The following is a 72,089-nucleotide window of genomic DNA, read 5'->3' on the forward strand; positions in this document are numbered from 1 at the left end:
TCATGGTGTTTAGGACATCGTTAATGGATTTCACTTGCCCATTAGCTTGGGGGTAGTAGGAGGAAAATTGTTCCTACCTAAAACTGAGCAACAATGTTAAGTTAGACATCATGTGATTTTGAAAGTTAGAACCATGGTCTGTAATGATCAAGCGGGGCACACTGAAACAGCAGAACACCTGATTGAATAGGAATAACGATGTGGTTTCTCCATCGGCATGAAATGTGGGAATTGCTTCAGCCCATTTCGTAAAGTATTCCACAGTGACAATAATGTAGTTGTGTCCATCAAAGGATGTGGGGTTACTTGTAACGAAGTCAATGCCCCATTTGGAAAAGGGGCCGATGGAGATAACCAGGTGTAGGGGGGTCGGTGGTACATGCATTTTCTTTGTATATATGTGACAAGGGTGACATTGTTGGCCTTCCTTGATACAATCTTTAAACGAGGTCAGCTAGTAGTATCCTGTGCGTAGAATTTTTTGGGCAGTATCCATGCCAGAAATATGATCGCCACATGTACCAAAATGGCAGTCATTTTAAATGTGTTTTGCCTCTTCATGAGTGAGGCAACGTTGAAGAACTATATCAATGTCACCATGACATAAAGTATCATTCAACACTAAATAGTGCCAAGCTTGGTGACGAGTGTGACGATGGTCACATAGTGATAGTTCAGGGTAGAATCATTATGCTTGGAGGTAGACAAGAATTTCACCATAATAAGGATCAGTTGAGTCGATCAGATAGATAGATTCATCCAAAAGAGGATCATGGGCTATCTCATTTGGATCGACAAGGGGAAGATTTGACAATAGTTCTGCGAAGACTAAGGATTTTTCGACTTGGCAGTAGCAAAAACCAAATCAAATTGTTAGAGGATAACAATCCATTTGGAATATTTTCTTCTGATGACAAAATGTGTCTCATGGGATTCTCCAAATTGATGGCGGTAGTCTGTCGTAGCAGTATATAGTGTCGGGAGTGATTGACAGCAAAGAAAACGGCCAAGGAGAACTTTTCCACATTCGAATATTGGAGTTCAGGCCCAACCAGGCCTTTCGAGAGATAATAGATCACATGCTCGCTAATATTGTTATCACTGTAAAAGTTTTTAAAATTTTGGACAACCCACATGGTTCCTAAGTCTTTGTGCTAGACATGGTCAAGTAATTGTTTATATTTTAGGAGTTTCAGTTATAGCATTAGAGTCTCATTTCCATCATTAAATAAAATCCATCAGCATTGTCTGGCCCCTTATGGATCCCATATCATGTTCTAAGTTTCATGTGTCCGGTCATTTCAAAAATTTGAACACGCTATGAAACTGTCTAGTCATTTTCGTAGCGCAAAGCCCTGAAATTACACTACATGCGCTACGAAATTGGGGATTCGTAGTTAGTTTTTTTCGTAGCGCAAAACCCCGAATTTACACTATATGCGCTACAATATCAGGGATTCATGATCAATATTATCTAGCTATCAAATCCACCAGAAATAGTTAAATTTTCATCATCAGGTGTCAGTCCACGAACCTTTCCTCTCACATGCAACCATTCATATCCATCATTAGATTCCTTAGGGGTCATTTGTCATTAGTCATTTTAAATTTCAAAAAATGTTAGTTGATCTTGGTCATATTCATGTTGATCTTGGTCATACTCATGCAAAAGACACTTGGTGCTATTCTGAGGCAGATCCTTAGTTAAGCCAGGCAGTTTTCTTCTAGGTTTTCTGTCTACAGGGATTTCAAAGGAAAAATGTCAGAAGAAAGAATAAATCATAGGTCAGGTCGATGTATGAGAATGGAACCTGAAGGCTTAGATGCTCTCACGAAAGATAAATCCATTGAAGAAGCCTTCAAAAAGGTAGGTTGTTGGAGGTTCTGTGAGAAACTACAGGGAGGACATAACCAAGTGACCAAGGAATTTGCTCTAAATTTCACAGGTTCACATACAAAGGTTGGAGTTTTAGATTTGCAAATTTCTCCTGAAATTATATCTTTAGTGACAAAAATTCCTAGAGGTCAAGAAAGGTGGTTTAAGAATTTCAAGTTTGAAATGGCACCTTGCAAGATATTCTTGAAGCCAGAATTTGTAGACACAGATTTAACTAAAGTAGTGCCAAGGGGTTATGTCAAAGATGCATACGCCAACCTACTCTCATGCATACAAAGGTACTTCACCTATGAAGGAAGATACCATAAGGTGTATTATTATCATTTCAAACTCCTATTGCATTTCACTGGGATAATCTCTCTAGATCTACCTTTCTTTCTGTTTCGAAGTTTAGGCAAGATGTCTGATAAAATGCAATTTAAGAAAGAGGCATGTGAAACTTCATTGTTCCATCATGGCTTAGTTAAATTAATCATCTTGCATGAACTTCAGAAGGTAGATAGAGAGTGGTCTGCGTTTCTCTTTATGTCTGGTTTTAGATTTGAAACAAGACTTAACCCTAGGGCTAAGGAAATATCATCACCAGAGACTAGTTACCTTGTAGAAACAAGGTCAAACAGGTTTGTTAAACTGAAGGCCAAAAAGCGATTCAAGGAGCTAGTGACTGAAACACCATTGATTGTTCAAGATACTCCTCAGCATTCACAGAAGAAGAAAGTTCAAATTAAGGAAGCAACACAAGAACAGTCCATTGGTGAAACAGTACAGAGAAGGGTAACTAGAAGTCAAATAGCCAAAGAAAAGGGTAAAACAGTGGTCACTGATGAAACCCCGGTATGAAAGCGTAGTTTGAATGATATTCTTCAGGCTATTGACATTGAAGAGTCCCCTCTGGTCCAAGCTGACTTCATTGAATTGGGTTAGGGTAAGTCAAAAAAGATGAAATCCTCAAAAAAGTTACAGTTTGATGATCAGGTTTCAGAATTCTCCTTCAAGCCTAGAAGGCCTGTGACTAGGCGATCAAAAAGGTTACAAGAGGCAGAGCTAGAGGTAGATGAAATAGGGGAGGTATCAAGTTTTCATGAAGAACCCATAGTTCCACCATCAGCCATGCACAAAGATGACAGAAACAGAGTGGTCAATACTCAAGAAGAAGAAAATGGCTATGAGGAATCTAAGAAGAAATTGAAACTTGCCAATCATGAGATTGCTAAACTTAAGCAAAGGGCAAGGAAACATGCAGCTAAGAAGGCCAATTTCAACATAATGAAGGCTCTGTGGGAAGTTGAAAAAGCTTCAAAACCTGTAGTTAGCAAAAAGGCTCAATACTTTACCTGGAATGTCCATGCAATCAAGGAAGCAAGGTATATAAGATGGATCAATGGCAGATTAAGAACTAATATCATGAGGATGAAAAGACAAATTGAAGACCTTGAAATTCAGCTGAGCAAGTCTGGAGGTCAGCCTCAGCACAAATGAACAGGGCAGTAAGTGATGAAACCCTAATACAATTTTGGTTGAAACAAAGACATTACTTTTTGAAGATGTTTCAAAGATGGGGGATGTTAAGTATATATGGCATATGTACATAGTGGAATAGCTGTAAAGAATCCTTAGAAAGAAAAACTTTGGAAGAAAATTGTGTAAATTGATTCACACAGAAGTTTCGTACCGTGCTACGAAACTTCTGTAGGTGCAGTTTTGATGTTTTGATCAAATTCTCAAAGGAAAGAAGCAGTTATTTTTTGGAGAATGATGCTGTTGGAGAATGTGAGGAGGTCACTTATGAAAGTTTAAAGCTCAAGCAAGGAAAAACTCGAAGGATAAAGGATATGTAAAAGCAAGGTTCTGCGCTACAAAAACAAAAGTTAGTTTCGTAGCACATCCAGATTGACCTTCTTCATGCACCTTCAAGGAGATTAATTTTTGCACAAGTGAAAGAGCAGGGTTCTATGGCTAACTTAACATGTGTTACATGATTAGAGGGGCTAGTTTTTTCATCAGAAGATTCGAGGAACATCATTGAATACCAAGGCTATAGTGCAGGGAACATATTCCTAGTTTCAGGGCAGATAAAGGAAAAGTTATTAAAGGCCAGCAGGAAGGTCATGGACATTACCAAGGTCGAAGTTAAGGAGGAGCAGCTATCAAGCATCGAGTTTAGTTCCTAAATTAGTTTGTTGTTATCATAATAAGGAGTTGTATTCCTAATTGTATTAGGAATCTAAGACATGCAGTTAACTGTTACTTGTAATTAATAGTATGTTTTAGGTATGAATAGGTGTCAAGATAGGAAATTTGAATTCCCCTCAGGATGGATCAGGGAATCCAATATTGCAATGATAAATCTATAAAAGACAAGAGGTGGAATTCCTCAAGGTTGGAAATTTTCAAAAGAAACAAGCACACTGTCTTATTGTATGAGACTATACGTTTTCATGTTAATACAAAGATATTGGCTTCACTACTTAGGATTCTGAGAGGGTTTTTAATGTTTGATTTTTCTCATGGATTTCTTCATTTACTTACTTGCAATGGTATAAACACATGTTACTTAGAACTCATTGATAATTCTCTAACTTCCTTCATGTGTTTGTAAACTGTGTTCCTTGCACTATGTCTCTGTTTTGCTGATATATTAAGACTCTTTATGCCCTAACTTCCATGTTAAGTTGATCTTGTTGTTTTACTGAAACATACTTTGACTCCATATCCCAATAGATGTTTGTTGATTAGTATTTCAACCATTTGTACAGTTTTGTTTGATTTTTCCATAGAGTTATCCATCTAATATTCAAATTAAAATCTTTAACCTAGTGAGAGAGCCCTCTCAAGTTGAGGAAGCTAAGCCTCAACCAAAAGATTGGTTTGAAATAGTTACTCAAAGTCTCCCTGATCAAGCAGCCTATTAGGGTCCTATTTTGTGATAACAAAGATCATCATGGGTTTGAACCAACACCATAGCAATAAACGATGGTGAGGTTGCCATTGATAGGAGAAAGTCGCGCGAATAGTTGGGGTCACTAAGCAGTGGGGCAGATATAAGTGTCTATTTCAACGCATAAAATGATCATTGGGCTTGATCATCCCATAAGTATGGTACTCTATTCTTTAGTAGGTTCGTAAATTCTTTCGTCAGCTCGACATAGTTTACGATGAATCGTCATAAGAAGTTCTCTTTCCCTTGAAAACGTTGGAGTTGTAAAATGGATTGTGGCATGAGAAATTCAGTAATTACCTTTACGTTATCGGGATCAACTCTAATCCTGTGTTTGGAGACAATGAAACCAGGTAGGCATCCAAACTTGACAAAGAAAACACATTTTTGCGGATTCAGATGTATGTTATAGAACTTGCACCTAAGAAAAATTACTTGAAGATGAACTAGGTGTTGGGCTCACTTCTTGGAATGGGCTAGAAGGTCATCCAAGTAAGCTTGAACAATGTGTCTGATATCATGGAATGCATAGTCCATGGCCCATTGAAAGGTTGCTCCAACATTCTTTAGACCAAATGGGAGTTTTCTGTATGAAAATATTCCCTATGGGAAAATGAGTTTTGTGCTAGTTCGTATATTTTATGGCGATCTAGTTATAGTCTGAGAAACCATCCATACATGAGAAGGATTTGAAACCATCACAATCATTGATTATTTGGTTGATGAATGGTGTCAAATAGTTATCTTTCGACACGCAATGTTCAAATACCAATAGTTGACACAGACCCAGATGGTACCCTGTTTTTTATATATATGAACAAGATTGGAAACCCATTCCATCAAAGGAATGAGGTAAATGAATCCAGCACGTAATAATAGGAAAGTTCTGAGGTCATGTAGGTTCAAGCCATTAAAATGAGGTAGAGAAGACGGGATTATATTTTTCATCTTAGTGCCCCCATTAGTTTCTTTGATGGGAAAGGTACCCTCAACTCTCTCTCTATTCCCTCTGTCATTTCTGTTTTCAACCATTAGTTCAGTAGGAATGGGTTCTTCTTCTTCTTCTTCCCTTGTAGGTTCTTCAAATATGTTAGGTTGCTCACCTAAGGGTTCCTCCAGTTCACAGCCACCGAAGAAGAGGGAAGGTTGGTTGTTTGATGCAGTGGGGGTATTTGGAAAAAATTTCCCTAAGTTATCCCTATTCCTATGAGGCATGAAAGGAAATTTTTTTAGGTTGGTTTTGTGTTTTTTTTCAAACTTGGAAAGTACTTTGCAGAATTGAAATTTCTAATTAAATGAAAACCACTTACTGAATGAAAAACTACTTGTTGAATTGAAATATTGCTTAAAAAATGCAAAGGAAAGCAAAAAATGTGGAATGAAAAAGGAAGCAACTAAATTACTTTTGCAGAAATAAACTAATGGCAGAATATTAGAGACAAGAAAATAGAATAAAGAAGCAGTATTCACATATTACTCAGACACCTCCCTAGAAACGACGCCAAAAAGTGATGAGCACTATTATTGTAGCAAGAACGCTGCAACTCTTGGGCTACCAGCTTTACTTTGTCAACCTAGCGTTCATACGAACTTGGAGGTTACAATGCTATATACACAAGTAAAAGAGATGGTTCTACCTTTTGTCACAGTTTATCTGGCGAGATACCACGGGGGTCTTCAAGCCAGACTTCTATGGAGTCAAAAGAAGCTTGGTTTCTTGATCGAAGAAAGGGAAATATGCTCTAAGGGAGAGCTACTCTACTGCAATAATGGAAAAGACCAAAATTCAATGCTAAATGACTCCATTTCCTAATTAACTGCCAAGAAACTATGTTTTGCAATAATGCTAAATTAACATGAACCAAATGCTACTATCTAAGCATGGAAGTAAGAAGCATCAAACATAACTAATGCGCAAGTAAAAGGGACTGAAATAAATCTATTTTTGTCTATTTGTCTTTTCATGCAAAATCAAGTATCATGCAAACTAATTTATTTTGGTGATGTGGCGGGTGAATCAAGGATGTTGGAGGATGGATGGAAGGGTTAGGAGATCGTTGGATGGTGTGGGAGACCCTTGGGAGGATTTTGGTGACTTCCAAGAGGTTTCTCCTCAATTCGGCCTCAAAACAGGCCATTTCAGGAAAACCTACAGGATGTACTAGAAACCTATAGGATTCCTTGTAAACCTACAAGATACAATCGAGAGAAAAATGGGAGGTGCTAGAGGTGATTGAAGGCTTAGGGAAGGTGGTATATGGGTGGAATGAAGTGAGGAAAGGTCTAGGATCACTCAGAATCCAACAACAAAGATAGAGGACGGTTGTATTCACTCAATGTGCTTGGAAGAATTTCTGTGAAAAATGATGAAAACTAGTGAAGGCAATGGTGAAAACAAGGAATGATTATGGTGGATGAAGTGGAAGGTGGTTTCTAGCTATGAAGTCTTTGTCTACTTGTTATAGACATTTTTGGGCACTGCAACCCCAATCCTAAATGTCCATAAACCAAGGGCTCCTAAGTCCCTAAAAGTGTTGTTCCAACCCCTAAAAGAACAAGGTCAGCTGATTACATCATCTCCCAGAAGTTCTCAATGAAAAACTACTTAGAACTAGTCAAAACTGGGCCATCTCTCCTGCTCCATGGACAAAGTGTGCTACATACCACCTAAATACACATAGAGGGTGTGATGCATGTTGAGAAGCCCTTCTATGGGGTGCAATGGGCGAGAATGGACAAATGGCAGAGGCAGTCTGCGAGGTGGAAAATCATGGAATCTTCCAAAAACTTCTCCCGTGACACTTTCCTCCCTGAATTCGCCCAGGGATGAGTAAGAGATCATCATTCTCCTAGTGACATCAAGAACTATCAGAGAGAGGACACTAATCAAGCCCCAGAAGCTGACTCACCATCCTTTCAAACATATATATATGGATCCCTCATCCCAGAGATCCAGAGGTTGGAATTTTGTATCTTGTAAGGAAGTGTTGTTGGTTTCTTAGTGCAACATCATATTGTTGGGTGATCTAAGCTTTTCATGAGGTGAAGAAGGGCTTCTTGCTGAGAGGATGACGCTGGGTCAAAACAATTGGTTGTAATCCTCCCATGTTCTTTTCTTGATATCAATAAAGCTATTCAAGTTTTCCTCCATGTTCTTGCATATTTTTATGATATATGTTTATGTATGGTCAATATACATCTGACCTTATATTGTTTATACTAGTAGATCTCTATTGTCGAATAGTATTGTGCTGCTTTGATTTCACAGGTGCTCTTTGAAGCTGGGCTGGCGAGGAAGCAAGCAGCAAGGATCTATCAGAAGAGAGAAGAATCAAGTGAGGAACCAAGCGCAAGATTGAGGTTAGTTCTTTCATTCTTCTCTTATCTATGAGTCATAAAGGAATACGAAAGTAGCTTTACTCTGTTTGTTTCTAAGGTTGCTACCACCCCTTAGTGGGATTAGCAGTTTTGCATAGACGCTATTCCTGGTAACAAAATGGCGACTCCGCTCGGGAGCGACTAGATTGTTTGTTAGCCTATCTTTGTTTCTTTTATAAAATTATAGACGGAGCCTGAAGCCAAGCCAGCTAGCCTTCGAACTACATTTGTTTTACGACTACAAAGTAGATCAATGTTGCTTCAGTCAATCTCCAGGTTTTGTTTATGAATTAAACAATCGAACTACAAACAAACTAATTACCCTGAGTGGTAGCTCTAGTAACCTCCTTAGATCCACCTCCGTGTTTTGCATATACTGAACATTTCTTTCTTAGCTTAAATCCCCGAACTAAATTGCAAATTGTGAGTAGAAACTTGTTTAAAGTCTCGTTCTAGTACCATCGCACCCTGCCTTAAAGGCAACCTGCTTACAGTGCACTTCCCGAGTGCAGTAGGTGCACTGAAGGCAGAGTTATCTGTGTAACAGGTGTGTTGGTCAGATAAGGTTAAGTTTGCCTTAAGACTTCGGTTTTTCACTCACTGTTTTTAGTCCTATTCTGGAGTTTAGCTGTCTATGGTCAGTATATCTCTATAAAAACCCCCTTCCTTTACATCTTTCCGCCTCAACAGTGCAAAGAACTGTAAGTGTTTTTATGTATTTTGCATCATTTTCGGTTCTCTTTTGAAAAAAATTAGCATAATCGAGCAATCATTCTTTGATCTGAAAGTGTCATAGCTGTTGTTTTCAGCCATAAAAGACAATCCCCTTGCTTGATAGCAGATTATACAAGTTACTATTGCATATGATTTGAATTAGTATTTTTAAAGTGTCGAAAAGAAATTTTTCATTTCGAAATCGCAAAGTGTCTCTCTTACTTTCACTTCATTTTGAAAAGAAATTTGTTGAGTGTTGTCGCTTTGGAAATAATTCAGATTTTCACTTAGCTTTCTTATGACCACATACACTAAGGAAGCTGAAAAACAATACATGCATGTGCATTTTCATTTAGACTGCTTGTCATTTTGATTAGGATAGTGCATATAGTGTGTGCTCTATGCTCTATGCTGAAAGAAAATCATCTCTCTTTCCTAAGTAGCTAGGATTTTCATTGCTGAAAAGAAGATTAAATGACTGTGTATTATCTTAGACTGCATTTTAGGAATTGTATATCTACATCACGTGGTGAACCTGAAAGACAAATTTCATAAGCAAGATCAACTATAAAATAAATTCAATGAATCTAAAAACACTTTGGAACCTAACACACAACATTTAGAAGTCTAGGCTAGAGACGTGTTCCAGCGTCATAAAACGTGGTAACTGTTGCTTTCATTGTTGGTTGGGTGATTCCTCCACTTTGAGACGATAAGTGCCAATACAGAATTTTGCTCCCACGTACCATCGAGTATATATTGGGAGACCACAATAGGCTTTATCCTTTATCCATAGGAAGGCGTGTCTGTCGCCCTATCATTCGCAATGCACTGAACACAACATTCGGGAAGATTGACTGTCGTACCGTAAAAAGTATTCTGCAGTTTTGAGATTGGTTTGGTAATCGCTCTATCTAGACTTCCAGAGCAGTCTCTCTCGTTCCTTTTTAGACTCCTTAAAGGAAAAGGTCCATCTGAGCACTTGTCACTTCGGGCTCATTAAAAATCGAAGGCGACTAGAGTCATCTTTTGTTTTTTCTCGACTCTTAAAAATTGAAAAAACAAGTCGTGTCAAAGTGTCTAAAATTTATTTTAAACGAAATAATTATCACCTTTCCTATGTTGATCTTGAGTTGAGGAAAATGGAATCCACCAACCAAGGGGTTCCTCTTGGAGGAAATCCTAGTCCCTTCTCCTCTTGGGGAGATGTTGGTGCACCCCATATGGCCACATTGTCACTTCCTGGATTGAAGATTGGCTTGCCCGTATGGCTTTTCTCAACTTCTGTCATTTAAAATACCGTAACTCCTGAACAGTCAAGTCAGCAACTAAATGATGCCAGAGTTACCCTCCAACCTTCTACTTCGTCTAATTCTTCCTCTCCTCCTTCCTCTTTGCTTGATGAAGCTGGTAAAGCCAAAAAACAAGTAACTGAGAAGAAAAAGGAGAAGAAGAAGAAAGAAAAAAAGGAGCCAAAGGTGAAAAGGGGCAACCAGACATCATCTAGTGAAAATCCACACACTGCACCGACCAGGCCTAAATCGCCATGCGTCATTTGCAATGGAGACCACTATCATCGAGATTGTCCTTGCATCCCTCGGATCTTAAGGGACTGGTCTCCTCGTTTGCACAACCCGGTGTCATCAACCTTTGATGATCATGTTGAGAATACACCGTCAACTAGTGAAAGTGAAGTCTCTTGACAAAAATGGAACCGCAGATTTCCTTGTAAATTGTGTGAAGGCGATCACGCCATCCACCATTGTCCCTTCCTAGACGACACTAAAAGGGTTTTGGATGACCGTTCGATTTCACTGGTACGGCTTCCGTTGGGATATAAGAAACTCTTGCCAAGTCCATCACCGGTTGAAAATCCGGCTGACACGCCATTTTCGTCGGCCGAAACATCTATCGACGAAGACGAACCCTGTGAATCCATACCAGGTGAAAGTCAAAAGGTCGAGACGGCAGTTGACCTGATATTGCCTTTAGAAGATCCATCTTTAGATGATACAATCACCGAGGAAAATAAGAACGACACCGTTCAAATTCTCTTCATGGACACATAATCCGATGAACATAGGGACAGTCTACCCGTTCCTTTACCGCAGGAAGGAAGTTCATTAGAGTCATACTCGGCCGTCTATTCGGTCCCACCTCCAAGCAACCTAGTTGTTTCCTTCGACTAGAATCTACTAGGCAGACCCTATTTATCAACTAGTGTACCATTTCGAATTATTGTATAAGCATACAAAATGGTCATGTTCTGTACCATCATAGATGAAGGGGCATCTGTGAGTATCCTTTCCTCAATAGCATGGGAAGCGCTTGGCTCGCCACCGCTTCTACCTGAGATGAGAAATCTGACAGGCTTCGACAAGGGAACTAGTCGACCATTAGGGATCCTTCCCAATGTTCCCATAACATTGAGAATGAAAACCGTCCGCATAAATGTAATGGTAGTCCGAGGACCCTTGGATTATAATCTACTCCTTGGACGTGACTATATTTATAGCATGGGAGCCATCGTCTCCTCACTCTTTAGAGTAGTGTGTTTACCGCACGAAGGCAGAGTGGTCAAGCTCGTAGACCAACTGTCGTTTTCCGGCTCACACATAGCTAATAGTCAAATACCATCCTTGAATGGTCTCTTCACACAAGGAATGTCTCATCAAATCCCAGTCCGTCCTCCTGAAGAGTGCAAGTGATTCAGAGGATATGACTGAAACCCAGGGGGCATGCGCCCTGGCCTGTTTCGACAGGAAAACCTTAAGTATAGGGTAGGTTTCCGTGGAGGATATATGACTGGGTGACGCACCCGTCCATTTTGGAAAATGGGATTAGACCGGAATAAGGTACCTCTGTCAAGGTAAGCCTTTCCCGATAGAACAAATGTTTGGTCTGCAAATTGAGGGGTAGCCTGGAAAAGGTAGGCCTTTACCGATAAAGCAAATGTTTTGTCTGACAAATTGAGAGGTAACCTGGAAACTCTACTTCGCTATACCTGGGGGCATGAAAACCTTTTGGCGTGCAAGCGAAGAAAAACCATTTATTTTTTAAATTTATAGGTCCTCTAACCCTTTAAACTCGTAGGATTGGGTGTTTCCTAGCTTGCATAAAGAAAGGATGCAGAGCAAAGCTTCATAAGGTGCAAGCTCCACAAAAATGGCATCTTTGATGAGACATCCGTATTTTACGACTAGATCGAGCAGTTTTAATGCGGAATTCAAACTCGTTAAAAAATAAACATAAGCAATGAGCAAATGTCCCCCCTAGACTTTAAGCTCTTTAAAAAAAAAAATGAACCAACCTCCGGTAAATAACCATCGTGAATGCCTTATCGTCAGCCTTTGAAGCCTTGGTTGTGTTCTCATCATCACCTCCACTCCATATTGGCCAATCATTCACCTCCACTTGATTGTTTACCCTTTTGAGGAACAGCTGCGAAAAGTGATACAGTTAGCCATCCTTGTGACACTGTCGTGATTGGAAAATTCCAAACCTTACCTGGAATCAGTTGCTATCCAAAATTATCACTCATTCCTAAAAAACGAGTCTCCTTTAAGCTCTTTTCATCTGACTCATAAAAAATGAAAATATTGCCGAGAAATTGGCCTCTCTAGCTCGTTAAAGCGATCAGAAGTGTTATCCCTCCTCTAGATTTTAATCTTTTTGGACCTGAGGGATTATTACACAAAAATATCGAGCGCTTGTCTTGTTCGGCTCATTAAAATTACCGAAAATTCATCCCTTTCGTATTGTTTTATACTTTTTCGGACCTAAGGGATTATATGACGAAAAAGGAACTATTGGAGTTTCCTTTATGTCCCTTTCAGACTCTCTAAAATTGAAAAGGACCGAGTTGTCTTTGTCGTTAAACTCGTTAAAAGCTAATAGCGACAAACTTGTCCTCGCAGACAAGACCGAGTTTCACTATCGCTAGGCTCGTTAAAACATAGCGATGGGTTTTCCCAAAGGGCAGATTATAGAACAAGCATATGTTATCCTCCTCAAGCTTGACAAAAATAAAGAGGTACTGGTCAGCAATGACTGGGGAAAAATTGGGAAGAAAACTTGAAAAAACTTTGTTGGTAGCAAGTCGCTCTTGAACATGACACTTTCACTCCGCATCCAACTCGGGTTGGGTTGTTCCATTCACTGGTCACATCACATGGTTCCATCACGCCATCATATTTGGGGTTAATGCCACCAATACATCATGTCAGTGTCGTCGATATGTTCAAGAGAAGTCAATTAGAGAATTAACCTGTGTCTCGCCCACTGCAATACATTCATTCTCCATATTTTCATGACCGCCATCCTGACCCTTGTATCCTCAGATTATTTTCACCTCCATTAAAATCATTTGCTCTGTTTTGTGTCATAGATGTGGGATTCATTAAGGCCCTCCTATGACAGATCGCTTCTTGTCGACATCAGCTCATTATCCAAGAATTCGATCTAGGAACAACCCTCCCAGTACTTTGAAGCTTGCATGCCTCAATGGCAAGTTTCTCACTTTCGGCGACAGGTTTACATCACTGGCCTTCGACCGAAAGATTTTGCATGGTGTTTGACGCCAAGTCCCTCTTTCACACCGTGCGAATTTCACTGCAGTACCTTGAGGGTCATCATCATTATCGGTGATTCCTCTCATGCCTGTTAAAAACTTACATCATTGGCTGGTAATCAGGTAATGTCTTTCCATGTTTGACTCCAGAACATCTCTCACATGGAATGACTTGTACTTTGAGTGAAGATCGAACAAGATTGAAGACCCCGGATCTAGTTTCATCCATCCGGGCTGTGAGATACATTAAGGAAATAAAGACATCCAGTGTACACCATCGCTGCACAGATAATCATCCAACCTAAGGGATGATGGCTCTACCGGAATCATCAGTCTACACTCAGACGATTGTCTGTCCTATGTACATGAAAATGAATTTATAAAGATGAGCATGGGAATGCTCGACTCAGCCAGGAAAAGAAAAATATTATGAAGATAATGTGTTGTATTGTATCTTATTACAGGTCACCTTCCAGCTCGAAAAACTTCAGATCCTCATGATAAAGCATTTCACCCGACATCAAAAAATAATTAACGACCTCATGCTTTAGGGGGCAACCGTTATTGACATTTTTGGGCATTGCAACCCCAATCCTAAATGTCCATAAACCAAGGGCTCCTAAGTCCCTAAAAGTGTTATTCCAACCCCTAAAAGAACAAGGTCAGCTGATTACATCATCTCCCAGAAGTTCTCCATGAAAAACTACTCAAAACTGGTCAAAACTGGGCCATCTCTCCTGCTCCATGGACAAAGTGCGCTGCATCCCACCTAAATACACAGAGAGGGTGCGATGCATGTTGAAAAGCCCTTCTATGGGGTGCGATGGGCGAGAATGGACAAATGGCAGAGGCAGTGTGCGAGGTGGAAAATCATGGAATCTTCCATAAACTTCTCCTGTGACACTTGCCTCCCTGAATTCGCCCAGGGATGAGTAAGAGATCATAATTCTCCAAGTGACATCAAGAAATATCAAAGAGAGGACACTAATCAAACCCCAGAAGCTGACTCACCCTCCTTTCAAACATCTATATATGGATCCCTCATCCCAGAGATCCATAGGCTGGAATTTTGTATCTTGTAAGGAAGTGTTGTTGGTTTCTTAGTGCAACATCATATTGTTGGGTGATCTAAGCTTTTCATGAGGTGAAGAAGGGCTTCTTGTTGAGAGGGTGACGTTGGGTCAGAACAATTGGTTGTAATCCTCCCCTGTTCTTTTCTTGATATCAATAAAGCTATTCAAGTTTTCCTCCATGTTCTTGCATATTTTTATGATATATGTTTGTGTATGGTCAATATACATCTGATCTTATATTGTTTATACTAGTAGATCTCTGTTCTCGGATAGTATTGTGCTGCTTTGATTTCACAGGTGCTCTTTGAAGCTAGGCTAATGAGGAAGCAAGTTGCAAGGATCTATCAAAAGAGAGAAGAATCAAGCGAGGAACCAAGCGCAAGATTCAGGTTGGTTCTTTCATTCTTCTCTTATCTATCCGTCATAAAGGAATATGAAAGTAGCTTTACTCTGTTTGTTTCTAAGGTTGCTACCACCCCTTAGTGGGATTATCAGTTTTGCATAGACACTGTTCCTGGTAACACTACTCTTAAAGCACCTGCTCTACATAAAACATGTATAATTCACAAAAAGATATGTAAACCAAAAGTATTTCATAAGCTAGAAAAGCAGAATTAATGAACTAACTGCCTATATTATGCATGAGGAAAGTTGTTGAAAGGAATGAAAGCATGGATGAGATCTACTACAAGAGTGAAGATACAAGAGATCGAAATGAAATCCTACTTTATAAAATTCATCAAATTCTAACTTAAATTCAGTAAACTCTAAAGCTTATGTAAGAAATAGAAATCTGTGTTTTTGGGGCTGCATAAAGGTCCCTTCCTCAAATCATGATCCTGAAGGGAGGAAATGAGGCCAACATAGCCACTGAAAACCTTGTGGCATTCCTCTTATCCCTGCTAACCTACTACTGAGGTAAGGCACAAATGGAAGCAAACTAATAAACAACCAATCCAATCTACACTACTTGCGATGAAAACACATCTAAAAGAAATTTAACAATGAAGCTATGAGACTCATCTAAACATACAGATACAAGAAAGAGGAGCCTTGGATGCTAGTGTTGGGCCCTAACCCAATAGATTCAGCCCTATAAGTTAACTTAGTGATGGCTCAAAACAAAACTCATTCTTATTACCCAAAATAGAAAATTACATGAGTAAAAATTTCACAAGTCTGGAGCTCGAAAATAGCTTAGAGTTTTACAATAAAAATTAGAATCCTAATGAGGCTCTAGGCCTCTCTACTTATACAATTGAAGTCCCCAACGAATTCCTTAAAATTAGGGAGGCTTTGATCCCAAACTCAAGATAAACTAGCTCTTTGACTCTCACTTGCTCAGCTGCCTTCTAATCCTCATGGCTTGGTTTCTTGCACTCCAAGCTAGTGTGATGGATGGAGGAATATTCGAATGGGGGAGAAGTAAATGAGGAGGATTTACCTCCTACAATCCATCTCCCTTATCCCATTTGAGTTTTAACCTTAGTACTTGCCAAAATTCCTTGATTTTCTCCTTAAATCCTGCATTCAATGCATATTAGTCCACTAGGCATAATATCCAACTCTAACTCATCTCATAAACAAAATATAATAAAAAACATGTAATAAGTTGTGAAAAAAGTTGGTTTGACTAAGCTAGTAGGTGAATTAAGGCCCATATAGTTACCTAATGATGAGGCTCATCAATAGGCTTGTCTCTTTAGATACCAGGGCATCCCGCCCCAGTCAGATTGTGTTTGTCCATAAAAGTATGGCCATTATGGTTACCTCAAATCACAAACACTACTAGGGGGGATATGGTCGCAGACTGTACGCTGTGTGGGCAGGATACCTGAGTCCCCGACTCAGCTGCAATACACTGAAGGGATCCCCGACACATAGAATACCCAAAGGAGATGTAATGGAAGCCAGGATACCTTCTTTCACATTCCAATTTTTTCTTGCATTTAGCTCCAATTTGACTGGTGTGGTCCCGGATAGTATGAGTGTAGTAGGATTTTCCCTCTTTAACGACACTAGTCTCAATTTTTCTATCTTGGGAAGTTAACTCACAACTGCCTAACCCAAGATCCTAGCCTAGACTAATATGTGTGTATACTCAATAAAGAGTTGTTGATTGATTTTATTACAAGATATATTTTTAATGTACTTTGTTAATGTCTTCTGAAGTTGTGTTGAAGTATGGAGTTTGGTGGGACTCTGAGACAAACCATGCAGAAAATGCTTTCAATTTTAGTTCGAAGAATGAGTTATTTATGCAAGCAGAGGATCATTTATACATCAATTAGTTTCCATGCATCCAATGCAGTAAAACACAGGCACAACTTGCAGACATGCAATGCTCTCTAACAACTAAACCAAATAAATGAATAATCTAACCAACTAAATAGAAAAAAAATTAATAATTTTTTCTTTTTTCTTTTCTTTTTTTCTTAAAAACATAAGCAGTGAAGTTATTTTTCTAAAAATAAAAATGTTTAAGAAACAGGCAACCAAACAAAAGTGCACAATTGCAGATCCTTGATCAGACTATAGGCAGCTTCCCAACCCAGGAGTTCACAAAACTGGTTATTGATAAAGATTTCACTGGCCAATATGCTTTAGAAGAGGGCACGGAGAGTTAGTGACTGCACTAACGATATATATGCAAACCAACAGAGCATTATAACTCTTTATTTGCACCGTTGGGGTGCATTAGGGGGGTAGAAGCTCAAAAAGAAGTCTTTTAGGGTCAGAACAAAAGATGAGCATAGCGAGGAGGGTGTTGAATAATCCTGAATGGTCAGAAGGGAACTAAGAAGTACATGAGGGCCTAGAATAAAGAAAGATCCAGGAACTTGGTAGGAGAAAACCAAGAACTATGTGTAGTCCCCAACGAAGTCTTCAATTCTGCTGTAGGGATTAATGGATGGGTGATTGTCACTAGAACACTCTCAAGGATCTTCCTGAGCTCCTTGGAAGATAGATCAGATTAATTGCATATGGAACAAAGAAACATGTACATATCCATATTAATGAAATGATATTCAAAGTAAGCGGGAAGAGATTTCCTCAGGTCTTGATGCAGTTTTTTTGGAGAACCCAATGTAGCAGAGTGGAGGATCTCTCTACTAGCTCCTAGATCAACACCTACATATAGACAAGACAAGAATTAATAATACATCATATAACTATGATAATCAAAATAGGAATACATAATGATATCTACTAACACGCATCTAATCTACTCATAAACTATGGCATTGCATCAATACATAACTGAATCACAACATAAACACCATAGAGTATAAAACACAACTATAAGTCTATATTAATAATAGCAAAGGATGATTACAACCATTAGGTGAATCAATCTTCCCTTACTCCTCCATCTCTTTTGTTGGGAAAAGTATCCATTCAGAATGCCCCTATCCCACTCTAAGGTGTGATAGTGCCTTAGCAACAAACAAGGAAAACTATTTTCATATTCTTCTTTATGAAATGTAAACGAAGAGGAAGGATGTAACTAACCTGTGTCTTTTGCTAGTTTGTTGATCCCCTCGCTCTCCCCTTTGCTCGTTTCCCGCTGCCTGCTCCCTCACTGGTCCAACTTCACCAAGTTCCTGCAAGATCACAGAAGAGGAAAACTACACAAAAGACATAGATTTACATTCATAACTAGCTTAGGATCAGATTTAAGCTAAACATGAAAATATAACAAAGCATCATTGATATACAAACATGTAGGAGAAACTCAAATAGTTTTATTGATATAATAAGAAATTCCAAGAGAAGATACAACCAAGTGAGTCCCGATCCAGCATCTACCTCCCAGCAAAGGAATCCCTTCCTCACCTCCAACAAAGCATAAATCACCCAATGCACTATTCTCAATCTCAAACCAACAACAATTCTCTGCAAAGTACAAAATTCCAGCCTCTGGATCTCTGGGATGAGGGATCCATATATAGATGTAAGCAGAGAGGATGAGTCAGCTTATGTTTTGACTTGTGGCTTCTCTCTGTCAGTTCTTTTTTCCACTTGGAGGCTGAGAGCCTCTTACTCATCACTGGTCGAATTCATTGAGGCAAGTGTCATTGAGGAAGATTCTCGAAGCTTCCAGTGTCTGTACACCTCACGGAATGACACTGCCATTTGGAATTTCTCATTCAGCGCACGCTGGTAGTGCATTTAGGTGTTTTGCAACGCACCTAGCTAGTGTACTGGGGTGCATTGCAACGCAGGCAGCTAGTGGAGCATCTGAATTGATCCTGATTTGACTAGTTCTGAGTAGTTTTTGGTGGAGAATTTCTGGGAGAAGCTGTCATTGGTTGACCTTGTTCCTTTAGGGGGTAGGAACAACTCTTTTAGGGACTTTGGATCCCTTGGATTATGGACATTTCATGCTCAATGTTGTAAGGCACAAAAATGTCTATAACAGTTGCCCCCTAAAGTATGAGGCCATTTATCGGGTGAAATGCTTTATTAGGAGGATCCGAAGTTCTTTCAATGCTGGGAGGAGACCTGTAAAAAGATACAATACAATACATTATTTTTCATACTGTTTTCATGATCTAGCTGAGCCGGGCATTCCCATGCTCAGCTTTATAAATTCATTTTGATGTACATAGGACAAACAATCGTCTGATGGTAGACTGATGATTCTGATGAAATCATCATCCTTTTGGTAGGATGATTATTTGTGCTGCAATGCTGTACATGTCAATGTCTTTATTTTTCTGAATATATATATCGCAGCCCGGATGGATGAAACTAGATCCGGGGTCTTCAATCTCTTCCGATCTTCACTCTAAGTACAAGTTGATCCATGTGAGAAATGTTCTGAAGTCGAACATGGAAAGACATCGCTTGATTACCAATCAATGATGTAAATTGTTAACAAGCGCGAGAGGAATCACCGATAATGATAATGACCCTCAAGGTACTGCAGTACAATTCACATGGTGTGAATAAAGGACTTGGCATCAAACACCACGCAAAATCTTTCGGTTGAAGGTCATTGATGTATACCTGTCGCCGGAAGTGAGAAACTTGCCATTGAGGCATGCAAGCTTCAAAGTACTGAAGGGGGTGTTCCTAGATCAACTTCTTGGATAATGAGCTGATGTCGACAAGAAGCGATCCGTCAAAGGAGGGCCTTGATGTATCCCACATCAATGACACGGAACAGAGCAAATGATTTTGATGGAGGTGAAAACGATCTGATGATATATGGTTCAGGGTGGCGGTCATGAAAGAATGGAGTATAATGTATGGTAGTGGATGGGACACGGGTGACTTCTCTGGATGACTTCTCTTGAACATATCGGCGACACTTGTATGATGGATTGGTAGCATTTACCTGAAAGGTGGATGGTATGGCGAGACCATGGTGATGTGACCGGTGAATGAAACAACCCAACCTGACTCAGGCACGGAGTGGAAGTGTCATGTTCAAGAGCGACTTGCTACCAATAAAAGTTCTTTGAGTTTCTTCCCAATTTTTCCCCAGTCATTGCTGACCAGTACCTCTTTATTTTTGTCAAGCTTGAGGAGGATAACATATTCTTGTTCTATAATTTGCCCTTCGGGCAAACCCATCGCTATGTTTTAACGAGCCTAGTGATAGTGAAACTCGTTCTCGTCTAAAGACAAGTTTGTCGCTATTAATGTTTTTAACGAGTCTAACGACAAAGATAACTCGGTGCTTTTCATTTTTAGAGAGTCTGAAAAGGTACGTAAAGATAACTCCGGAAGTCCTTTTTCGTCATCTAATCCCTTAACTCCGAAAAAGTATAAAGCAATATAGAAGGGATGAATTTTCGATAGTTTTAACGAGCCGAACAAAACAAGCGCCCGATCTTTTTGTGCAATAATCCCTCAGGTCCAAAAAGATTAAAATCTAGAGGAGGGATAGCACTTCCGGTCGCTTTAACGAGCTGGAAGGCCAAAACTCGGCAATCTTTTCATATTTTAGGAGTCAGATGAAAAGAGCTTAAAGGAGACTCGTCTTTTGAGGAACGAGTGATAAAACGGGTAGCAGCTGATTCTAGGTAAGGGTTGGAATTTTCCAATCACAGCAGTGTCACAAGGATGGCTAGTGAAATCACTCTTCGCAGATGTTCCTCAAAATGGGTAAACAATCAAATGGAGATGAATGATCGGCCAATGGAAAAGTGGAGGTGACGGTGCAAACACGACCAAGGCTTTAATGGCTGATAAATTTACATTCACGGTGGTTATTTACCGGAGGATAGTTCATTTTTTAATGAGCTTAAACGCGGGTTGAAACACTTGCTCGATCTTATGTTTATTTTTTAATGAGCATGAACTATGTGCTAAAGCTGCTTGATTTTATGTTTATTTTTTAACGAGCATGAACTATGCGCTAAAACTGGTCGATTTTATGTTTATTTTTTAACGAGCATGAACTATGCCCTAAAAATACTCGATTAATCCAGTCATATGATAAGAATGTCTCATTGAAGATGCCATTTTTTATGGAGCTTGCACCTCACAAAGCTTTGCCCCGGAATCCTTTCTTTATGCAAGTTCGGGAACGACTAATCCTACGAGTTTAAAGGGTTAGAGGTCCTAAAAATTTAAAAAATAAATAGCCGCCCCTTGCCTGCACTCCAAAAGGTTTGCATGCCCCCAGGTATAAAATACGATTTCAAGGTTACCCCTACCTCACTTCAACCAAAACATTTGCTTTACCGAGAGAGGCCTACCTCTTTCAGGTTACCAAAGATTGTCTCATTCGCGCAGCAAACAAAACATTTCTTCGGCAATGTCTACCGAGATAGACAAAGGTGAGTGACAACGAGTGCCAAACACATAACTTTAACAAAAGAACCTTATTCTAGAACAACCCCTCTTCCAATCACGGATGGGGTACGGACTAGTCATATTCTCCCGCGGAAACCTACCCTATACCCAAAGTTTTCTTGCCGAAGCAGACCAGGATGCATGCCCCCTGGGTTCTAGTCATATCCCTCCCAATTACTCGCGCTCATCGGGAGGACGGAATGTGCGTTGAGACATTTCTTGCGTGAAGAGACCATTTAGGGATGGTATATGACTATTTGTGATGCGTGATCCGGGAAATGAAAGATGGTCCACGAGCTTGACCACTCTTCCTTCGTGCGGAAAACACATTACTCCAAAGAGTGAGGAGACGATGGCTCCCATGCAATATATATAGTCTCTTCCAAGAAGTAGGTTATAATCCAAGGGTCCTTGAACGACCATCATGTTCATTTGAACGATCTTCCCTTTCAATCTGATAAGCACATTGGGGAGGATCCCTAAAGGTCGACTGGTTCCTTTATCGAAGCCTGTCATATTTCTCACCTCAGGCAAAAGTGATGGCAATCCAAGCACTTTCCAAGCAATAGAGGAAAGGATACTCACAGATTACCCCTCATCAATGATGGTGCCAACCATGACCATTCTGTATATTTAAACGATAATTCGGAATGGTATGCTTGCTGGAAAACGGGGTCTACCTAGTTGGTTCCAGTCGAAGGATACAACTAGGTTGCTTGGTGGTGGGACCGAGTAGACGGCCGGGTATCGCTCTGATGAACTTCCTTCCTGCGATAAAGGAATGGATGGATTGCCCCCGTGTTCGTCGGAGTCTGTTTTGATGAAGAGAATTTGGATGGTGTCATCTTTATCCTCTTCAGTGACTGTATCATTCGAAGATAAAACCTCTGAAGGCAAGACCGGGTCAACTGCCACCTCGACCTTTTGACTTTCGTCTGGTATGAATTCAGTCGGTTTATCCTCAATGATAGACGCTTCAGCTAACCACTTGAGCGGGCCAGCTGGATTCTCAACTAACGAAGGACTCGGCAAGAGTTTTTTATATCCAAGAGGAAGTCGTAAGAGTGAAACTGGACGATCTTCCAAGACTCTTTTAGCCTCGTCTACGAAGGGACAATGGTAGAAGGCATGGTTGCCTTCGCACAGTCTACAGGGAGGTCTAGCCCTCCCTTTTTGTCCTGGAACTTCACTTTCGCTAGTTGACGGTGTGCTTTCAACATGGCCATCAGAGGTTGATGACACCAGATTGTGCAAACGGGGAGATCAGTCCCTTAGTATCCGAGGGATGCAAGGACAATCTCTGTGAAAGTGGTCTCCCTTGTAGATGACACATGGCGATTTAGGCCTGGTCGGTGCTGTGTTTTGATTTTCATTAGACGACACTTGTTTTCCCTTATTTGCCTTTGGCTCCTTCTTCTTTTTCTCTTTCTTCTTCTTTTCCTTTTTCTCCTTGGGAACTTGGTGTTTAGCTTTACCAGTCCCGTCACGCGAAGAGGAAGGAAGAGAGGAAGAATTAGAGGAAGTAGAAGGTTGGTGGGAAATTCTGGACTCGTCTAACTGCTGATTCAACTGTTCAGGAATAGTGGTGTTCTGAATGACATTGGTTGAGAAGAGCCAGACCGTCAAGCCAATTGTCAGTCCTGGAAGCGACAATGTGGCCATATGGGGCGCACCAACATCTCCCCAAGAGGAGAAGGGACTAGGATTTCCACCAAGGGGAATTCCTTGGTTGGTAGGCTCCATTTTATCAACCTCAAGATCAACGCAGGAAAAAGGGTATGAATATTCCGTTTAAAATAAATTTTAACGACGCTTAGACACAACTTGCTCTTTCAATTTTAAAGAGTCGAGAAAAAGCAAAAGATGACTCTAGTCTCCTTCGATTTTTAATGAGCCTGAAGTGACAAGTGCTCAGATGGACCTTTTCCGTTAAGGAGTCTGAAAAGGAACGAAAGGGACTTCTCTGGAGTTCTAGGTAGACGGTGTGCCAAAACAATCGCAAAACTGCAGAATACTTTTTAGGTTATGGGCGGTCAATCTTCCCGAATGTTGTGTTCAGTGCATTGCGATCAGTAGGGCAGCCGACACGGCTTCCTATGGATAAAGGTTTTATGCCTATAGGGGTCTCCCAATATATACTCGACGGTACGTGGGAGCACAATCCGTACTGGTACTTATTGTCTCTCAGGAGGAATCACCCAACCATCAGTGAGGCAACAGTTACCAGGTTTTACGACGCCGGAACACGTCTCTAGCCTAGACCTCTATGTTGTGCGTTAAGTTACAAAGCGTTGTTAAGTTCATTCAATTTATTTTAGGTTGATCTTTCTTAGAAGTTTGCCTTTTTGGATCACCATGAGATGTAGATACAATTCCTAAATGCAGTCTAAAGATGATAAGCAAGCTTTTATCTCTTTTCAACAATGAAAATCCTAGCTACAAGGGGAAAAGAAAGACACAATCTTTTCTCAAAGAGCATAGAGCACACTGTAAATGCACTTTTCGTAGATCAATCCATACAAACTGTCAAAATGCAAATGCACATATGCATGTATTTGTTTTTACTTTCTTAATATTGATGCCTAAAAAGAAAGTTGTTGTACAAATTTGAATTCGATTTCAAGTGAAAAACACAAACAAGCTTCTTTCGAAATCAAAAAAGACGATTACGACACTTTATGATTTTGAAGTAAACACTTGTTTCAACACTAGAAATGCATAAATTCAAACCAAAAGACAAAAGTAAAAGCGTAATCAACTGTCAACAGCAAACAAACTTACTCCTAAGATCAAAACGACACTTACGACAGGTCTAGATCTAAGGGCGACAGTATGACTAGTTTACTCTTGTAATTGGAAACTACAAATGATGTAACAAATACACAAAAACAAATACAGTTTCTTTTATACAACTGAGGCGGAATTAAGGCAAAGAAAAGGGGTTTTCAGATAGGTACACACACTGATAACAGGCTGCAAAAAATAGAGATAAAACTGAACAAAAAGAAGCAGAGAACCACAGCTGCACAGGGCAAAGGCTGATCAGCGCAGGTGTTGCACAGAGAAACTGAATTGCAGCACAGGTAGCCCTCTCGGGACCTGCGTTGAAATGCAGAACCTCTTCACAGAGCCTGCGCTGAAGCAGAAACGAGAATTGTCTCTGGGTTCTGGGTCACGGTTTGCAGTTTGATCTATGGTTTTTGGTCGGATAAAAGCTATCAATTAGGTACAATTAGAGGGATGATTTAAAGGAGGACTAAGAGCTATCACAAAGGGCTGTTAGAGCATTTTTGGATCAGCTGTTCAGATCATAAACAGGCCCAGTGAATGGACTAGAGCAGCAGATCTCTACTTTGCATTTGTAAATGGCAAATGCAGTTCGATTCGCCACTCCTAAGTTTATGAGAAGAACAAGAATAGAAACACAAATAAACTAACTAGATACGATCCCCAGTGGAGTCTCCAATTTGTTGTTGGGAAAAGTATCCATTCAGAACGCCCCTATCCCACTCTAAGGTGTGATAGTGCCTTAGCAACAAACAAGGAAAACTATTTTTGTATTCTTCTTTATGAAATGTAAACGAAGAGGAAGGATGTAACTAACATGTGTCTTTCGCTAGTTTGTTGATCCCCTCGCTCTCCTCTTTGCTCGTTTCCCGCTGCCTGCTCCCTCACTGGTCCAGCTTCACCAAGTTCCTGCAAGATCACAGAAGAGGAAAACTACACAAAATACATAGATTTACATTCATAACTAGCTTAGGATCAGATTTAAGCTAAACATGCAAATATAACAAAGCATCATTGATATACAAACATGTAGGAGAAACGCAAATAGTTTTATTGATATAATAAGAAAGTCCAAGAGGAGATACAACCAAGTGAGTCCTGATCCAGCATCTACCTCCCAGCAAAGGAATCCCTTCCTCACCTCCAACAAAGCATAAATCACCCAATGCACTATTCTCAATCTCAAACCAACAGTAATTCTCTGCAAAGTACAAAATTCCAGCCTCTGGATCTCTGGGATGAGGGATCCATATATAGATGTAAGCAGAGAGGATGAGTCAGCTTATGTTTTGACTTGTGGCTTCTCTCTGTCAGTTCTTGCTTCCACTTGGAGGCTGAGAGCCTCTTACTCATCACTGGTCGAATTCATTGAGGCAAGTGTCATTGAGGAAGATTCTGGAAGCTTCCAGTGTCTGTACACCTCGCGGAATGACACTGCCATTTGGCATTTCTCGTTCAGCGCACCCTGGTAGTGCATTTAGGTGCGTTGCAACGCACCTAGCTAGTGTACTGGGGTGCATTGCAACGCATGCAGCTAGTGGAGCATCTGAATTGATCTTGATTTGACTAGTTCTGAGTAGTTTTTGGTGGAGCATTTCTGGGAGAAGCTATCATTGGTTGACCTTGTTCCTTTAGGGGGTAGGAACAACTCTTTTAGGGACTTTGGATCCCTTGGATTATGGACATTTCATGCTCAATGTTGTAAGGCACAAAAATTTCTATAACAATCTCCTCTCTCTCTCTCTCTCTTCTTAACCTCTTGGTAAACCACTGTCTCATACAAAGTTTCGACAACAATTTGGCAATCCTTTAACCTTTCAACCTCTTTCGCAATGCCCTAAGCCTCCAATATATAGAATGAGAGGCTAATGCTTTCCAACTCTATCATGAGTTTCCTTTCAAAAAATATAGGATGTTTCTTTGCTTTATTTCTCTTTCTGTTTCTATTAGACTCCATTAGAAATAGAAATATCCTCAAATATGTCGAAGATGGATGTTTCCTACTTTTCGGACTAACATATGAGTAAAATGTGGGATATTATTCAGTCAACCCGCTCCTTTGACCTTCAAAACCTCACAAAAGTTGAGTAATGTTGCCCTAAGGCAAAAAGAAGAGCTACCCTAGGGACTAACGCCCCTGGTTCATGCATGAGGAGCGTTATAACTCATCTTGATAGTTCCTAGGGAGCATTACCCTAGAAAATATGACTTTGAACTTGGTCAAACCTTCACACAAACGATCTTTCTCCTCTGAGTTGATGAGGAGGTCATTTTCCTATATAACAGTCCCATTTCTCTAAATCTCAAAATGAACGATGTGTGCATGAAATTTAGATTTTTTTCCATTTATGGTCGATTCCTTGGAGCATTGTGCTGGCTGGCAGTGTACGTGATTTCCCTTTTTGGATCATTGGCCCACCATTATTTATCATGCAGCCTTCCCTCGTAATCGTCACCCACTCCTATATAACTTAACTTGACCACATTTTCGACTTATTTACTTTGATGTGACCTTGTCATGTGGCTTGTTGACTAGCAGTTTACTTTTTGTTTTCAAGATGAGGGTGGCCAAGTTAACTAGCCACCTTCAGCTTATAAAATCAATTTTTTCATATTCCTACACTTTTATCATATTCATACTTAGGAAAGAGTGTGGATGAGGTTCCATACTTATGCCTTCCTTCACTTTGTAGATGCATGCTAGAGGGTGGCTCTGTTGTGCTTCTTCTTGTTCATATACATGTTTTTCTTGGCTCTTGTTTTGTTGATTTCACCCATCTTACATGTTTGTCTTCTTTGTTGTGGTGTGCAGGTTCTTAGCCTCTTATGTTGATGTTGAGCTCTCGATTGGTGCCATAGTGCCTGCAACGGTCTTGAGACTCTTTCTCTACATGGATGTTGAAGGAGGAGCATGGAGACTATTGTTTTCATCACATAGTCCACTACAGGGTTTCCTGTAGTACTACAAGAAATCATGTAGCTACCTCTTTCTTAATTCTTTCTTTTTTCTTCTTGGAGGAATAGTGGTGAGGTAGGAGTGGAAGCGGTGGAAATGGAGTGGTAGGTGAGAGAGGCCACTAATGGTATGGCCCTTGGACTTTAATGTGTGTGTTTTTTTTGTTTTTTTCTCTCTTCTATATATATATATATATATATATATATATATATATATATATATATATATATATATATATATATACATATATATATATACATATATACATATATATATATATACATATATAGATATATATATATACATATATACATATATATATATACATACATATATATATATATATATATATATATATATATATATAGATATATATAAGTGGTTTTTTTTATGGACATGGAGGGTGGCATGGTCATGAGTTAGTGTTGGGTGAGATGTGGTGAGGTCAATGGTACCCTCTTTTAACCCAGAACAGACCTTCATTATCATTTCTTAACTGAAATTCCATTCATGTAGACTTTCAAGACATCCTGTAGTACTACAAGAAACTCTCGTAGTAATTACAGGAAATCCTGTAGAAGTCAAAAAATTGCATGCAAAGTGGTTTTTGATGTTGGGAAATGAGGATGGATTATGGAGACACGGTAGGCATGGAAGATATGAAGTGAATGAAGGAAGAATGGGGTGTTTCTTGGCTTTCTTCCTCTAAAATTGGTGTCCTTTGTTGCCTTGAAAACATGCAAAAATCATAGAATTTTATTAGTGGATAGGTTTGAGGTCCCTACCATAGCAATTTTGTTTTGTTTTCTCTCTTCTTCTTTTTTGAAAGATACATATATCGCCTCAATGAAGGTTTTCATCCCAAAATTTGTCCTCATGTACCTCATGGAGGTTTTCACCTAGGTCCCTCATTGTTTTTTCTCCCTTTTTCATTTTTTCTTCAAAAATAAAACAGTCTTCAATAATTCAGTGAGTTGGAAATCGAGACACTTCCTTACTAACAGTACTGATAAACTCTTCCTTTGACAAAGGTATTTTGTAGGCTTTCAATCTATACCCATTGACAAGCAAGGGGATACCTTCTTCATCAATGGTTCTTATCTAAACAACCCCATTTTCATGGCACTTTTCTATCACATATGGGCCTAGCCATCTGGTCATCAATTTTCCTTTGAAATCCTTGAACCTAGAGTCATATAGCAGAGCCCAATCACCCTCTTGAAAAACTTTGTCTTTGATGTTTTTGTCATGCCAAACTTTTATTTGTACTTGAGTCACCTATGTGTGTAGGAGGGCCTGCATCCTAAATTCATCTAACCCATTGAGTTAGAGTAGACTCTCTTGTTGTGATCTTGTAACATCCAAATCAAACTATGTTCTCATTCTCAAAGTCTTGTACTCAGACTCAATGGAGAGTAGAGCCTTCTTCCCATAGACCAAATCATAAGGGGTGAAGCTAGTGGTTATATTCCAAGTTGTATTATAGGCCCAAGTGGCCTCCACTAGTCTATCAGCCAAATATTTCCTATTTCTACTCACCACCTTTGTGAGAATGCTTTCCAATGCTCTATTGGTAACCTCTACTTGTCCATTGGCCTGAGGATGGTAAGAAGTTGACTTCTTGTGCTTGATATTATGTTGGCTCAACAGATTCTCAATCAGGTGTGAGGTGAATTGAGCACCCTGATCAATGAATAGCTCTCTAGGGTACCCAAACTTGTAAAACACATTCTCCCTTAAGAACTCGGCCACTTTCTCTTCTATTGCTACCTTAACCATCTTGGTTTCAGCCCACTTTTTCAAGTAATAATGCACACAATTATGCACCTTTTTTTCCCTAATGCTGGATCAATGGGCCCAATGAAATCCATGCCCCACTTTTCAAATGGCTCAAGAGTCACTTGAGGTTGTAAAGGAATTTCGTCCTGGGGAGTAGGTTTCCAATTCTTTGGCATTGGTCAAATCAATTGGTATATATTCTTACATCTTGGTGGAGAGTGGGCCAGTAGTAGCCAATTTGTAGTACCTTGAAGGTTGTCCTCTTCATTGCAAAGTGACCTCCACAAGTCCCATCATGGCAGGCCATAAGGATGTCAAAAACTTCCTCCTCCCTGACCATCTTCTTAGAATTTGATCTGGGCCTAGTTTGAAGATATTTCCCCCAATCCAAGTGAATGGTGCATTTTTTCTTATAATTCGTCTCTTTTCATTGGAGGATAGATTTGGAGGGAACATTGCAGCCACTAAGTAGTTGGATATATCATAAAACCACAAAGAGAGAACTAAATAGCAAATAAATTATCATCTAGTAGCTGATCATCAACCATTCCTTCCTCACCTACAGGCAAAGCCAGTCTAGAAACAAAATATGCAACTACATTTTCTCTACCAAGCTTATCAATGATAGTTAGATCAAACTGTTGTAACAAAAGTAACCATATAATAATTTTGGAATTCACATTAGGATTCTTCATCAAATATTTAATAGTAACATGATTAGAATGTACAAAGGTATGGTAACTAGTGATGTCATTTCTAAATTTATTCAAGGAATGGACAACAACTAGGAGCTATTTTTTAGTCACACTATAGTTCAATTCAGCCTTGGACATATTTTTGTTGATGAAGTAAATGGCATAAGGTAACTTGTCCTCTATTTGGCCTAGAGTTTCTCCCATATTTTTGTCAGAGGCATCAGCATGTATGTGGAAAGGAAAAGCCCAATTTGGGCCTCAGTGTATAGGTGTAGTAGTCAACTTTTCCTTTAGTGTTTCTAGGGTCTCTTCGCAACTTTATAACCATAAAAATTCGAAGTACTTGGCAAATAGTCTACTTCTGAGGAGTAGGGACCCTCTTTATGATAGAAATTTTCTTTGGGTCCACTTGCAGTCCTTCCTAGGATATTGAGTGACCTAGAACAATCTCGACATTTATCAAGAACTCACACTTCTCATAACTAAGGGATAAGTTCATTTCAATGTATATGTTTAATACTTTTCCCAAGTTGGAGAGAGCCTCGAGGAAATCACACCCATAGGGGATGAAATCGTCGATATAAATTTCCACAAAGTCATGGATTAGCTCTTCAAAGATGCTTAGGACTGCCCTTTGAAAAGTGGCAGTGGGATTACATAATCCAAAAGGAAGGACCCTATAAAAGTAGTAATTCTAAGGATAGGTGAAGGTGGTTTTATCCTAGTCCTCTGGGCTGATCTAGATTTGATTGTAACCACCAAATCCATCCAGAAAAGAGAAGAACTTATTTCCTTATATACTATCTAATACTTGGTCAATTAAATTTAGAGGGAAATGGCCCTTTTTTATGGATTTGTTTAGCTCTCTGTAATCCACATAGATCCTCCATTTCCCATTCTTATTTGGAACTAGAACTAGAGGAGACACCCACTCACTATTTGAGATGGGGTAAATGAACCCTGCATCCAACAACTTATGCAATTCTTCTTTGACCATATCTTTTAGGGTTGGGTTCATTCACTTCTAATGTTGGTGCACTGGCTTGCAGTCTTCCTTTATGTAAATGTGGTGAGTACACACCGAAAGGTGCACACCCTTCATTTCTTTATAATTCTAGGCAAATGCATCCAAATTTTTTCTTAGCATGTCACATAACTCCTCTTCCTAATGTGCAGAGAAAGAGGGGTTGATTTTCAATGTTCTTTCTAGACCAAATTCTATCATCTTGACATGAGTAGGACTTGAGTTAGATAGGCACAAATTAGTCCAAGAGTTATCTTCAACTTTCTTTACTAACTCCTCAAGAGACATGGTGTTGGGGGGTTGATTCTGGAGGATTTTCTCAATCAGGTCATCTTCATCAGGTTGCCCCCCTCCTATAGTAGCATCTAGGGTACATATTGGGGAAGAGTAGACTTCATCTTCCTCCTCCTCTTTTAACCATAAAGGTAAGTCATGCTCTAGATATGGTTGAGCAGGAGGGTACAAGACCAATTGTTTGGACAAATGCCCATTTTTAATGGTCATATTCCCATCCCTCAACTTATGTAAGCATCAACAGTGTTTAACCAAGGCCTTCCAAGGATGAGAGGATAACCATTGAACTTTGTTTTAGGTTGGAGAACTAAGAAATCAGCAGGGTATTCCCTAGAATCAATGGAGGCCATCACATCCTTAATAACTCCCTCAAGAGCTACTATGGATCTGTTTTCAAGATGCAAGACTATTGTGGTCTTCCTTAATGATCCTTGGAGATTCAGTTTAAGCATAGTCTCCTTGGTGATCACATTGATAGCAACCCCAACATCGATCAACGTATGGGGGGAAATGATACCATCGATGTGCACATCTACCACACAATTTCCAGGATCTAGATACTTTAGGCAAACCACATGCCCCAACATTAAATTAGACAGATGTCCAATGACATTAATGGTAGGGATGTATTTCTTTCTCCTCCCAATATGTTTGAAGCATTTCTCCTTGATTAACTTGTTTTATATGGGGACATCCTTGATAGCTTGGAGGAGCGGGATCTTAACACACAAGTTTTTCAATTCACCCAGAATTTTAGTCTCTTATGGGGTGTGTTGGATATGATGGAATAATCTCTCAGGAAAAGGAGGTGGATTGGATTGAGGAACACTCTACACCTTTTTGTCTTAAAGCTCCTCAGGTGGAGATGGAGGTTGATTATCTGGAAGCACTCTTCCAAACCCGAGGTTGATTTCGTGAATTGCCATAGCATAGACAAGGTAAGATGTTTCCCCACTATAGATCTATTGTGCTTGTTCATTTTTTGGGTTCGGATTTGGTTGAAAATCCCTCCGAGGGAGGTTGCTTAGGTGGAGCAGGGTGAAGGAGATATGGTTGAGATGGAGGTGGAGGCAGTAAAGTTGGATATTGGTTGTATGGGGGCCTCCACCCCTAGGATGGTGTATTCCACTAAGGTTGTGGAGGAGCATATGGCTAAAATGATTGATTGACAAGTTGGGAATGGTATTGAGTGAAAAATACTAGAGAGAAGGTGTGGACCATGAATGATGAGCAAGAGGACACCAAGGGGGAATAGATGCATTCTATTTAGGGTTGTAATATGAATAGGACACCCCTTGCATTCCTTGTTGGTATGGTCGAGGTCCTTGAGGCCTTCTTTGGTTCATATAGTAGAGTTGTTCAGTCACCCCTTCAGTTCCTTGATACACAACTTTCAACCTAGGCAGAGAAGGGAACTTGTCTATGGAGTGGTTCTCCTTCAAGACTGAGAAGATCTCTATAAGATTCAATGGACATTCATTTCTAGGGTACCTTCTATTGTATCTAGGGAAATAGACAATTAAGGCTCTTTCTGCTTCCTCCTTCTTCCTCTTTATCTGCATGGTGTCCATTTGCAAAGCAAGGTATGCACCATTTCACTCTTTAAGTCTTCCAATATGCTCCTAATTTCACTTTTGATGGATGTGTTGGAGGAGTATGAACTAGCCAAAGATTGACTAGCCCTACCCTTCTTTTTGTCTACCATAGAATGATTTACGAAAACTATATTGATATCATCATAGGGTAACTGATCGATGTCCCCTCCTGAAATTATGTTTAAGGTTTCTAGGATATCTTCCCTGATCCCTCTAATAAGGAATAACTTAAGTGATTCAGGATCGAGGGTGCATCTGGCCCTTTTGTAGCTGAGTTGGAACCTTTCCTCATAATCTTCCAAAGACTCATCATGTCCCAAGGTCATTCTAAATATTTCCTCTTTGGTATCTTTGGACCTGAAACAATCCCTATAATTATTGTTGTAGTATTATTGCATTTGATCCTAGGTAGTGATGTTGTCCCTAGGTAAACCCATGAACCAGTGCAAGGCTTCATCTTTGAGGGTGGACGGGAATAATTTCAACTTCTGTTTGTCAGAGGTATAATCATAAGTTCTGCATATGAAATCAAACTCAAACAAAAAGGTATTCGAGTCCTCTGAGGTTAAGCCATGGAAGTGAGGAAGGGCAGACAGGATTATGTTTTTCATCCTAGCATCTCCATTAGTTTTTTTGGTGGGAAAAGCAACCTCAGCTCTGTTTTCATCTCCTTCTCTATTTTCAATCCCATTTATATTTTCATCCATGGTGTAGGTTGGTGGAATGGTTTCTTCTTCTTCTTCCCCAATAGGCTCTTCAAATATCTCTGGTTTTTCACCTAATGGGATTCTCTAGCTCACAACCACTGAAGAAGAGCAAGGGTTGGTTATGAGACGTGGTGGGGGTATTTGTAAAAACGTTTCCTAAGTTGTCTCTAGTCCTACAAAGCATGAAAGGAATTTGTTTCTTTCTTTTTTATGGTTTTACTTGTAGAATGGAAATAAAGCAGGATTTGCAACTATTTTTTGAATGGAACTACTTACAAAATGGAAAGAAAGCAAAGATTTGCAACTATTTGTTAAATGGAACTCCTTGCAGAATTGAAAGAAAGCAAGGATTGCAACTATTTATTGAATCCAAGACAAAAAGGAAATAAGAAACCACATCCACTTAGACACCTCCCGAGCAATGGTGCCAAAAGGTGATGAGCTCTAGTATTGCAAAATTGATGTTGCAACTCCTAGGGATACCAACTTTACTTCATCAACTCGGGGTTCATACAAACTTGGAGGTGACAGTGTTGTATACAGAGTGGATGCAATGATATACTCTTGTCACTTTTCAACTGGGGTGATAGACCACTGTGTTTTTTCAAACCAATATTCTATTGAATAAAAGGAGTCTAACCACTAAATAGTAAAGGGAAAATTATTCTTAATGCAGGAAGGAAATGTTTCCTACTCTAGGAAATGAAAGTGTTGAAGTGGAAAGTACTATAAAGTGACATGAAATCATGTAGCTAATAATCTACACATATTTCTTACGAAAGTAACCTAACTTAACCTTGCATCTAACATCTAGTTATCTGGACTAAATAAGCATGGAAATTATCTTAAAACTATTGTTAGTACTGCATGCATGTACTAACTAGAAACTGCAGAAAAGCCTTTTTAATTTTCAATTTTATGAATGTAAATGCTAATTGAAACTAATTTGATCTTTGGTAGGGGAGACGGGTATAGGAAAACAGGTCTAGAATGGTGTTGAGGGTATGGAAGCTAAGTGGAGGCTAATCTAAGCTCAGATGATCATTTATGCTCAATTCAAGCTTAAAATAGGCTACTACAGGGTTTCCTGTAGTACTACAAGATGTCCTAGTTCTACTATAGGATGCCCTATTTTACTACAAGAAATAGGCTGAAAGCTATAGGGAGGTAGGAAAGGTAGAATGAAGTGTGTGAAAGGTGTCTAATGGGGGAATAAGGCCGAGAGGAGGTGTACACTACCCAAGGCTCAATTGAAGTCTTCAAGATGGTTGTACTTACTCAAGGAAAATGTCCACTTTGCTACAAAACAAAATTTTGGATTAGGGTTTGGTGGACTTTGACAATATAGGTGGAGAAGATTTGGATGAGGATGGTGAGATGAGGTCTCTCTGCAAATCAGAAACTCCCACAACAACATACATTATTTTCTTCATTTATGCACAACTTCATTTATATATGGGAAAGATGAGTTGAATTTAGGAAAAACAGAGTTATTAATAGTTAATGGCTAAGTCTATGAATGGAAGTGCTTCTAAACCATAGCAAACTCAAGAAACCAAAATGACAATTGCAGGTACTTCTAAGGAATTGAGAAACAATGATCTATGCAACAAGAAATCCTAAGTTATGTAGTGATCAAACAATAAATATGTTTTTGGGCTGTGAGAATGGAACCCGCAAACCATGACCCTATAAGGGAGATGAGGCATAGGCCACTACCACAAGTGCTTCTAAAGTATTTACTTTCACTATTGTACCAATGATCTATCTATTCACAAATGGAAGCAAACTAAGTAATCATTCAAATACTTGCAGATTAAACAAAATAGAAACCACTTCATAAACTAACTATGAATGTAATATAAGCATACATATACAAAAAGAGGAACCTTTGCTGCTAGGGTTCAGTCCTAACCCAAGAGCTCCAGCCCTCTGAGTCAACTCAGTGCTAGATCAAGGGAATGCTTCTCATTCTTATCAAAATGTCAAAAATACATAAGAGCAATTAGTCACAATGTATTAGGTTAAAAATGTCTCTTGGATACAAAACAATTTGAACCCTAATGAGGCCCTAGGCCTTCTTATTTATACAATTGAAGCTACAAAAAACTTCCTTAAAATTAGGGAGTCTTGGCTCCCAAACTTGAGATTAACTTGTCTTCAACTATCACTGGTTTGGCTGCCAATGACCTCAACGGGCTTGGCTGTTTGTAACTTTGAGTTGATGAGATATGGTGGAGGAATATTTAAGTGATTGAGGAGTTAATGAAGGATATCCAATCTCCTAAATTTCCTCTTTCTTGTCTACTTCAAGTTCCTACATTTAAATTAGCAAAAATTGCTCCAAATCCTGCAATCAATGCACATTAGGCCACATGACATAACATCAAATCTTTACCCTTCTCACTAAGAAAGATATAATAAAATATGTAAAGAAATGTGAGAAAATTTTATTTACATAAGCTGGAGAGTGGCATTAAGGTCCATATAATTTACCTATTGATGAGCCTCATCAACTATCTTGAGAGAGTTTCATGCAAAACTGTATTCATGTCATCTAGGATATCAAAAGACATTAACAATCGTGAGGAAGTTTTATTATTGGGAAAATCTAACGTGGCAGAGTTTGTGGCTAGATGCTTGGAGTGTTAATAGGTGAAGTCATAATGTAAGCATTCGGGTGGACTACTACAACCGATTATGATTCCAAAGTGGAAATGGGAGGTCATTTCCATGGATTTAATTACAGGTTTACCGAGGACATCTAGACAAAATGATTCCATCATGGTTGTGGTGGAAAGGTTAATAATGGTAATGCACTTCATTCCATTGAAGTCTACTTATTAAACTAGTGATGTAGCATAGGTATTCATCAGATATGTGCTCAAATTACATGGCGTTCCAAAGAAGATTGTGTTAGAAAAGGATGATAAGTTCACTTCCAAGTTTTTGAAGGAGTTGTTTGTAGGATTGGGGATAAAGTTGGCCTTCAATATGTTGGGTGTGTGTTATATTCTTTCCATGTCTAGTTCCACGCACAGAAGGGGGAGGGCATAGAGGGTGCGGTCACAAGGGGGAGGGCATAGAGGGTAGGGTCACAAGGGTAGCCCCCCCTGTCGGGCGGGGGTTGGGGGGGGGGGGGGGAGGTTGAGGGGGGCCGTAGCCCCCCTCTACGGGGTCCAGAGCAATGCTCTAGGGAAAAATTGAACCCAATATTAGTTGGGTGGACCTACCTATGGTTTTGTACGTGGTTTTTTGCACATGGTTTTGGGCATGATGATTTTTTTCCCGTGCTATTTTGTAGATCTGGTCAATAGAACTATGATTATGTTATAATCCATGGTTAATGGATTAGGGTTTATGGATGCTTTAAAATGTATATATATGTATTGTAACATTGAAAGGAATATAATGAAAAATCAATCTGGTAGTCTCAATCTTGGGATCCAGGGGAAAATCTTTGTGTATATCTATTTTATTTTTTATGCTCTCGCAATTGCTTATTTTCTGGTTTTAGAATTCATATGCAGGTTATTTTTGTGCGGGGTTAGAACCTACACAGTACAACTTATCATCTGCATACAGATGGACAAAGATAGAGGGTCAATAGGATAATGGAGGATATGTTGAGGATGTATGTGATGCACTAGCAGTGAGAGTAGGAAGAGTATCTTCCATTGGTTGAGTTTGCTTACAATAATGGTTACCAAGAGTGAGTGAGAATGAGTCTGCTTGAGGTATTATATGGGTGGAGTTGCAATACTCCCATCAATTGGAGTGATCAAAATTTTGATTGGATCGAACATGTTGGTAGAGATGGAATCTCAAGGCAACATATGATAAGTAGAAGAGTTCTACATATGAGAATAAGTTGGTTGGGAAATTTTTAATATTAGTTTAAAATAATATATATATATATATATATATATATATATATATAAGAGAGACAAGGATTAAGTTGCAACTTTGCATATTACACTTGTTTTACTATGCTGAATATTTTGAAAACTAAAAAATAATCTTTTTTATTTTTTAAAATGTAGATTTATTCTTTTATTTTTTTTCTTCAGTTTTAGATTGAATTGTTAGATAAAAAAATATATATTAAAAAAAAAAACAAACAAAAAAACTAATTAACCAAGTGTCATAATAATGATTTTTATTTAATTATTTGCACAATACAATGCCATGTGGATAGCCGCCCACCATAATTTAAGCAAGTAGTTACATAAAAAAATGTATTAAAACAAGATATAAACAAGTGTAACATGAAATTTATTAAACTCTTATTATGTTAAATTTTTATATTTCTTTAAAAATATATATATTATTTAAAACTATTAATTGATTTTTACATAAGAGGTTGGCATTAACTTGCAATGTTGCATATTACACTTGTTTTACCATACTATTATCTAGGAGAGTCTCTCAAGAATGAATATTTTGGTTTTTTTAATGAATGATAATCAAGAAACTTTTTCATCTTCCTTTAATAAATTGTGCATGATTTAAAAAGTATCATCAGTTTCTTTCTTTTAATATGTTTAATATTTATGTGAATAAACGTGTTTATTTTGAAATAAAACTTATAAAATATTAATTTAATTATCAATAATTAAATTAAAAAGAGTGGAGGAATATTTAATTCAAGAGTTCATATACTTGTTAAGATTTTGCAAATGGGTAAAAACAAGCTAAGTGGGCTTGATTGTGGGAAAAGCTCCACAGTTAAGTGTGTTTATGCATAATCCTACTTCTTCACCCCTATGAGCATCACCCAATGTAGTGAGTGCTATATAGATTATTTAAAATCTATTCAAAATCATGAGAAATTTGGTTAGTAATACTCATGGATATGATCAGAGTTTGATGACTTATTCTCCATTAATCTCCCAAAAATGATATCAATAATTATTAAGTGGGTTCCATCCTCTCTGTGAGAATATCCCGAGAAAGTCTTAGAGTTGTGAGTTTGCGGTGTTCATTTTGGATTTTGTTTCCCTAATTAGGTGCTATTTCTCGCCACAATATATAGGATAAGCCACATGGTGAGTTGCATTTCCTATGCTTCGCCTTTTGTGCTTGCTCTGCATTGCAGTGGCGCTCTTAGAGGATGGCTACGGGAACCTGAGCCAGTCGACTTGTACGTTTAGGGTGCGTGGTGGAAATTATGTTACTAATCTAACAATGAGCTGAAAGCAACCACTCTTGGTTCCGGTGACTCCTACGGTATGTTTACAATGTGCCGAGGAGCTCGCAGAGATTTAAACAGAGTTATTTGACATTAAGGTTTTCTGCACCATCAAAATGCAATAGCTTGTGAAAAATCTGATGTAATAGAGGACAAATGCAAGTAGATTTCCAGGCTTGAGGACGAGGTCGGTTCACTGTGTAGCATGATCAGGGATCTCCATCTCCAAATGGCCAAGTCTAGCATCCTCCCAGAAGAACAAAACTCCCCTTTTGAAGTCTAGAACTTGGGCATTTATTTAAACCCCATGCTGAGCTTAATGCTTAAACTTCCAATGTAATGATTGGTTTTTACTGTGTTTTCCTTCTGTCTCAATTTTGTGGGGTATATCTTAGTATAGAATAAATAAAGTATTCTCTTTTTTAAATGATCAAAGAAAATTGGACATGGATTCACGTACTGCAAATGACAAAATTGAAATTGGACATGTATTGACTTTCTGCCCATGACAAAATTGAAGCCCATTGATATATATGAATTGTAAATCTCTTTTGCTGGCGAAATTAATATAAAGAGTACTCATTGTTAAAAAAAATACTAAATTTTATGTGGTTGTGTAGGTTTTATAATAATAATATATATTATTTGATTTGTAATGTAAAATTAGGTTTATAGAAATTCTATTCCGTCTAACAATATAATTAACTATGTTAATATATATGCGTTATGGGTATATTGTGATTGATATAATTATTGTATAATAAATCTTTAAATTACTAAAACATCATTTTATTATAAGTTATCTCTAATTTAACATTTTCAGATATTATATATTAATTTAACTAAACTGATTAATATTCGATTAGTGGTGAGTCTCAATGAACATGTATCAACTAGCATTTGCACCAAATGTTGCAAAGGAAATGCCGTAAGGCATAAATTGAGGAACAATTCCGACATGGGAATGGGAAAATGTACATAAGAAGCAGATATGTAGCATAAATGAGATTCTAAAGATGTATAAATTGAAGTTTATTTAGGGTGCCTAAGTCTATATTTTTTTTAATTATTGAATTAATATTGCATATAAATCTCATAAAATTCAACAAACTTATAATTGAGGGCTCTGATCTCTAAGTTTGACTTTGGGTCATTAACATGGTAATGCAATGTCTCAACCACTAAACCACATAACAACAAACAAAAGACTACAAAATGTTATGATCATTACTATAGTAAACCCAATGACTCTACACACAATAATTTATTCTTTACTCGAAGAGAATATTGCTTAACCATATCCACAAAAAGATTGCAAGGTGGAAAGCATTATGCAGAACAGAATCTCTGTTATTATAACTTGTAAGTTGTAGCATTGTTCCAACCAATAAAACTATCTTCACATTTTGGAAGATCAAATGGAAATAAGTTTTGAAGAATTCAATAAAAAACGTCCAAGATCATTGGATCACATGATTAATGGTACCCTGTCCTATGAATCTAATATTTTTATGCACTTACAATTAAGGGAGAAAACAAGGTCCAAACAATGTATACCACAGGGACCAATAAATAATATATTTGAAAATCCTTACTAGGATTAGAAAAAACAACATTACTTCTCCTTAAATCCTTCACAATCAAATTATACAATTGTTGTACAACACAAGGCCCATGTTGTTGTCAATAGTTCTGATTGAGAATGCAACCAGATTCCTTCAATCTCATACAGTGATTAATGCACCAATTATACAATTGTTGTACAACACAAGACTCATGCTGTTGGCAATCAAGCAATAGTTCTGATCGAGAATGCGCCAGATTCCTTCAATCTCATATAGTGATTAAGGCACCAAACACAGGTGTACTAGTTGCAACGACTTTTATATCATTTTACTGATGTTGTCATGTCAAAATCATTGTGATACAATTAAGTCACCTTTAAGAAGAACCTCATTGCAATTTCTATACAAGGATGTCTGTCTTATCATTACTCATTCTAATTTCACCTCTTTTATTGTCAGACTTCACGAATTAGCCTCCAAATGCTTGCTTCATCCACAGACCAGTCAATTACCTTTTATAAATATTTTGTTTGAGCATTGGAATTCAATAACATTTACAAAATTATAAAAAATTTATCTCCAATCAATTTCTTTTCTTTTCTTTTTCTTTTTCTGATTTCCACTTATTATTGTTATATAAATATCTAAACTCATTTTATAATACTTTAAAAATAGAAATTTTCAGATATTATAATCCCTAAATCCTTTCTTCCCATTCTTAATGACTTTTGCAATTGGAAATAGGGCTTTGCAATGAGGTTCCCTCTGCATTAAACTCTGCAACTAACCCACCACGGTTAGTGTTAGAGTCCTTGGAGGGGTTTTATTCTCTTGAACAAAAGTCAAGTGACAAGAAAGAGTCTGGGCTCCCGGCTCTACGCCGGGCCTGTACATTATTACTGGAATCTCTTGTACCTGTTTTGGCAGATCCTATTTTGGGTGTTGAACATCCAGTTCTACCCTTAAATATAAAGGAGCAAGCCAAAAGTATTGCACATGAATGGAAGTCGAAGATAAACCTTGAAGGAGATGTTGCCAATGGCAATTCGTTAGAGGCCCAGACCTTCTTGCAACTTCTAGCTACTTTTGGAATTGCGTCAGAGTTTGAAAAAGATGACTTATGCAAGCTTGTTCTTGCAGTTGCACGGTGCAGGCAGACACCTGAACTCTGTCATTCCCTTGGACTTGAATAAAAAATGCCAGGTTGGTTGGCTGGTGTTATGTAATGTTAGCCTCAGTGGCTAGGCTGGCAAAATTTCCATCCATTTTGGTAGAGAGGCTTTTTGTTGTTTTTCTGGCATTCATGGCTAGCTTGGTTTTTTTGAGGGACTGGTGGATTTTATCAGTATACTTGGTTGTGGCTGATTGAGTTGAAGATAAATTTTGGTAATCCTGGCTGTAGTAAACCTTCCCAACGTTTTTTGTTTAGTCCAGTGAACGGGTTTCTAAGTTGACGGGGTTGGTAGTCTTTTCTTTAGATCTCAACATTTCATATGCAAGGAAGATATTGAGTAGCCTCTACTAGGTAGACATCATTTTATGAGGTAGAAAGTTGTATGTAAGTTATTTTGTTGATATTAATAAAGGCACCTGAAGATGATCAGCTATGGTAAAGTGTCATAAGGCCTTTCATGAGTGGGGAACTGTTTACTTACGAAAATGGTCTCAAGTTGACATAGATGTTATCTTTATTGACAAATCCATTGAAGTTGTCTGTATTGTTTTTTCTTTCACAGTAAACTGTCTATTGGTATTTCAAATGTTTGTGACATATTCAGATTAACTGAAAATTTTGTGACAATTTCATGCAGATGTTGTAGAATCCATGGTCAATAGTGGAAAACAAATTGAGGCAGTCAACTTTGCTCATGCATTTGGGTTGATAGAGAAGTTTGCACCTGTTCCTTTGTTGAAGGAATATCTGAAAGATGCTAAGAAAGCTTCTCAGGCAAGTTTAAAAAGCGGGAATAACTCTACTGTTGCACAAGTACGATTGTATTACTGTTATACAAAATGTCTTGTTATGTGATGATCATTTTGGCTTAGTATTGTTGGTTATATCAGAAGTTCCTTTTTTGACCAATATTTTTATTTGGTGCTACAGAATGAAGTAAATACAAAAGAGCTTTCTACTTACAGAGCTGTTATAAAGTGCATTGAGGAGCACAAACTTGAATCGCGGTTCTCACCAGATCCTCTTCAAAAGCGTGTAGCTCAGCTAGAGAAAGCTAAGGCTGACAGAAAAAGGTCTGCAGGTGCTATTAAGTCTCAACCTAAGTGTCCTCGTGCTAATGGAGGAAATGCTGGTGTATATATGCCTCCGTTAAGTGCAGATGAAAGAACTCCAACTCTTTATGCTTCTTCCAATGGTGCAGACAGAAGCTTTTATAGGTCTTTGGATAGAGTACAATATTCTGGTGCAGCTCCAGGTGTTACATCCTACAACCTACAGGGCAAAAATGCATATGACAGATCAAACCAAGGATTATATGGAGCAGGCTATGGTGTTGGAAATAGGACTCCAGTCTCGCTCTCAAGGCCATATATGTATCCATCAGATAACATGGGACCTTCGTTGTTGGGTTCCAGTTCTTACAATTCCTCTACTAATTACAGCAACCATCACTTTGGCAGTAGACTGCCTGCCCCTCCTCCAGCTTATCAGTCTTCTTTTATACATTAGGTAGGTACGGTGCTTATCTTACCGTGGTCAAGCAAGTTCTGATCTTATCAGACCCCATAAAACCTTTTCTATTGGATGTGGCTGGTAGTAAGCACTTAGCTTTGAAGAGGTTTTTTGACTTTGTTTCTGTAAATCTAAAAGATTGGCAAAGTTCATTTGGCAGCTTTTCACAATTTTCAGTGGTGTTTTCTTCTATTAAGGAATCTTCTATTAAGGAATTTTATTTTTGTATGGTATTGAGTGCTTCATCACTTTCCCAGGTTACTATATACTGTAGTGTTTACAGTTCAAAGATGATTCTATGCATAATTTTGGTATTTTTTTATTTGTTTGACAAATCAGAGAGGATCAATCTGTCTCTTTGTGGAAGATTAACATTTGGTGAATAATATATCATTTGTGATCTTGTTCAGAGCTCATAACACAAGACTTTCAATTGCATTTGTATGCCGAGGGCTTGTCTTGTGTTGAATATGATTTAATTGTCCACTTGCACCTTACCTCATTGGTACCTGTTTACTCTACGCCTATGAAGCGAAACATATTTTATTTTGATTAGTCCAATTGTAAGGCTATTTTTGAAACTGGACCCTGCCCCTCTTAAGCTGGACCCTGCCCCTCTTAAGCTGATGCATGATTTAAATCCCCCTTTTTTAGCAGAAATGATTTGTAGTACTAGTGGTATAGTTGTTATACCCTGCATTAATATTTTTGTGTTCTCTGTAACGAGGACAAAGAACATTGGAGTTATATGTCCCATCTAGAACTAGCAATTGTCTCAAAAGGTACAAAGAGAGGCCAATAGGATTATTAAATTAGAATTGTTGAATTTCTCTAGAAGAGATGTTGGTTCAAGCCTACAAGGAGCAAAGAGATTTGATGTTTGGAGTTATATGCTTTTTAGACACCATATTTCTTTAAATACAACTTAATTTTAGAAAATTTCAACCCCAATGCAGTTCTGCCATGCAGACATACACTTAAATCGCTATTGGGCTTATGATATTGACAAATTCAAAGTAAACTAGTATACAAGAGAATGTACCAAGCTAAACCACAAGTTACACATCTTCAGACCTAAAAAAGTACATAACAATGGTTTGGCATATCAATAGCGATATCATAATTTCTTTTCCTTCCACATACATAAAATTGCTCCAAAGGCAAGGACAAGAAAATTTTCAGCTCTAGTGAGCTCCAGTGGGTCACAAAAATGAGTGACCACTAATGGCTTTCACATTTATACAAGGAATTGGCAAGGGACTTTACATGGAATCCACTCAACTACAGACACAACTTCAGCCAATATGGAGAGTGATTGAAATTGAACATAGCTAAGTAGTGGCATTGGCTCACAGTAATACACCAAGTATAAAATATTGAAGCTTTTACAGAAGCAAGGAGTAAGAAAAATTATGAAGCTTAGAGAAGTAGATAAATCAATCAAAGCTTGTTGAACAACTATAATGTCCATAGAAATAATCTTCCAATGTTCTGCTCTCATGTACAAGATTTACACTTTGATCTGGACTATTGTTTGATACCAAATCATCATCAACTCCAAGCATTGCAAGTGATAGATGAGTTTGGATGTCACAACTCCCAGAGTTTTCTCCAGATTCATCCTCAATCAATTCATCTAATTCCATGGCCATTGTCAATTACCTCTTGGTCCAATAAGGTAGGTCATCTCCTTCTCCTCGTAGTAATTTCAAAGCAATGAGGAAGAATAAGTTCACGTTCTTACATTAACATTTATCCATTGTTTGAAATTTCACAAAGTCAGTTTAATGCAAAGGTAAGCCACTTTATTTGGGGAAACCAAAGCTTTCAATTCAAATCTTGCAATCCAAATTTCACCTAGGATAGTGATTCTCAGGAAAGCTATATACTCTCTTGATATTGGTGTTGTGGGGAAAAATGCCTATGCAGGACGATCCTATCCACCTAAGGTGTGATAGTACCTTAGCAACAAACGAATACAGCTACTTCGGTTTCTTCCTTTATGAAATATGAAAGAGAGGAGATTGGTAGACTTACCGTTATCTTCCGGTTGTCCCTCGATCTAGATCCTCTCCTCTTTGGGTGTCCACAGCTACTCGCCTCCTCGCTTGTTCAAGAGAACAGCTACTTGATTCCCACAAGATCACAAGAGAACAACTACCTGTGACAAGAGAACAGCTACTTGCGACAAGAGAAGGACACAACACAAAGGCAAATATACATATTCATAAATGATTCGGGATTAGAAGTAAATCAAATACACTAATGCAAATCATACAATAAACACCAGCATATAGGAAAGAACCAAGAAGCTTTATTGATTGATAAACAAGGTTCGGGAAGAGATATAACCCATAGGGATCCAACCCAGCATCTCCTTCCCAGCAGAATGGAATTCCTTCTTCAGCCCCTTTCAAAGCATAAACACCCAATGATCTAACCACAAACCAACAACAATTCTTTGCAATCACAACATTCCAGCCTCCTGATCTCATTGAAGAGAGATCTATATATAGGAGTTTTGGGAAGAGGATGAGTCAGCTTGAGAAGTGACTGGTGTCCTCTCCCTCTATCAGTTCTTGAGTCCACTTGGAGGTTCTTGCTTCCACTTGGAAATTTGGAACCTCTTACTCATCACCAGTCGAATTCCCTGACCCAAGTGTCATTTTGGAAACTTCCTGGGCATTGACACCTTGAGAAATGAGCCTGCCACTTGTCCAGTTACGCTCAGCGCAGGTAGCCTTCTTTGCAGTTGACATTCAACGCAGGTAGACAGTGGAGCAGTTGACATTCAGCGCAGATGCTCAGTGGAGCAGTTTACATGATCCAGAAATGGCCTGTTTTTGAGTGTTTTCAGGTGGAGAACTTCAGTGAACTGCTGTGGTTTGCTGGCCTTGTTCCTCTAGGGGTAGGAACAACATGTTTAGGGACTTTGGATCCCTTGATTATTGACATTTCATGCTCAGTTGATGCAAGGCACAAAAATGTCTATAACAGTTGCCCCCTAAAGTATGAGGCCGTTTATCGGGTGAAATGCTTTATCCAGGGGAGTCCGAAGTTCATCCATTTGCTGGGAGGAGACCTGTAATAAGATACAATACAATACATTGTGATTCATTCTGCTTTCATGATCTAGCTGAGGCGGGCATTCCCATGCTCAGCTTTATAAATACATTTCGGTACATAGAACAGACGATCGTCTAATGGTAGACTGATAATTCTGGCGAAACTATCATCCTTTGAGTAGGATGATCATCTGCTCAATGATTTACATGTCAAATGTCTTTATTTTCTTGAATATATATCGTAGCCCGGATGGATGAAACTAGATCCGGGGTCTTCAAACTCGTTCGATCTTCACTCTAAGTACAAGTCGATCCATGTGAGAATTGCGCTGAAGTCGAACATGGAAAGACATCGCTTGATTACCGGTCAATGATGTAAACCGTTAACAAGCACGAGAGGAATCACCGATAATGATAATGACCCTCAAGGTACTGCAGTACAATTCACGTGGTGTGAATAAAGGACTTGGCGTCGAACACCACGCAAAATCTTCTGGTCGAAGGTCATTGATGTATACCTGTCGCCGGAAGTGAGAAGCTTGCCATTGAGGCATGCAAGCTTCAAAGTACTGAAGGGGTTGTTCCTAGATCAACTTCTTGGATAATGAACTGATGTCGACAAGAAGTGATCCGTCAAAGGAGGGCCTTAATGAATCCCACATCAGTGACACGGAACGGAGCTAATGATTTTAGTGGAGGTGAAAACAATCTGTGACATATGATTCAGGGTGGCGGTCATGAATGGATGAAGGATAATGTATGGCAGTGGATGGGACCTGGTTGACTCTTTTCTGAACGACTTCTCTTGAACATATGGCGACACTGATGCGATGGATTGGTAGCATTACCCCAAGTATGGATGGTATGGCAAGACCATGGTGATGTGACCGGTGAATGAAACAACCCAACCCGATGTGGTACGGAGGAAAAGTGTCATGTTCAAGAGCGACCTGCTACCATCAAAGACTTCTTGATTTTTTCCCAATTTTTCCCCAGTCATTGCTGACCAGTACCTCTTTATTTTTGTCAAGCTTGAGGAGGATAACATATGCTTGTTCTATAACCTGCCCTTCGGGCAAGCCCATCGCTATGTTTCAACGAGCCTAGCGATAGTGAAACTCGTTCTCGTCTAAAGACAAGTTTGTCGCTATTTAGTGATTTTAACGAGTCTAACGACAAGGAAAACTCGGCCCTTTTCATTTTTAGAGAGTCTGAAAAGGTACATAAAGTTAACTCCAAAATTCCTTTTTCGTCATCTAATCCCTTAAGTCCGAAAAAGTATAAAACAATACAGAAGGGATGAGTTTTCGATATTTTTAACGAGCCGAACAAAACAAGCGCTCGATCTTTTTGTGCAATAATCCCTCAAGTCCAAAAAGATTAAAATCTAAAGGAGGGATAGATCTTCTGGTCGTTTAATGAGCTGGAAGGCAAAAACTCGGCAATCTTTTCATATTTTACGAGTCAGTTGAAAAGAGCTTAAAGAAGACTCGTCTTCTGAGGAACGAGTGATGAACAGGGATAGCAGCTGATTCCAGGTAGAGGTTGGAATTTTCCAATCACGGCAGTGTCACAAGGATGGCTAGGTGAAATCACTCTTCGCAGTTGTTCCTCAAAATGGGTAAACAATCATATGGAGGTAAACGACCGGCCAAATGAAAAGTGGAGGTGACGGTACACAAACACGACCAAGGTCTTTTTATGGTTGATCAAATTACATACTTCAATGGTTATTTACCGGGATGGGTTTATTTTTTAACGAGCTTGAATGCGCCGCTAAAACTGCTCAAGCTTATGTTTATTTTTTAACGAGCATGAACTATGCTGCTAAAACTGCTCGGATCTCGCTTTTCTATTTTTTAACGAGCATAAATTCCGCGGTAAAACTGCTCGATTATATGGTCAAATTTTGATTTTTTACCATTACTAGCTTTTCTCTTTTCAAGGATAGTACTGCATTTTTCAATTGCTCTCGTTTTACCATTTCATTTGCATTTGGTTTGTTAGAGCTTTGGAGGTGCCTCTTCCCCCTTGATTTTCACTGGCTGATTTCAGGAGATTCTGTGGACGATTCTCGGCGTCGTCTGGACCAGTTAGGAGCTAAACCCTAGCTCTTTCTTTTCATGGTTTCCTTCTTCCATTCTGTGCCTGTTTTTCAGTCTTTCTGAGGCTCAGGGGTTTTGCCAGGGCGCCCTCCCATCAGCGCAGGTTGTCCATTCGAAACCTGTGTTGAATGTCAAGCTGCCTTAAGGCAGCCTGACCTTCAACGCAGGTAGGACACTACCTGCCTGCGTTGGGCTCAGAAAACTGAGTTTTTAGCACAGTTTTTGATGAAATTTCGCCAGTTTCTCATCAAATCCGGGATCTTACTCATTCTCTTGTTTGTTTTGCAGGAACCTTTGATCAAAATGTCCCTTACATGGTGAGAACGAGAACATGAAGAAGAAGATATGATTGCTCTCCATGACCCTGTCACGGTGAACGCACTACGGAACTGTGTCCTGCTGAAGTTCTTCTGTATCTCTAGAATGAGAGCACAGATTTCTTTGCTGCAGTATATGCTTGATGCTTGGGATCCCATCAACCAAGTATTCCAGATTAGGGGAAAATCCATCCCCTTGACCATAGTAGACATTTACTTCTTGACTGGGTTGTCAAGGCGGGGTGCCCCCATTTCTTTGTCAGGTTCGGCCCGGGGGAATGACTCCGTGAGAGACTATGTTCGCCAGTACTGCAGGGAAGGTTCCCAGCCGAGAAAAGATGGCAAGGTTGTTATCCGTGAGATTACTGATAGGTCTCTCAGGTTCATTCTGTATACTATTGGTAGGATGGCCGGTAGCGCATCTCTACATGTTGCCAACAGGTCTTACGTGCAGCATGCCTTGGAGTGTCTCCAACCGAAAGTATTCAACTGGTGTGATGCAGTACTTGTTCAGATGAAAAGTCAATTGACCAAGGTGAAGGACGGGAAGCTGAAGAACTTTGGATTTGGTTCTATTCTGACTGCCTTCGCCTTGGAGAAAATCCCACTGATGCAGCTTGAGTATATTGCACTCGACTTGCCTTCTCCGACCGAGCCACGCATGCAGAGATGGGTCGATCACATGTCTAGGCATGCTGGTCAACCTCAGATTACTTTTACTGATACCTTCTTCAGGTGGTTCAAGCGCCAGGAGATGGTCTTTTCCGAGTATCCATATGTGGGTATGGATTTCTGAGGTGATCCGGATTTGGTGTTACCGGATGGCGAACAGTGGGGTGCTATTGGTAAAATCTTTGACCATATCACTGTTTACAGTTTTTATTCATAATGTTGTTGTGCTTTATTTTATCAAGACTTTTAATCAAACTCTTGGGTGCATGCTGATGTTGGTCCTGTTCGTCCAGCAGTTCATCCGAGACCGCCAGTTGCTGCCCCAGCAATGGAGCCTGCTGGGAGAGTTATTCTTCGCGACCTTGACGTGGCCGAGACCCTTACAGCTGTGCAAGAGCAGGTTGAGAGCCTTACTCTCAGTATTCCGGATGTACGGATCGATGAGTTACCTTTACAGTTGCAGCGGCATACTACTGGTGTGCCTAGGCGATGGACTCGTCTCTTGCGCATGATTGCACAGGCCATGACGTGCTATCATGAGCACCACTAGGCTAGGGTGCCCCCTAGCACTTTTGAGTTTTTGGGTCATGCGACCAATTTTGTCTTGGTTACAGAACATTATGTATAAACGATAAACAGCTTTTATATATTTTGATTTTCGAGGTTTATTCTGGTTGATTTACGTGATCCACTTGCATAACATTGATGCATTTCTTTTTATAAATGTCGCAAATTTATATCTAATACATAGTTTGCTAATGAATCGGTTAATGTGTTTAAGTTCCTGGAAATATGCTGGTATTGAATTGAATCAAACTGTCTTTCCAAAATCTTAACCCTTAGAAACATTCGATAAATAGCTGGATTGCGGACAGAATATATACCATTGAGTTGTAGTATCACAAGTTGTGAATCTAGCCTAACGATTAGTCGGCGTATACCATGGGCGATGGCATCAGAGAGGAGTTCTATCAACGCGCTATACTCAGCGATGTTATTCGTTGATTGCCCAATACACACACCTCTGAAACTCACTAACTCGCTGTTTGGATCAAAAATAGCCCAGGCTGCGGAGGATAGATTCCGCGAACTACGACTCGCTCCGTCAGCATATCCCACACATGTCTCAGAAAAGTTTGACATCTGCAACAAATGAAAAAAGGTGGATTACTCGACCGAAACAAACACTTTAGCGAAAACAAAATACAACAAAAGCACTCAGGTTACTATTTAGGCATAGTAACACTTGAGGTACAACCCGTTGCGGGGTTGCGCCAGTGGGATTCCGTCATAGTCCATCAACTCGTAGGCTCCTTTTGCTAACACTCGTTTAACAATATAGGGACCCATCCATAAAGAATTAAATTTTCCTGCTCCCAATTTGTCGGATTCTTGGTCGTAAAGCAAGACCAAGTCACCTTCGGAGAAGACACGGGGTTTGACATTTTTGTCGAACTGCACCTTGACTCGTTTCTTATGGGCTTCGTTAGCCAGAGCGGCGTCACGACAGGTTTCATCCAACTAGATTAATTCCAAGAAACGGGCCTCTTCTTCTGAAGTTCCGGGGAGGAGGTCAATTGCGAGTTTAAGAGACGAAATTTCACACTGGATTGGTAAGACTGCCTCCAAGCCATACACCAGTTGGAACGGTGTGAACCCAGTGGCATTTTTTACCGATGTTCGATAAGCCCACAAGGCTGAGTACAGGATTAGGTACCATCTTCTTTTGTGAACCCCGATCATCCTTTGCAACATACGCTTCAGGACCTTGTTGATTGCTTCAACTTGTCCGTTGGCTTGCGGATAATACGGGGTAGAGCTGTCATGAGATATCCCTAGCTTGGTAGCTAATTCAACCATCATGTGATTGGGAAAATGCGATCCATGATCTGTAACTATAGCCTGCGGTATGCCGAACCTGGCGACTACATGATTGAAAAAGAAAAGGGCAGTTGTTTCACCAGTGTTATCCAATGTAGGCATCGCCTCGGCCCATTTGGTAAAATAGTCAACGGCGACTATAATATACCCATGCCCCCCGGTCGAGGTGGGGTTACATTGCATGAAATCGATGCCCCATTTGGCGAAAAGCCCAACAGCAACTATTGGCTGTAAAGGTGCGGGTGGTCTTCTGGTTTTGCTATCAAAAATTTGACATGCATGGCAACTTCTGACTGCGATTATGCAATCTTTGAACATGGTTGGCCAGAAGTATCCTGCTCGTAAGATTTTTTGTGCTATTGCATATCCAGATTGATGCCCCCCACATGCGCCTGAATGACAATCATTCAGGGCTTTCTCGGCCTCCTCATGGGTAAGGCACCTCCTCAGAACTGTATCGATACCACGACGGTAAAGCATATCACCGACGATCATGTAGTCTTTAGCTTGGTATCGTATACGTTTCTGTTCAGAGTGAGAGGTGTTAGGCCTGAACTTTTGGGTTTGGAGATAAACTATGATATCTCCATACCACTCATCACTTGTAGATATCAGAAACAAATTTTCATCCACGATTGACTCTTCTGATGTTTCATTGTTGGACGACGATGGGAGATCGCACAATAATTCCGCGAAAACTAGAGCTTTCTTTGATTTGGACTTTACAAATTCCAGATCAAACTCTTGAAGGATCGCTATCCATTTTGAATATTTTCCCCCCAGCAACTGCCGCGACAGTATATACGTCATGGGGTTGCAATCTGATAAAATGGTAGTTTTCCGAAAGAGGACATAATGTCGAAATCTTTGAATCGCTTGAACAGTTGCAAGCGCTAGTTTTTCAACATAAGAATATTTGCTTTCTGTATCATTTAAGTTTTTACTTAAATACTATATAGGATGTTCAATTCCATCGATTTCTTGTACTAAAACCATCACAATGGTCATATCCGCTGCAGCCAGATACGGGTTAAAATCTCTTTGATAGTCTGGGGCATACATTAATGATGCTCTTACTAGAGAATCTTTCAGAGCATCAAAGGAAGCTTGCGCGACCTGATCCCAGACAAAAGGTACATCCTTTTTCAAAAGACGAGTATAACCTTTAGCAAGTTCTGCGTAATTTTGAATGAACCTCCTCAGAAATTTTTCTTTTCCTTGTAGTTTCTGAATCTGAAGCACATTTGAAGGTGGAGGCAAATTAATGATTGCCTGAACCTTGCAAGGGTCGAGACGAATCCCATCCTTAGAGACCACAAAGCCAAGTAAACGACCAGAACCGACGCAAAACACACATTTGTGCGGGTTGAGTCTTATCTTGTAGTGTCGGCAACGTAGAAATATCGCTCTTAAATGCTGCGGATGATCAGTCCGATTTCGCGAATGAGCCGGAAGGTCGTCGAGATATGGTTGAACGATGTTCTTGATGTCATGGAAGGCATAATTCATCGCCCTCTGAAATGTCGCCCCTGCGTTCTTTAAACCAAAGGGTAATTTTCGATAAGCGAATGTGCCCCACGGACAAATAAATGCAGTCTTTGACTAGTCCTGTGGGCGGATATTTATTTGATTATACCCGGAAAATCCATCCATAAATGAAAAGATTTCACATCCGGCGCATTCATCAATTATCTGGTCGATGAAGGGTGTAGGGTAGTTCTCCTTTGCACAAGCTTGGTTTACATCCCTATAGTCGACACACACTCTAATCGTCCCTTGTTTCTTCATAACAGGGACAATATTCGATACCCAATCGGTTAGAGGAACCGGGTAGATGAAACCAGCATGGAGACGTTTCTCAACTTCTGCCTTAATGGCCACGGCTTTCTTGGGGTGTACCTGTCGAAGCCGTTGTCTTACTGGTTTGACATCAGGATACATTTTAATTTCATGTTCAACAATACTCGAGTCGATGCCTGGCATTTCATCATATGACCAAGCAAAGACATCTCTGAACTCGCGAAAAAGAGCGTTATATATTTCCAGTTCTGAAGGGGAACAACTTTTGCCGACATAAATATTCTCTACAACATCTGGTTTAGTTGAGATATTTATGGCTATAGTCTCTTCAATATTGGATAAGTTTCGCTCTGAATCCACCGTATTTACAGTATTTGATAGGAATTCAAAAACTAAAGGGTGGTAAAGGTCATGTTGAGTATCTTCTTCACATTCTGGAATAAGGGAACGATGGTGGTGATCATTCCATGGTGCCCCCTCAATCAACATTGATTGTAAGATTCCTTCGTCAGTCCCATGCACTTCCGACCAAGGATCTAATGGGGTACCATATTCTCTAGACCTATCTACCCAAACACTTGATGAGCGTTGATTTGGGTTCGCCTCCCATGCCCGAAACATTGATTGCTACAATATTTCTATAGGCCTTGGGGGCAAAACCAATGCATGATCCATGTCAACTTTGTCTTCTGCGATTTTCGTGGAAGATATCATGTTGCAGGTTGCTACAAACGGTATATTTCCTATGTAGATAGGAGGTGGTAGCACGAAAGTTCCCATCATTGTGGGGTCCTTCAGTAGGCCTACTCTGATATCTTGAATTGAATGGTCGCTCCCATGGATCATGGGAATGCTTCCTGTAACTTGCGAACCATTAGGGAGGAAGTTCTGTTGGTCAACGACCGTAATCCCTCCTTGAAAAGGGAATGCGATCTTCCTAAAATAAGTCGACACCACAGCTGCCATGGCATATATCCATGGTCTTCCCAGTAGGATGTTATAGTCAAGATTGCCATCAATGACTTCAACATCAATTTCCATTGTTTTTCCTCCTAGTTCAACCTTCAAGTTATTTAGGATGCCGTACGGGGTGTACGTCCTTCCATCGAATGATTTTAGTGTCGTCGAAGATCGCGACAAGGTTGGAGATCCGAGAGTTTTCCAGCAACTCATCGACATGATACATGTAGATGCCCCCTCATCAATAATTGTTCGGTGAACAGTTTTGTTGAGGGCTTTCACTTGGATAAGGAAAGCTAGTTGAGCTGGTAACTGAGGATCATATCCTTTGTGGTCAAAGGATACAAGATTGGAATCCTTAGGATCCACTCCACAAATAGCCGATAACAACGCCTGCCTTTGGGATGGGCAATTTTGTAGTACCTCCAGAGTCGACATAGCGGATGGCGATTGGGCCAAATCTTCCACTATGTTATAATGTTGCGCCGCGCTGGTGCGAGGATTAAATGTCGACTTGTGTACTACTCCCTTTGGCAGTTTTATTGTTAATTCAGGGATGATGGGGGGTACAACTTCTGCCGAAGTTGTTGTCGAACTACTAGGTTGATCTTTACCTTTGTCGTTCGACACCTGTGGATTCCCGTAATCTTTGTTCCTTGTCGAAATCAAAGCATCATTTTGTTGCTTAGAGATCGATAACATTAGCACTTGCGACGGGGAAGCATTTCCACTATCAACCAGATTTTGACCTTGATTGGGAAACGAATCAGTCAACACAGCTGAGGTTTTAGAACTCTTAAAGAATTTCTTTAGCTCAGCTCTTAACGGACAATCTGTTGTCCGATGATCCTCCTCATCGCATATTTGACAAGGAAATTTCCCTCTTCCATGAGGGTTTGAAGAAGTTTTTTGAGGGGATGACTCACCCTGTTTCTTCTTCTTCCCTTTGTTTTTCTTCTTCTTGCTCCCTGGTTGATTGGAATTTTTGCCTTTATCTGCTGATACGACATTTATTTCCGAAGCAAGAATTTCTTTATTTACATTTTGATTCGAAGTCTTACGGGCTTTCTTAGACGAATCCTTTGTCGACTTCGCGTTTGCGGTGCCAATCACACCATCGCCGGCATGAGAGTCACTATTTGATCCAGGAGGAGGAGGAATTGAAAATTCCGGTCTAGGGGCGTCAGGTATCTTGTCGTAGAGCGTGCCAGACTGAGTATACACTAAGTCTAGATATTGTGCACGAGCAATAACCTGCTCCTCTGTTACGACTCCCCCCTTGGCCACATCTTCTGTTATAGCAGGAAGTAGTGACTTTATAAACCACTCAGCTAATAGCTGATCTAGAACATAGGTCTTTACCATTCTGCGACGACGACGCCACTCATGTATATGATCAGATATATGTGTGGCTGTTGTCTGCTTGAAATTGGTTAAGATTTCTGTTCCAGTTTCATACCTTATTGGTAACTGAAAATGGGTTAAGAAAGTTGTGGCTAGGGAACTGAAATTGTCGAAAGAGGCTCTAGGTAACTCAATATACCATTTAGCCGCTGGACCTGTCAATGTCATCTGAAAGAGGCGAAGCCTTATCGAATCATCGTTTAAGGTGTTCGACGAACACCACATATGAAAAGTCATCACATGATTCGACGGGTCTTCGCCTGGATTTCCATTGAATTTAGGAATGTCCGATGGAAGCTTGTGAGGAATCACTGGCCACCAATGGGCATAAGCAATTGGATCGTTCGTTAATCGGTGTAAATCTGGTAATTTTAAAGTTTCCACGAATGGTAACTGTTGATTCAGGTTTGGCGAGGCGTACCCAGGATACGATGGAATCGCCTGGGCAGTAGGCCTTTGCATACCAGCATAATGTAATTGATGTTGGTATGACTGATACGGCTGGTGGACTTGACCACTGTAAAGCGGTTGGTTTAACCCGTTTTGAATATACGGTTGTCCACTATTCGCAAAGATCTGTTGCTCAAATCCTTGGTACACCTGCTGGAATTGTGGTTGTTGGTATTGCACCAGCCACAGTTGTGAAGCCATGTTCTGCTGTGCTATACTAACCGACGGACCAAGATGTGGGGTAATTGTACCCGTTTGGACCTATGTCATCCCGGCATTTGGCGATTGTGGTTGTGTCACAGGTTCAAGGGGCTGTTGCATTACAACCTGAGAGATCTGAGGTTGACACACAACAGGCATCGTTTGAACTTGCGACACTGTTACAATAGCTGGCGTCGCCAGGATGTTCGACATAGGTACACATTGTTGCATAGAATACACAACTCTTGGCTGTTGGGGTAACATAGGTACCCAACCACTTGTCGTAACTCCAGTATAACCTGAATACGGTTGAGAACTGCCGTATGGGTATCCTCCCGGAGGGGGTAATGAAAGGGCATATTGCCCCCCATACGGTAGCAATCCGGAACTCAAGGGTATGGTTTGCCCTTGGGGACTGGATGGCCCAAATTGACCTCCATAGGGATCAATTTGTCTAGTTTCAACATAAGAATTACCGGATATTATTCCAGAAGAACAAACTGGAACAGACCACACTGTCGAAATAGTCCCTGGGTGGACTCCTTCTAGTTGTTGAGAGCTAGTTGGGACAGATGGTATGCCGGCAAACATCGTCGAAGTGGCGGCAGGGAGTTCTGCCGTCGCCGTGTCATTCGACACAGTCCTAGATGTCGACGGTTGCTCAGACATTTTAAGTCTATCCAATAAATTGCCTAGCGATTCTACAGGAACTTCCAGTGGTGATGGACAAACTTCTGATGTTGCAGGAAAAAGAGTGACCCCTACTCCAAAATGGGTTGGAGTACTTGCTTGCGGGTCCTCTACAATTTCCTCTATCGCAATCAAACTAGGTGGAAGAGGAAGACCGTCAGGTCCGCAAAAGATTTCTGGTGCCGAAGAAGGGGTTGTTTCGACAGCGACAATTGTTTGAGGAACAATACTCTCTGGACCGGTTACATACGGAACTGGTTCAGTAACGCAAGTACTTGTTCTCAGACTAGGATCAATGTTACTGTCCCTCGGTGGTTGTTGAACTTCTTCAATAGAGGCAGGGTCTCCAGAAATGCTTGGAGTAACTGGAATCTCAGATGTTGTTGGAACAGTTGTTCTAACTTTGATGGGAGATTTTGAACCGGTTAAGCGAGTTCGCTTTGTCCGTACTGTTTTTGATTCCGGAGACAAAGACGGTTGACTCGCAATCCTCTGCGAATGACGGGGTTTCAATTGACTTTCTTCCACGGTTGCGGATTACTCGATCAACTACAATACAAAAGGGGAGATTTTGTTTCCGAATTGAATGAATTTTATTAGACGCTTTTAGACACAACTTGCTTTTTCAGTTTTAAAGAGTCGAGAAAAAGCTAAAGATGACTCTAGTCTCCTTCGATGTTTTAACGAGCCCGAAGTGACAAATGCTCGGATGGACTTTTTCTATTATAGAGTCTGAAAAAGGCCAAAAGAAACTGCTCTGGAGATCTATGCAGAGGGTGTGCCAAACCTTTCGCAAAACCACAGAATACTTTTTACGGTACGAGTGGTCGATCTTCGTGAATGCTGTGTTCACTGCATTGCGATCAGTAGGGCGGCCGACACGGCTTCCTAAGGATAAAGGATATATGCCTATAGGGGTCTCCCAATATATACGCGACGGTACGTGGGAGCACAAGTCCATATTAGTGCTATCGTCCCTCAGGAGGAATCACCCACCTTCTTAGAGATCGACAGTCACTACGTTTAACGACGCCGGAACACGTCTCTACCTAGACCTCTATGTTGTGCGTTATGTTGCAAAGCGTTGTTAGGTTCATTCAATATATTTTAAGTTGATCTTTTTAAAGTTTGTCTTTCAGGATCACCACGAGATGTATGGTACAAATTCCTAAATGCAGTCTAAGATGATAAGCAAGCTTTATAATCTTTCAACTTTGAAAATCCTAGCTACTAAGGGAAAAGAGAGCGACTATCTTTTCTCAAAGAGCAATCAGCACACTCTAATGCACTCTTCCTAAATCACACATGCAAACTTATCAAAATGCAAATGCACAATGCAGGTGTTTGTTTTCACTTTCTTAGTATAAATGCCTACAAAGAAAGCTTTTTGTACAACTTCGAATTTGCTTTTAAATGACTGAAAATAAACAAGTTTACTTTTTCCCAAATCAGCAAGGGTAGAAGAGATTACAATCACTTTGCGATTTTTTGGAAGAAATACTTGTTTCGACACTTAAAAGTGACAAATTCAAACCAATAAGCAAAAGCAAATGATAATCAAACTGCAAACAGCCAATGAACTCTCTCCTAAGATCACAATCAATCAAACAATTAGATCTGAATCAAGGCTACAGGATGACTATTTCGCTCATGCAAAGGAAAACTGTAAATGACGCCACAAACACATAAAAACACTTACAGTCTTTTCGTACAAAAATGAGGCGGAATTCAAGCAAAGAAAAGGGGTTATCAGAAGTGGTACCTATGCTGGTTAAAGGCTGCAAAAACAGAGATCAAAACAGGGCAAAAGACAGCAAGGAACCCCAGCTGCACAAGGCCAAACTGGTTCAGCGCAGGTGTAACACTGTCAGTTTGACATTCAGCGCAGGTAGCCTTCACGGGACCTGCGTTGAAATGCAGACTACCTTCACAGTGTCTGCGCTGAAAGGAGAAACTCTCGTTTCTCTTGGTTTCCGGGTCATAAAATGCTCAAAAATCAACTGTTTCAGGCCAAATCAGAAACAAAAGCAAGGTATAAATAGAGGGATGCTTTGAGAGGGTACTAAAGACTATCACAAAGGATCATCAAGTCATTTGTGAGTCCATTTTTAAGATCATAGACAAAAACCCAGTGAAGGATCAAAGCAGCAACATTCTACTTTGCAAAGCAGTTCGATTGTTGCCGTTTAGTCTATGAAGTAAACAATGATGTAAACACAAACAAAATGACTAAAACAAATTTCCCCAGCGGAGTCGCCAATTTGTTGTGGGGAAAAATGCCTATGCAGGACGATCCTATCCACCTAAGGTGTGATAGTACCTTAGCAACAAATGAATACAACTACTTTGGTTTCTTCCTTTATGAAATATGGAAGAGAGGAAATTGGTAGACTTACCGTTATCTTCCGGTTGTCCCTCGATCTATATCCTCTCCTCTTTGGGTGTCCACAGCTACTCGCCTCCTGGCTTGTTCAAGAGAACAGCTACTTGATTCCCACGAGATCACAAGAGAACAGCTACCTATGACAAGAGAACAGCTACTTGCAACAAGAGAAGGACACAACACAAAGGCAAATATACATATTCATAAATGATTCAGGATTAGAAGTAAATCAAATACACTAATGCAAATCATACAATAAACAGCAACATATAGGAAAGAACCAAGAAGCTTTATTGATTGATAAACAAGGTTCAGGAAGAGATATAACCCATAGGGCTCCAACCCAGCATCTCCTTCCCAGCAGAATGGAATTCCTTCTTCAGCCCCTTTCAAAGCATAAACACCCAATGATCTAACCACAAACCAACAGTAATTCTTTGCAATCACAACATTCCAGCCTCCTGATCTCATTGAGGAGAGATCTATATATAGGAGTTTTGGGAAGAGGATGAGTCAGCTTGAGAAGTGACTAGTGTCCTCTCCCTCTATCAGTTCTTGAGTCCACTTGGAGGTTCTTGCTTCCACTTGGAGATTTGGAACCTCTTACTCATCACCAGTCGAATTCCCTGACCCAAGTGTCATTTTGGAAGCTTCCTGGGCATTGACACCTTGAGAAATGAGCCTGCCACTTGTCCAGTTACGCTCAGCGCAGGTAGCCTTCTTTGCAGTTGACATTCAACGCAGGTAGATAGTGGCGCAGTTGACATTCAGCGCAAATGCTCAGTGGAGCAGTTGACATGATCCAGAAATGGCCTGTTTTTAGTGTTTTCAGGTGGAGAAATTCAGTGAACTGTTGTGGTTTGCTGGCCTTGTTCCTCTAGGGGTAGGAACAACATGTTTAGGGACTTTGGATCCCTTGATTATTGACATTTCATGCTCAGTTGATGCAAGGCACAAAAATGTCTATAACAATTGGAGCGAAAGAAGATATGCTGGCTCTTCTTGCCTATTCAGGGAGGGGTAATTTGCATACCATCAACATCTCTTCTACGGTTTAAGGGTGATGATTTCACAAATTGAACTACTAAACAAATGTTTAGATTACAACCATAAACACTAGGTCTAAACACCCTTTACTCTATGTCAGAAGGATATCAACTCGATATTTCATGTGCCATTCTTTGTTATGGGAAAAAACAATTCTAGCACTAACTCCTCACAGGAAAGGAAATGTCTTCAAGCAACTAAATTTGACATCAGAAACTAAAACATATATATGCAACTAATGAGAATAAGAGTAATTACTCTGTTCATTCGAGGTCGAAACTGAGCTGCCTGTCTCAGACAACATGCTGCACAAATGACCATTCTCTTCATCTTCCTCATGCCATAAGCATCTTCCAAAAGTGGATCTGCAATTTCTTTTACAAAGCCAGCTGCCAGTAATGGCCTTGCCTAAATTTTTAAATTTACAAGAGACTAAGATTCTGAACCAAGACAAAGAAACCAAAAGAATCCAAAATTATCAAATACAAAACAAGCAAGGACACTAGAGCCCTACCCACATAACCAAGCTTTCTTGGCCTTTAGGATTCTTGTCATTGATTGGTTTTCTTCTAGTTATTAGCTCTAGAAGAACTACTCCAAAGGAATACACGTCTATTGTTGTTTCCCACCCCCTCGAGAATAGATTCACTAATGGATTCCCACAGTCTGAAATAGAATCCAAGGCATCAAAAGGTAAACCTAGGATACCCACTTATTCAAGACATATTCTCTAGAGACTGTCACTTTGCATTTAAGTAATTTCATTCATCCTCTTATGCAGATCTCAACAAGTTTCCTTCAATCGATCATCTTGGGTACTTGCTTGAGGTACTGGAGAATAACGAAGATGAGCCTAAGCGGGACAATGATGATCAAGAAAAGTAGAGACCATCATCCACAGTCTGTAGTTCTGTAAAATAAAGAACATGACAAAGATTTTACTTAGAAAACAAGCTGTCAATAATGGGTTCCTGGAAGTAGTTGAATAGAAGCTACTTTATTTTTTTTTTTTGTGTTTATTATAAAAAAGTAATGATCAGTGAGTTTCTTTCCTTGCAACAGTTACGGACATAACCTTCTAGAGAGTCCATTTTCAAATCTTAATGGATCCAATGGTATTAAAACAGTATTATATACTACAAAGAAAACAATGGGGAACATGCCCACTATTTCCAAAGTTTTAACACAAGCATCATCAAAATCTGCTATCGATAAGGAACTTACTTGTTCTATATGCCTGGGTACTTAGAATATTCGTTTTTTTTACATTGTTATTTCAATGATTTATCTGTATTCTAACAACAGATAACAAAATCTGAAACTTCTACCCATAAATCTATGTGCAGATGTCATTGTGGAGCCGAAGCAATTAGCATGTAGCCACTTATTTTGTTTCAAATGTGCGCCAAAGGTGAGATAAACCAAGCACTCATTTGCATTATTAAATCAATATATTTTTGAAAGAACATATATAACTGATTCAGGCTGCCATTTCTGTGAATTCTGTTGGTGCAGGTAATTAAATTGTCTGAGGAGTGCCCTATCTGTGTGCAACACAAGGGCAACCAAGTCTTTAAACTTTCTGCAAGGAGAGATTTACAATTTGATTATTACCCTTGGGAAAGAGAGCCAGTCCCACACCAAATGTGTCGTAGTTATACAAAATATACATCATGATACTCAGCTTGGTCCATTTCTCAGATGGCACCGGGTCTAAAATATAAAACAATTTGAAAATGGTGCAAATGCAATCCTTTGTACCTATATGAAGATACATATAATGTACACAGTGCCCCGAGATACATCAAGGTTCTGCCCTGGGGCCTGATTTATATTTTGTTTTTTCCGACTGAGATCTTCATCCCCACTGAATTGGGATTTTCAAACTGAGCAGACATCCAGGAAATTTGTCTACAGATAACTATAGAAAATTCAGTAGAAAATTCAGAAGATGCCAAGGAAATCGAAACTCCAGCGAAGCCATCACTACTGTCTGCGAAGGGTTTCGAGCGGGTAATCTCTCCAGCATGAGATAAACAGGGAGTTCAACCAGCGCTGATTAAAATTCCAACTATAATGATCTGATCCAATGGCACAATCTCTTTTAATCGTCTAACACATCAGATCAATGGTCGAAAATAGGACACGGTGGCATATAAGGGAGTTCTTCCCCGAAGGAAATGGCTTACGGCATAATTAACTTATAAAATATCTAGATTAAAACATATTTTATGATCAGACTAATATTTTAAAATCTTCCTTAGTATAGGATGGAACATCAAAATAATATTTAGACAAGAACATCAAGCTAATATTTAGATGAAGGATAAAATAAATATCATGCCAAGGGTAACTTTAGAAGGAAATTGCCAAACACATACCAATACATTGCGTATTCTGAATTAAAGGTTAAAAATAACACAGTGAAACATCCATTTTCAGCGTAAAGAAAACGGGAATGACAATTAACCCAATAATACTGCAGTACACTAATGAAGCATCTGTAGTGAAACTGAAGACCGACAAATGGAGATATAAGTCCTATCTAAAAAGTAAAACAAGGAAGCGAGCAGATAGATACGCTTAAAGCCTAACAATTTTTTGAGGATTCCTGAACCAAGAAAAAGAGTGGAAAGTGTGAAGTTTGATGAGAGATTCCTTTGCAAGCATCTAATCACGGTTCAACTAACCATCCGAGTCATTCCTACCAGTACAGTTGGTAGGATATCGCTGGTCGAGTTGTCATTGAGATGGACACTCACTCGCAGTCCTCATGACAGTCCTTATTGGTGTTTGGTAATCCTCTGGTGATCTGTTCAGGTCTGTTGTCATTGTACCAAAATGATCTACTAGCTCTCGACAAAGGGCAACTAAACGAGACTGTCGAAGACAACAACGGCCGCGGAAGCGACGATTTTCTCTGGTTTGCCTGGAGGCGCCAAAAATGAACCATTGCATATTGTCTTCCAGCAACTGCAGATTTATATTTCTGCTCACATTTATTCTCTGTTGCTGTCGCCGCTACCGATTTGGGTTCCTTATCTGCGGTGGATGCAATCCTATGCAATTATGATACCGTTGTCGATGTTGCGCCCCTTCCCGCGGGTAATCTCTCCAACATGAGATAAACAGGGAGTTCAACCAGCGCTGATTAAAATTCCAACTATAATGATCGGATCCAACAGCACAATCTCTTTTAATCGTCTAAAACATCAGATCAATGGTCGAAAATAAGACACGGTGGCATATAAGGGAGTTCTTCCCAGAGGGAAACGCCTTACGGCGTAACTAGATGTTATCAAAGCAACTACTCCATTACTACAACTGAAACAAAACTTGGTAATGTTGTAGCTGAAGAGGGCAACATAGACTAAAACTAAAAAGGGTAGATGATTGTCCAAGTAATACTTGAAGTTTGTTATAGATAGTTGAGTTCTGCCCACTCTTCAAATTTCTATCCATTGCCTACTGAAAATGGATCAAGTGGGGCATTTCTGAGAGCATTCCTTGTTATGACAGGGATTGACAAATTTAAGGTAAAGTCCAATCCAGACTAACTCTCTTTAGTTGAAACTTGAAACAATCTGAACAAGAAGTCTCGTCTAAATTATCATTCGCAAGAGCATCATGAAAGATAGCATCATGAAATACCTCAAGAGCATTATGAAATACCGCAAGAGCGTCATGAAGATTATATAGCCAAAAAGCCCCCTTATTAAAATTGCTAGATCACACTTTCAAAATTTATTGAAAGATTAGAATCTACACTGTAATGGTAAGGACTATCAACCATCTCGTCAAACAAATGAAGCAGACGTCATACATTTGGACTACTCATTCACAACATGACTAAAATTTATCAAGAACAAATAATTCACTACATTTTTCATTGAAATGAATTGTTAGCTTTTGCAAAGATGAGGTGTTTACTTTTGCAAACTACAACTGAAGCAAAACTTGGTAACGTTGTAACTGTAGAGGGCAGCATAGCCTAAAACTTAAAAAGGCAGATGATTGTCCAAATAATACTTGAACTCTGTTATAGATAGTAGAGTTCTGCCCAATCTCTTCAAATTTCTATCCTTTCCCTTCCCAAAATGAATCAAGTCATTTCTGAGAGCACTCCTTGTTATGACAGGGAATGCCAAATTTAAGCTAGAGTCCCATCCAGGGTAACTCTCTTTAGTTGAGACCATCTGAACAGCAAGCCTCAATTTTTTTTTTAAATTACCAATCATATTGAAATACCGCAAGAGAAATCATGAAGATTATATAGCCAAAATGACCCCTTATTAAAATTGCCAATAGTGGAGCGTTTACCCGGAGTTCTTTGGTGAAAAAATAAAAACTATGAACAGGAAAAATCATATTAAAGATTTATCTGGCATAATCTTAGCAAATGTTTTTACTGACAAATTTAGTGCATGTGTCATTTTAATAGGGATTTTGTTCAAATCAGATACAACTTACAATGATGAGCTTTTTATCTACCCCAAATTTTCTCATAAATTTCTGAGACCAAGAATTGCAGAATCTGCCAGTTCTCTGCTGAGCTATTCTCATACTAAACATAATATTTCTCGGCTGCAATATCATCTATACAAAAAAAAATAAAAAATAAAAATAAATAAATAATCCACCAAAACCTAACATCGCACTTGGTTACAAAATTTGCTTCTCTATAATAAAGCTTATCTGTAGCCATAGCCATATTTGTCCTCTGGTCACTAAAGAGTAGCCATATTATCCCTTGTTCATTCTGACCTATATGCTCACATATGCTGACATGTGTAGACAAGCTTGATCTCCATGTTGCTGATGTACCACTGAATCTTAGGAAAGTGTGAGTGATCTCACCATCAGTTTGAAAGCCACAAAATAGACAGATCCCGATCTATCATTTGCGAAATATTTTTCTTTGAGAAACCCAAACTGCTCAAACACTGTAATCTTTTCTTCTAAGGTTTCTTTCGCTAGATTAAACGTTCCATGTACCGCAACTACAAACTTCTTTGATCCCAGGTTGAAACCCAAATCCTCGGCAATTCTAAATGACTTCATTACCTTTTCCTCTGAATCCATGAACATATGAGGATGGTTAGCTACTAACTCTGATAATACTCGACGCACAACACCCAATCTTTCCGAAGGAGAAATTGTAGATTTAAGCTTCTTCTCACTGGCTCCAAATTCCCTTGCATACGTAATAATTAGTTTAGAGATATCCTCTTCCTCCATGAAGGTCCCAAGGAAAGTCAGCTTAGACTTCAGGTTCATTTTGGATCTATAAAAAAGGAACCTAGGGTTGAGATAGACCACTCTTCGAAACTGAGCAGGGGTGGTCAAACGACAGCCCTTTAACAATTCCAACACTTCTTCCAAATTTTGAGTCGATTTTTCCCTAAGAAGACTGTTGTGATGTCTAAAGTATTTTGCAAAACAAAAATAAAGGATCTGTAAAATTAACTAGCAGACAGGCAATCGCATTGAAGAATTTCAATCCAACCGACAGTTCATCATTCATGGAGGAGAAACTATGTCAAAGGAAGAAATGGAAGCAATTTTGAATAACGCTTCATCTGTGTTTAGGCTTATGTCAGAGCTTGAAGGCAGAGTTGAGACGGTTTCAAAATTACTCCATCTCATCCAATGCCATACTTCCTGCTCCATGAAACAATAATGAAACAATAATCTGAACTAAACCACACACAATTAAAGTAATCCACAATCTAAACGTCATTGATACATTGAATAGATTTCATTTGCACATTTTATGATATTAAAAGAGAGAAATACATGAAACTAAATTTTAGACATTGAACAGTTTTCTTAATGCCTGATAACGAAAACACATACATATGCATCTGTGTAATTTGGAGGTCCGATCGGTATAAAACTCTGGTTTTGGTAGCCTTTAACCACCAAACTAAAACCAAAGAAGATGCCGATAATTATGTTCATGAATACATAACTAAATAACAACCAGTATCTATGTTCTTGACTACATAATTAAATAACATCCAACAAACCGAAAGTTGCTGGGTGCAGACTCCACTTCAGTTTTTTCCCTATGAATCTTGGAGATAGCACCTATAACAATTGCCTGACACATTTCAATGCCTTTATTTGCAATTACAAAAACCATGAACGTCTGATTGTTCATGTATCCTCAATTCAAAACAATTTATTACAAGAGCTTAGTTGTCTGTAAAGTTCAGAACTTGTACTCAACTCAGATGCATTGTCCTCTCCATAATGGAATGCATCATGGATTCAAATGGCTTCATCCTTGGAGGGATTAGTTTTTTTCCAGAGAATATTATTCAAAGAAATCATAAATGCATCCTGGAAAACCTTAAATCTTGAATAGCAGGTATAATTTCCTGGATTATGGTCTTTCTCATTTCCTTCCTCTGTTCCTTGGGGATTTTCTGAAGAGCCTCTATAATTAACAATATAATTAACTATGTTAATATATATGCGTTATGGGTATATTGTGATTGATATAATTATTGTATAATAAATCTTTAAATTACTAGAACATCATTTTATTATAAGTTATCTCTAATTTAACATTTTCAGATATTATATATTAATTTAACTAAACTGATTAATATTCGATTAGTGGTGAGTCTCAATGAACATGTATCAATAATCACTGATTTGATATTCGCTTACCAGCGAGTGTCAATGAACATGAATTATAATCCCTGATTAGGATTATTTTTTATTTGGATACCAAAGAAACTAGTAAAAACAATATGGTTGCTGTGACCATTTTAAATACAATGGTGCAGAATATAAATGGGGAAAATTAAATCTTGCCTAACTGGATCAAAAGTTAGTTGCGACAAGTTTCATTTTCCCTTTCGATATTCTAATTATACAGCTTTCTGCATTCAGATTTCCCCTTCACCTCTAACGACGATGGCAACGTGCCAAGACCCGGCAGCTCCTCTAGTTCGTTACAGCCGCTGATGTCCAGTAGTACCCAGGAAACCCACTTATTTTTTCCAATGCAGTGCTTCCTTGCAAGTTCAAAGATATTAGTCCTGTTGGCAACGCTCCAACCTCCATTAGTTCTTGACAACAGCTAATGTTGAGATGCTTTAGGACTGGCCAAAACTCTTCAGGAAATGACACTTCCTTTATTTTCGTCCCCCTCAGATCTAAGTGTTCCAGTTGAAGAAGGTTACGGGGGGGGGGCAAGACTGCAACAATTCGAACCTTGAACATCGACCACTCAAGATAATATGCTGAACTTTTCCTGAATCACCGCAGTAGTCTGCCTACGTGTGCAAATCCGCACACTGAAAGAACTTGAACAAGGATCCTGCAATGCCCTCCGTTTAATTATCCTAAAATTATTACGGACCCAGATCTATCTTCACATAGCTCTATTAAATGTCAACAAATTAAAAACGTATACCGCAACTTTTATTGGCAACTGAGTTTTTTTAACATAAATATACAGTATGTATCTGTTATCTTTGAACTCTTTTCAATTTAGTTTAATAACACATCTACAAACATCAACACCCCTCTGCGAATTATCAGAAAACCAAAAAAGCATAAACATATATTAATAATAATAAAATACTCTTTACCTGGCGAATACGCCGAACTCTCAAATTCTGGGTTGGAAGCCAAGCAGGCAAGGAAGTGTCCGGACACTTATCCCAGCTTAGCCATAGAAGCTGATCGGCTTCCGTCAGAAACTCGGATATGTTTTCCAAACAGTCACCTTCAGCCCTCAACAGGTTCAACGTGCTCATATCAACGTGAGGGCGATACCCAGAGTTGAGGAATGATTGGTCAGATACTCCTTCAACCCTGTTAATCCCGCGCACCTGAATTGTTATCTGAATACTGTTAGAAAACAATATGGACATATTTGCAGAGCTAAACAGTATTAACAATATACTTTAAAAAATTCAGAACATTTCTGTGAATATATCTATGAAAATTAGATTCAAACGCGTACCCTTGGTTGGATAACCGCATCACGAAAAATGTTGTCGTTGCGGTGCCAAAGACGACGAGGACATTTAGGAAGTTCCTTTTGAGCTAAAGTTCTGCCCAAGTCCCTGAGGTGATTGTGCATTCTTATACAGTTTGTCCTCTAGGTTCTGAAGATTCACACTTCCTTCCCATCTAGACCCATCCCATACGCTTATGGCCTGATCTTTATCTTCTTCTATTAAGAAACAGGCAATGTCTAAGAATACCTCTCTTTCCTGGTCATCAAGACAGTCGTAGCTAATCTTAAGACTGTCTTGTATTTCGGGGGGAAGTACTAAATCTGATATTTTCCGTAATTGGCCTTCCCAATACTTTACATCTTTTGTAGAAAGATGAGACCCAAGCACTTCGAGAGACAAAGGCAATCCATCACACGCATCCAAAAAATGTTTAACCACATCATCAAATCCCGCACGGGGTTGAGGCTCCTGAAAGGCATGCATGCAGAAAAGCCTTTTTGACTGTTCTTCGTCGAGGCCTCGCAGCTTGTAAACAAAGGAGACACGGTTTCTTGAAAGAAGATCCCAATTGCGAGATGTAAGTAAGATTAAGCTATCGTGACTAAGAACCTCCTTCAAGGGTGAAAATAATGCATTCAACTGTCTGTCATGATCGACATTATCTAAAATTATGAGGGCCTTACAACCCGGGAGACAACGAGAAAGCACCGCCGATATATCTTCAGCAATGTTACTTGCTCTCAGATCCTGTGAAGTCAAGTCTTGAAGGAGTTTATTCTGCAAGTCAGGCAAACTTTTGACTCTCACATCTTTCAAAAAACAAGATCTACGGTAAGCTGACTTGTTGCGGTTAAAGAACTCTGTTGCCAGAGTTGTCTTCCCTACACCACCAGAACCCACAATCCCCACAACCTTGGGCTCCTCGCTGTGTGGCTGCTGCAGCATCACTGTTTCATCAAAATCTTGTAGCTTTTTATCCAAACCAGTTGGATATTTAGCCACATACAACTGTGGTTTTTTAACATTTTCCTCCACCCGTTGAAGTACGCTATCCAAGAGTTCGCCTTCGTCACTGGTTATGCACAGCAAAACTAAACATAAGTACTAAAAACCTCGTTTATCAATACATTTAAACTATTAGGAACAGTAAGACTAAAAGTTCTAACCTATTATGCTCCTTTAGCTCCAAACCGCTTAATAGTGAAACCTCAGACAATGCGTTTTTCCAATCTGCAATTTTTTCTTGTGGGTATCTCCCTTTCTTTACATGACCTTGCAAAGCTTCAGCATAGACTCCATTGTTGCGCGGGGAGCACCCAAGGCATCTCAAGATTTGACCCAACAGCCCAGGTTGGCCGTCATCCGTCCTGATCCGCAGAGCACAAGGATCAACATTATAAAAGATTGGAATAATTGTAGTTTTTCCTTTCTTCTCCTGATTGCGCATCTCCACGAGCTCATTAAGGCACCATTTTGATTGGGCGTATCTTGGAGAAAATATTGCTATCTGAACATCGGCGGTTTTAATGACTCCTTCTAGTTGAGAATCTATGCTTTCTCCTACCCGCATTTCGCCGCGGTCCAGAAAGGCGCTGAATCCACGTTCACGGAGACGCCGGTAGAGTTGACTGGCGAAGGTCTTCTTCATATCGACCCCGTGGTGATTTATAAACACCTGGTAATTGTAACTGGAATTTGAATTGGTGCTGCGAGATACATCCATGGAAGTGCCCGCAGAGGAGGAGGGATCGAATGATTGATGCGGAATGTTTGTCGAATCAGCCATTAATTAACGGGATGGATACACACAAATAAGATGATGAAAATTTAGATAGGCAGATAGAGCACAAGAAATAATTTCTTGTCTCCTGGATCTAACGCACGCCGAAGTGGTACCTTCCCAGCCAGTTCTATGCTTCCGGCACTCGTCTCCTTCTTACCTGTAGATGCAGAAAGTTGAAACTATGTAACGCACTGAAACTGGGTTGGGCCAGCACAACTATGCCGATAAAATGCATTTTCTATTTCTCTCTTCCTGTGGCTTGTGTGTTTAATGAGGATTTGACAATTTTTATGTCCGTTGTGACCACGCCAAATCGCCAACAACCTACCTGGTCCCAATCAAATGGGCAGTTTTACCTTAGTTGTAATCAAAGTCAAGTCGTGAATTATGTACCTGTGAGGCCAGTGAACGGCGAGTTAATTTTTTATTAAATATGACATTATTTATTTAATGGTTAAAATTTGGAAGTTCAGTGTTATTAAATTATAATTTATCCTCATTTTTTACTTGTTTATATATATAAAAGAATTGGAAGGGACATTTTAGATTAAATGGATGTGTTTAATTTTTGTTCCCTTTTAATCTCTATAGTTCAATTTTAAATGTGGGTGTAACCATTATTTTTTTTTGTCATCCGCCATAAATATTATTATGGCAATTGTTTTCTGTAAAGTAAAATGATGATTAGATTGAGAGTAGATATGGATTTAAAATCTATGGATGTGAAGGTGGTTCGGAATGGCTGGGAAATAACCAAACTTTTAATAATGTGATTAATTCCAACCCACATCCTTGTTGAATTAAAAAGTAAATGTACATACATTTAAATATGCATATGGGTGCCCGAGAAAAAAACCAAGCAATCATGCTCCCGTAGAGGATGTTGGCTCTGGTCAACACGCAATCCTATTTAAAGGGCGCGGAGAAAAAAATAACAATGGAAAGGCATCAACGAATATTATATAGAAAGGAACAACACATTTGGTAAAGGGAGGTTGCAAAGAAAACATTACCTTGTGGATTACATTCAAGGAATGAATGCACACATAAAGGATGATGATGTGAGCAAGCGCAAAAAGTAAAATGGAAAAAGCATTCGAAAGTGAAAGAGGGCATAGGCGGAGATAGAGTTTTTTTTGGATTCATGTGTGATGTGTCAAATGGAGTATTTTAAGGTGTTATAAATTAGTTTAGATTAATTTTAATTTTGGATTTATAAAGAGTTTGGAGGTATCAAATTTGTTGATGTATAAATTTTTCTAGAGCTTTGATTTTTTTTAGATGTTTGATAAATTCGAAGTTAAGTAAGTCGGTTTCAGTTGTGTGTGGCAAAGAAAATTTAATGAATATATGATTAATTTTATTAGTAATATGTAAATTCATCTAATATTAATATAATCATTTTAAAAATGTTAAATATATCATTTTAATTTTAAATTTGCTTAGTTATCAAGTTTTCTTGAGATGATAAATATTGTTAATAACTTTAATTATTTAAAATGATGAAATCAAAATTTTGAAGGTAAAATAACAATGTAATGGTGTTGAATGATAGAAAATATGAATAATAAGAATATAATCAATTACAAATAGTATTTATTGTGATTAATCTCAAACCATTTTTTCTACTATTCTTATTATCACCCTTGTTACTTTTGTCATCTTTTCATATCGACTATATGAAAATGACAGATTAAATCATAAACCATTTAAATCTTTAGCTTGAGCTATTGTAGTACACATCATACCTTGTATCTCTATCAAATATTATTACATTGAATTACTATAACATAAAAATCAATGTACATTGTCAATAATTTCTTTTGTTTACACAAAAATCAATGCACAATCTTAATCCAATGACTTTAAAATTAATGTATCATCATACATCCAATTACTTCAAATAAAAAATCAACATTTACACTGAAACTAATGCATCTAATGCAAACCATCAAATAAGATTAGAAAATAACATTTACATTGAAATCAATGCATTTAATGCGAGTAATCGAATAGAATTAGAAATCAATATTTACACTCAGATCAATGCATCTAGTGCAAGTAATCAAATATGATTAGAAATCAACATTTACACTGAAATCAATACATTTAATGCAGGCAATCAAATACAGTTAGAAATCATCTACATTGAAATCAATGCATGCAGTGGAAGCAATCAAATGTTATTAGAAATCAACATCTACATTGAAATCAATGTATCTATTACAAGCAATCAAATAGCATTAAAAATCACCATCTACAATGAAATCAATGCATTTAGAGCAAGGAATCAAATAGGATTATAAACATCTACATTGAAATCAATGCATCTAGTGCAAGAAATATTCTGCTGTCTCTCCCCCCTCCATCTATATCTATATTTCCCTCCATCTCTTATTATTTGTCTCTGTATCTCCCTCCATCTCTCTTTCCCTCCCTCTCTATTGAAAGGTGTAACTAGGTTCGCTCTTCATAATGACATGTAATTTGTTGAAAAATGTGCAACAAGAAATGTAAAAATAGAACTTGCTAAAAATAACAGTTTGGCTAGTGAGGTCATTGGCCACCTTGAGTGAGAGGTGAAACTGCTAAAAATAACATCTTCTAAAAATAGAGTTTCTGGGTCCCTTCCTATTTATAGCAGTCCCTGGTCTATCTATAGCAAGTAAATTCGAATTATTTCTTACCAG

General features: G+C 39.1%; 3 protein-coding genes across 3 annotated transcripts; 1 reads left to right on the plus strand and 2 right to left on the minus strand.

Annotated features, from left to right (window-relative positions):
- Window positions 1–41,579: 41,579 nt before the first annotated feature.
- Window positions 41,580–42,656, plus strand: LOC149212406 (FRIGIDA-like protein 4b). The gene is made up of 3 exons (XM_089388678.1): window positions 41,580–41,688; window positions 41,785–41,960; window positions 42,078–42,656. The coding sequence occupies exons 1-3, from the start codon at window positions 41,580–41,582 to the stop codon at window positions 42,654–42,656; spliced, it is 864 nt and encodes a 287-aa protein (XP_089244804.1).
- A 23,669-nt stretch (window positions 42,657–66,325) lies between these two features.
- Window positions 66,326–67,745, minus strand: LOC149212407 (uncharacterized). Its single transcript, XM_089390604.1, has 3 exons — window positions 67,619–67,745; window positions 67,242–67,484; window positions 66,326–66,967 (listed from the first exon to the last, which is right to left on the minus strand). The coding sequence occupies exons 1-3, from the start codon at window positions 67,736–67,738 to the stop codon at window positions 66,878–66,880; spliced, it is 453 nt and encodes a 150-aa protein (XP_089246730.1). The 5' UTR covers window positions 67,739–67,745; the 3' UTR covers window positions 66,326–66,877.
- A 62-nt stretch (window positions 67,746–67,807) lies between these two features.
- LOC149212408 (disease resistance protein Roq1-like) lies at window positions 67,808–69,402 on the minus strand. The gene is made up of 3 exons (XM_089388679.1): window positions 68,783–69,402; window positions 67,932–68,688; window positions 67,808–67,831 (listed from the first exon to the last, which is right to left on the minus strand). The coding sequence occupies exons 1-3, from the start codon at window positions 69,400–69,402 to the stop codon at window positions 67,808–67,810; spliced, it is 1,401 nt and encodes a 466-aa protein (XP_089244805.1).
- Between the last annotated feature and the right edge of the window lie 2,687 nt (window positions 69,403–72,089).

Source organism: Pinus tabuliformis, chromosome 1_1 (genome assembly GCF_031772625.1).
Source record: "Pinus tabuliformis cultivar Carrire ecotype Pingquan chromosome 1_1, CPIR1, whole genome shotgun sequence".
Lineage (NCBI taxonomy): Eukaryota > Viridiplantae > Streptophyta > Pinopsida > Pinales > Pinaceae > Pinus > Pinus tabuliformis.

Coding starts and splice junctions, on each gene's coding strand:
- LOC149212406 (XM_089388678.1), top strand. CDS start 41,580: ATGGTAAAGTGTCATAAGGCCTTTCATGAGTGGGGAACTGTTTACTTA. Junction 41,689..41,784: donor CAAATCCATTGAAGTTGTCT/GTATTGTTTTTT, acceptor AATTTCATGCAG/ATGTTGTAGAATCCATGGTC. Junction 41,961..42,077: donor ATAACTCTACTGTTGCACAA/GTACGATTGTAT, acceptor TTGGTGCTACAG/AATGAAGTAAATACAAAAGA.
- LOC149212408 (XM_089388679.1), bottom strand. CDS start 69,402: ATGGCTGATTCGACAAACATTCCGCATCAATCATTCGATCCCTCCTCC. Junction 68,689..68,782: donor GAGCTAAAGGAGCATAATAG/GTTAGAACTTTT, acceptor GTGCATAACCAG/TGACGAAGGCGAACTCTTGG. Junction 67,832..67,931: donor TACGGAAAATATCAGATTTA/GTACTTCCCCCC, acceptor GTTTCTTAATAG/AAGAAGATAAAGATCAGGCC.
- LOC149212407 (XM_089390604.1), bottom strand. CDS start 67,738: ATGCACAATCACCTCAGGGACTTGGGCAGAACTTTAGCTCAAAAGGAA. Junction 67,485..67,618: donor ATGCGGTTATCCAACCAAGG/GTACGCGTTTGA, acceptor ATAACAATTCAG/GTGCGCGGGATTAACAGGGT. Junction 66,968..67,241: donor GAGTTCGGCGTATTCGCCAG/GTAAAGAGTATT, acceptor AGGGCATTGCAG/GATCCTTGTTCAAGTTCTTT.